Here is a 65466-nt window from a genome sequence, read left to right as displayed (position 1 = left end):
TGTTTAGTGCTTGTCTAGTCCCTAACTAAACTAGACTTCTTTAGTGAACTGAACTGTTCTTTTTGAACTGAACTGTTCTTTATTGACATGAACTGTTTGTTATGAATTGAACTGTTCTTTGCCAAACTGAATTGTTCTTTATGAACTTAACTATTCATTAGAGATCTTAACTGTTTTTTATCAACTGAACAGCTCTTCAGTGAGCTGAACTGTTCTTTGCCAAACTGAACTGTTCTTTGGTGAACTGTTCTTCATGAACGGAACTGTTCTTTATAAACTGAACTGTTCTTTGCCTAACTGAATTGTTTTTTATGAGCTGAACTGTTCTTTGCCTAACTGAATTATTCTTTATGAGCTGAACTGTTCTTTATGCGATGACCTGTTCTTTGCCAAACTGAACTGCTCTTTATTGACATGAACTGTTCTTTATGAACTAAACTGTTCTTCAGTGAGCTGAACTGTTCTTTGCCAAACTGAACTATTCTTTGGTGAACTGTTCTTCATGTACAGAACTGTTCTTTATGAACTGAACTGTTCTTTGCCTAACTGAATTGTTTTTTATGAGCTGAACTGTTCTTTGCCTAACTGAATTATTCTTTATGAGCTGAACTGTTCTTTATGAGCTGAACTGTTCTTTGCCAAAATGAACTTCTCTTTATTGACATGAACTGTTCTTTAGTAACTAAATTGTTCTTCAGTGAGCTGAACTGTTCTTTTTCAAACTGAACTGTTCATTGGTGAACTGTTCTTCATGAACTGAACTGTTTTTTACGAAGTGAACTGTTCTTTAGTGAACTGAACTGTTCTTTGCAAAACTGAACTGCTCTTTATTGACATGAACTGTTCTTTATGAACTGAACTATTGTTTGCAATACTGAACTGTTCTATATGAACTGAACTGTTCTTTGCCAAACTTTACTGTTCTTTACAGCCCGGGCTCATTCTGAAAACGTACCTCTATATATACATTTCTGGAGAGCGCCAAAAACGTCCTAGGAGGTACTTTTTTTTGCTGCTTTTGTTTTCCACCATAGGCCGCTGTGTATGCTTTTTCAGATCTCAATATTCTCTCACTAGTGCCATTCGCGCCTGCTGTTCTCACGCAAATCCACCGAAGGCCGCTGTCGACTGACTGAAGGACTGACTGACTGAGCGATCGATTGACCCACCCTCCTTCGTCACTAAACCCAATCAATAGTTTAAAAAACACAGATTGACCATCGCCCAGCCACTTCCCTAAACCCAACCGACAGTTTAAAAAAGCTATCCAGAAAAAGAAAAGCCCTTGCCTGATTTTTACCATGTTTTCAGATTTTACCATATTCTCACCCTGTTATTTACTTGTATATTTAAAATTTTGGCTTTTGTTATAGTCTTACCTTGTCATTGTGATCAACTCTTCTTTGCGACTGCTGATGTACATAGTGAGCTACCAGACAAACTGTAATAGTGGGAAAGCCGTCCATAAAGAGGTAAGCAGTCAGCTGGAAAGCGTGAAAAGGAACGGTGTCAGACTGATCTGTAGCGTTCGTTTTAAAGAGAAAATGCAGCCATACGTACTTCTGGCTATCCAGAAATGTATATAGGTCTATGTTTCAGAATGAGCCTGTGTTGGTTCTTAATAAACTGAATTGTCCTTTACCAAACTGAAATATTTTTTATGAATTGAACTGTTTTTGCCAAGTGAACTGTTCTTTAGTGAACTGTACTGTTTTAATGAATTGAACTCTTCTTTGCCAAAGTGAACTGTTTTTGTTGAGCTTCATGTTTTTCACTAAACTGAACGCTACGGTTACTAAAGTAACCCTTCGTTCCCCGAGGGGGGGAACGGAAATGCTATGTGGAAACTTCCACTATAGGGATTTCGTCAGAATCCAATCATCTGAAAGAGTATAAAAACGGGCCAATGAAATGCCAATGAGTTGGCAGCGTCAGCGTGCACAGCTGGCGTCAATGACAATCAGTCATGCTATAAAGACGCAGCCAGTGCCATGCTCGACATCCTTTTCTAGCTGAAGAGACTTTCACGCTCAACAGCTAAGGGACAATCGTTGTGGCGAAGGAACATAGCATTTCCGTTCCCCCCCCTCGGGGAACGAAGGGTTACTTTAGTAACCGTAGCGTTCCCCTTCGGAGGGGGAACTCCAATGCTATGTGGAAACTTCCACTATGGGGAAATCTATGGAAAACGCCACAACGAAAGAACCTTACTGCGTCCCTGGCGAAGGGTGTGCCACGAAGTAGAGCGAGCGCACCTACAACGCCCCGAGACACAGTCTTCCAACGTGTCCCCTGGCCCTCACTTACCTGTTCAGAACAGTTATGTTTTTCGGGGAGTCGCAATAACCCAGTAAAATAGGTTTTGATACGACAGTACGTTGGGAAAGCGTTCAGTCCCGATAGGGAGGACGCTGCGGAGCTCACCTGTTACCCAGAGGGGAGACCTGGTGACAACCTATGGACTAGCCCAGAGATGGGGAGTCCTTGCATAAGGATGGTTAGCGGGGAGGGAAGACACGAGCCTGCCCTAGAAGGGGGGACTATACCGTGGCTGAGTGAACGTATGGGATCGCCAGCGGGGATCACACATAGCAGGCACCTATACCCAGAACGCGGGCTGACCAGCGGGCATGCCGACAACGTAAGGGGCCAACACCTGACTCCTCCGCTGAGTCAGGTGCTGGGGGCCTCGGAGGAACTCTGCAGGGTTCGCCAAAGAAATGGGGAACTAAACTGACAAAGCTGAAAAAGCGCACGTATCTCCGGGTTAGGGAGAGTGGCGCAGCAAGCGTGTTTCGACACCTCAACCGAATCGTTTCCTCAATCACCAAGGGTTGCCTAATACCCTTGAGGAAACCGGCTCTACTCGCAGATTGTAACCTTGCAAATGTATTGGGTGTCACCCAACCCGTAGCTCTACAAATGTCTGTTAGAGAGGCGCCGCGTGCTAACGCCCAGGAGGATGCGATGCTCCGTAATGGAGTGCGCTCTCACCCCCGGGGGACACGGCTCACCCTGGCCCAAAGGCGAGGGAGATGGCATCCACTACCCAGTGGGCCAACCTCTGTTTAGATACGGCACTTCCCATCTGCCGACCACTGTAATGGACAAAGAGCTGGTCAGAGGATCTAAGGCTCTGAGTGTGGTCCCCATATATTCGCAAAGCGCGAACAGGACACAACAATGAAAGGGCTGGGTCTGCCTCTTCCGCGGGCAGCGCTTGCAGGCTCACTACCTGATTGTTAAACGGCGTGGTAGGAACCTTGGGCACATAGCCGGGCCGGGGTCTCAGGACAACGTGAGAGTAGGCCGGCCCGATTTCTAGGCACGAGTCACTGACCGAAAATGCCTCCAGGTACCTAACCCTCTTAACCGATGCCAACACGACCAGCAGAGCTGTCTTCAAGGACAGAAATCTCAAGGATACTGAGTCGAGTGGTTCGAAGGGATCCCCACGTAGGCTCGTAGCACTACCGCGAGATCTCAAGAGGGTATGAGAGGGGGGCGGGGAAAACATCCGCCTCGCACCTCTGAGGAACTGGATGATGAGGTTATGCCTCCCCACGGTGCCGCCATCCACGCATCATGATGAGCGGAGATGGTGGCCACGTAAACCCTCAGTGTGGAGCGCGACAGCCTTCGCCTAACCTGTCCTGAAGGAAAGAAAGCACAACACTGATCTGGCAAGATCGGGGGTCTTCTCGGCGAGAAGCGCACCACTCAGTGAATAGACTCCACTCCAGGGCGTAGGCATGCCTCGTAGAGGGTGCACTAGCCTGAGTGATGGTATTAACCACCGCCACCGGTAGGTTACCTAAGTCTTCCTCGTCGCGTCTTATGGACCCCACGTGGAAGTTCCACAGAACTAAGCGAGTGTGCCAGATGGTGCCCTGTCCCTGAGAGAGTAGGTCTTCTCTCAAAGGGACTCGCCAGGGGGGGCGTCGAGAGGAGGGAGAGTTCTGATATCCAGGTCCGGTTGGGCCAGGGGCGCAACTAGCAAGACCTGCCCCTCGTCCTCCCTGACCTTGCACAGAAACTGCGCGAGTAGGCTCACTGGGGGGAGTGCATACTTACGCATGACTCGGGGTGGAGTCGCCATTCTCCCGGGGAAGGAGCTGCCGTGAGAGCCTGTTGGCCGCACGATTGAGTCCATCCGGGGTGTGAATAGCAAACAGCGACTTCAGCCGCGTATGACTCTAGAGGAGCAGACGGCGAGCGAGCTGAGACATGCAGCGGGAGCGTATACCCCCCATCCGGATGGAATACGCTACCGCGGCCGTGCTGTCCGTCCTGACCAGCACGTGTTGCCCCCTCAGCACCGGTAAAAAGCGGCGCAGAGTGAGAAACACTGCCAACAGCTCTAGGCAGTTGATATGCCAATGCAGCTGGGTTCCCCTCCACAGGTCCGCAGCAGCATGCCCGCTACACACGGCCCCCCCACCCCATACTGGAGGCATCTGCCGTAACGACAGCCTGCCTTGACGCCTGACCTAGGGGCACACTGGCCCGTAGGAAGGAGGGGTCCTTTCCAGGGGGTGCGGGTGCGGTGACACAGCGCAGTGACAGTCACTCGGTGTGTGCCCGCGTGCCATGCGCGTCTGGGGACCCGATCGTGAAGCCAATGCTGTAGTGGTCTCATATGGAGCAATCCGAGCGGCGTGGCCGCGGCTGCGGATGCCATATGCCCCAGGAGCCTCTGAAATAATTTCAGGGGGACCACTTTTTTTCCTGTCGAACTCTCTCAGACAGTTCAGCATTACCTCGGCGCGCTCTCGTGAGAGGCGCGCCTCCATAGTGATCGAGTCCTGCTCCAACCCGAGAAAAGAGATGCTCTGCACGGGGGCGAGCTTGCTCTTTTCTCGGTTGACCTGAAACCCCAACGGGCGGAGGTGCCGGAGCACCTTGTCTCTGTGCATAATCAATTGCTCCCGAGAGTGGGCTAAAAATCAGCCAGTCGTCGAAATAATTGAGCGTGCGGATGCCGGCGAGCCGAAGGGGCGCGAGGGCACCCTCCGCGAGCTTGGTGAAAACTCGCGGAGACAGAGAGAGCCCGAAGGGGAGGACCTTGTATTGCCACGCTCGACCTTCAAACGCAAACCGCAGAAACTGCCGGTGGCGTGGAAGTGTGGAGATATGAAAATACGCGTCCTTCAGATCTATCGCTGCAAACCAATCCTGAGGACGAACGCATCGCGTGATGCGCATCTGCGTAAGCATTCCGGAGCGCAGCCTGTGAAGGCAGCGGTTCAAAATGTGCAGATATAGGATTGGCCATAGCCCACCGCTCTTTTTTGGGCACGATGAAGTGCGGGCTGTAAAACCCGCGCTCCATCTCGGCTGGAGGGCCGGCTCGATTGCATCCTTCGCCAGGAGGACAGCAATCTCCTCTCGCAAGACAGGGGCGGATGCAGGAATGACCCTGGTTGCCCGTGAACCTGGGAGGCCGTTTCGCGAACTGAATCGCATAGCCGAGTCTGGTCGTATGGATGAGCCATTGCGATGGGCTGGCCCGCGCTAACCAGGCAGGCAGAGCCCCCGCAAATGGTCCCACCCGCACGATCACTGACGTGCCAGCGGCGGGGCAGCGTGGAGTGAGTGGGCTCATCCGGGGAGCGCTGGGGTCCCACAGGAGAGCAGGAGAGGAGATGTTCTCGTCTCGCACTTAAACTCCAGGAGAGGGGCTGGGAGTGGAGAGAAAGGAGACCGTTCTCTCACACTCCATGAGCCATTGGCGAAATGCACCGATCCTGCGAGCTGGAAGGCATAGCGTCCCAGACTGGCAGTGTTCGGGCTGTCACATCCGGAGGAGGGGAAAAGTGCTGTTTCACTGAGGATTTTGATGGCGTTTTTTTTTTTTTTTTTTTTTTTTTTTTACGCCTTTAAATAACGTGCCCCGCCCTCCAGCGGGGAAAGAGCAAATTCCCTCCTCCCCAGATGGCCCGCCTCAGGGATGCTTCGTGGTCCGTTTTACCGAACTTAGCGGCGCCCTGGGCAGGGGATGCTGGTTGCCTGCGCGATGCTCGGCGCAGCCGCGTGGCCGGAGGCGCAGGCGGGGCGGCGAAGCAAGGCTGCGGGCGGGCGTCCTCGGCGAAAAAGCAGTGGATGTGGATGGCTCGGCGGGGGGGATCGGTCATACAATCCCGCCGATAGAGACCTCGCCCATCGCCTCCGACTGCTCTATCACCGGCGTGAATTCCTGGGTGAATTCACCGCCAGTGTCGCCGAACAGGCCTGCCTGGGATATGGGTGAGTTAAGAAAGCGAACCTTGTCAACGTCACGCACATCACCAGGTTTAGCCTGAGGTGGCATTCCTGGATCGCGGATGTGATCATCGTCCTTCCCAGGGCACACACAGCCGACTTTTTTTTTTTTTTTTTTTTTTGTGTAAGAGCATAGTCGGTTGCGGTGCGGAGCGCATGCTCAGTCCTGGGTCAGAACCATCCTCGCGCAGCCGGGCCAGCGCCTGCGCTTGGTAGCGCTGGTAGGTGGCCATAGCGTGCATGGTGAGGGGGAAGGCGCACGCAGCACACTGCGTGAGCCTACTGTGCCCATCCAGGAAGAAGGGGATGGGGAGGCTTAGAAGGTCTCGCCTTCATCCTCCACATCACACCCCTCTAATCGGTCCGGCCGCGGGGCTGGGGGATAAACCATCTCCAGAGCCACGGCCGAAGCAGCCTGGGGAAGCACAGCCGCAAAGTCTGCTTCTGGATTCGACGCCGCGCTCGAAGTCCCGGAGGGAGCGAGCGGGTTCGAATCCTCGTCAGACCTTGACAGCCCAACCTCCATGGATGGTGAGGATGGAAGCGCACGCAGATCGGGCAGAAAAAAGTGCCCTCAGGACAGCGTGAGTTTACTGTGCACTTCCGGGAAGAAGGGGACGGGAGGCTTTGAAGGTCTTGCCTCCTTATATCCTCCACATACACCCATCTAGTCGGTCCGGCCGCGGGGCTGGGGGATAAACCATCACCAGACCCACGGCCGAAGCAGCCCGAGAAAGCACGGCCATCACGTCTGCTTTTTAGATGCTAACGCCGCGCTCTCCACCCCGGAGGGAGGGAGCGAGCGGGCTCGCATCCTCATCAAACAATGACAGCCCATCCTCCGATGCAGCGATGGACATCTGACCCCCGGTGTCATCAGGTGAGAGAGCGACCATCCAAGGACGGAGCGCTTCTCTTCACCTGAAGCTTGGATGGAGCGCGTGGAGGAGCGAGAGGTCCGCGGCCCGGGGGCGGCGGATTTACTCTCACTGAAACCCTCAGATCTGCCCGAGTGCCAACCGCAGTGCGGGGGACAACTGGGGTGGGTGGCTCTTTTGCAAGAGCGAGCCGCGATCTTAACTGCGCAACAGTCATGACATCAGTGATGGCATGCACTGCCCGCGAGCACCGCATTAACATGCTGGACCCCCAGACATGAAACGCTGTGCTCGTGCCCATCATCCGGGGATAGGAAACCACCGCATCCAGAAACGCACGGTCGGAGTGACGTCTTGAAAAAGACGCGCTGCACGACCGTGTTGCTCTTTTAGGAAAGTTTTTTTCCTATATACAAACCGCTCTTGGAGGACCGGACCCAAAGGACGCCAGGCAAGGGAGAAATACCCAGCTCGACCATCTGCCACTGCGTATACGCGCTCTGGACCGGGAGAAGCTGCTTTTTGATCTCTCTCTGTAGACACAGGTTGGAGATACCCTCAAAGACTCTCTCAGAAGCTTCGTGAAAGGCTCTGAAAGCGAAAGGATGTCGAGCATGGCACTGGCTGCGTCTTTATAGCATGACTGATTGTCATTGACGCCAGCTGTGCACGCTGACGCTGCCAACTCATTGGCATTTCATTGGCCCGTTTTTATACTCTTTCAGATGATTGGATTCTGACGAAATCCCCATAGTGGAAGTTTCCACATAGCATTGGAGTTCCCCATCCGAAGGGGAACTTTTGTTCATCTACTGAAAAATTCAGTTTTTCATAAACTGAGCATTTATTTACCAAACCAAACTGTTAAAAAAAAAATAATTTATTTATTTTTGCTGTACTGTTCTGTTCTTGAACTGACATTTTCTTTACTGAACCATGCTGTTTGTTGATCAACTGTGATCAACTCATTTGTTTTATACTGAAATTATCTGTTTTGTTTTGTTTTGTTCAAATTACATTTTATGAACCTATGTTCTTTAGTCGTTGCTCCTCAGAGAGTAAGAGTATATGAATATCTGAAATTTGGTCGATGCATTTACACGCTGTAACCTGCAATGCATTGAATATTTATTAGTTCATAGATACCCTTTATACAACCAAGTCCATGTAATTGTAATAAAATCACAGGTGATTCAGATTTTTTTTGTATTTATCATGTGCTAATATTATGCATATCATTCTTGTTGAACTTTTACACTAATTTCAATATCTGACAGCAATTTTAATCACAAAGACCGATAACACAGACTAATATTTCCTTGTAGAAGTTTATTGGTCTCACGTGTTTGAGAAATTTGTAATCACAGTGCAAAAGATTCTTCTGTTGCGCAATATATACAAAAATATCTGGATGTAAAACTCACTGGTGAAAAAAAGACAACTTTACATTTATATACACACAGCAATGCACTGCAAAACTTCAGTATGAACTACGTGGGCTAGGTAGTATCTCCAAAGTGCCCACATGAGTCTCAATCACTCATATAGTGGAGTCTGTCATCTCAAAACAAGCCAAAACATGCAGTTTAGAGAGATAAGAGTCAATGAAAGTGTGTTTTTCCAGCCTGCAGAGCTGTACAGATCCAGTGGGCAGTTGGTGTACGGCTCCAGGCATGCTGCATAAGCCATAGCATGGGCCACATAGTTCTGCTCTTTGACTCCATGAAAGAGGTGCGCCATTGGGCCTTTGGCATAGATAGCCACATCTTCTCCTCCGTGTGTCTCAGACTCTAAGGGGACAGCAGCTTGTTGCTTGTACTCTTCATCATCTACCAAGAGATTTAAGTATGATATTAGTATTTGACAACAAAAGACACTCACTGGCTACTTTAAAGGGCTCCTATGATGTAAAATCAAGATGGTTGGACAGAACTGTGTGTATAGTGTGTCCACAGTCATATTGGAGTGCAATCAACACAAGGAGTCTCTTTTTTTTTAAATTTCCTGACATTAAAATAGGATTTAAATTCCAGAGATTTTGAGGCTTCATGTTTCACAAACTGATTTACTGGCATTTTCATGCACTTCCATACATTTCTTATTTTCCAAAGAGAAAATTTTGATTGTCAGTTCTGTGGGTGAAAGTCTTTGCTGAGTTTAGAGGAGAAAAATAGACTAAGCTGTTAGAAAACAGCAAAAATCAAATAACCCACTGAGGTTTGCAGAAGAAGAAAATAAAGATGATTAAGAAGTATAAGAAAAATGTGGAGAATTTATAAAATAAACATTGTTTATCAACATTAGATGTAACATACATGTAAACATTTAATGTACATTGCTGATGGGGAAACAACTAAAAAGATCCATAGTAATGTCAACAAAAAGCATAAAAAGTGATGTGCCAAGCAGGGGATTCCGGGAAAGTCAATTTACGATTATTTGCCCTATATATTAAGGAAACATGGATTTTTTACGGTAACATTTTTTCCGTTTTTTACCGTTGAAATCACGGCCATTTTTTCACAGTTCTCCAGAGCGCCAGGAGCTACGTTTTTTTGCAGTTTTTGTTTTCGTGAATCCACTAGAGGCTGCTGTGTATGCTTGTTCAGATCTCAAATTTCTCTTGCGAGTGCCATTCACACCTGCTGTTCTCACGTATATCCACCTGTTTTTTTTTTTTTTTACCACGTTTTCAGATTTTACCACATTCTCACCCTGTTATTTAATTGTTTATTTTATTTTGTGCCTTCTGTTATCGTCTTACGCTTTCTGGAACCGTTTTTCTCCGGAACTCAAACCCAGTTGTCGTGGTCAACTCCACTCTGCATCTCAAGTCCACTAACGTACATTGTGAGCTACTGGACAAACTGGTAATAGTGGGAAAGCCATCTATATGGAGCTAAGCGCTCAGCTGGTAAGTGCCTAAAGGAACGGCTTCATACCGCCCAGTAGCATTTTTTTTAAGACAAAATGCAACATACATACTTCTGGCTACATAATTCGCGATCTCCAGAAATTTGTATAGGGCTACATTTTCAGAATGAGCCTACATTGAAAGAAAGAAGATGTGTGACACTTCTATTATCGAAGATCAGGAAAATGAGGCTATATCTCCATATACTCAACAAAACAAGTCAGTATGCTATTAGATGCCTGATCTGAAGTGTTTTGAATTGTGCTACGACATTCAGTATGAAACAAAAAAGGCATTAAACATTTATGACAACATAAAAGCATGGAGAAATGTGTTGTTATCAGCGATTCAGACTGCTGCTGGTGGAGTAATGTGAGAGATCACAGCCAATCACTTTACAACCACAGTTTACCTAACTTACCCAAGCAAGATAATGTCCCTGATGTAAAGACAAAAGTTCTTATCACAAAAGGGCAAGATGTACCTAATAAAGTACATCTTGTATATTTCCTTTGCAATGTTAATAAAGCAATATAGGCTCATTCTGAAAACGTAGCCCTTTATACATTTCTAGAGATCGCAAATTATGTAGCCAGAACTAAGTATGAATGCATTTCATCTTTAAAATGAACTATACGGGGAATTATAACGCCGTTCCTTTTCTCGTTTACCAGCTGACAGCTTGCCTCCCTATGGATGGCTTTTCGCTGTTACAAGTTTGTCCGGTAGCTCGACACGTACATCAGCGGACTTGAGATGCAGAGCGGAGTTGACCGTGACAATGGTGTTCGAGTCCGGTAAAGAACAATTCCAGAAAGCAGGTAAAACAAAAACAGAAGCTAAAAAACTAAATAAACAAGTGAATAACATGGTGTGAATGAGGTAAAATCTGAAAACGTGGTGAAAATCAAGTAAGGTCTTTTCTGATTCTGGGTTGCTTTTTAAAACACTGCAGTTAGGTTTATAAAAGAGGTGGGCGGCTCAATCTGTGTTTTTTAAAACACTATAGGTTGGGTTTAGGGAAGGGGAAGGGTTGGGGGGAATTGGTCGGTTGGTTAGTCAGTAAGTCAGTCAGCTGACAGCAGCCTCTGGTGGATTTACAGAAGAACAGCAGGCATGAATGGCACTCGCAAGAGAAGTTTGAGATCTGAACAAGAGTACACAGGATTCGAGAAAACAAAAACTGAAAAAAATGTACCTCCTGGGATGTATTTTGCTCTCTCCAGAAATGTATATAGAGGTACGTAATCAGAATGAGCTTGGGTTGTCATAAAGGACTTTCATTTTCAGAAAAACATTATGTTCACACTTACAATAATCCAAAACTGAAACATTTCCTCTTGTTCCGTTCACATGATCGTATCCTGGCCCGTTGGCATACAAGATACTTGTGTATGGGAGATCATCTTCAGCCTGCTTAGGTGCCAGACCTGGAAAAATAAAAAAATAAATTAGCATTTTAGCAGAACTAGCCTTTTATTGAGCAATTGTTAAGAGTATTTAATTATAAACATATACATTGATGTGTTAGCGATGTAGAGCAGAGAGGGGGAGGCTGTGACAGTTTTCAAGATGTAGAGCTGGGGGTGGTGTTGGTTTGACTGTGTTCCAGATGTAAATGACTGTGTTTGCAAAAGTAGATGAGGGGTTGTGTTGATGGTGTTTGAGATAGAGTGTCGGGTGGGGGGTGATGGTGTACGAGATGGGGGTGGGGGGTGGGGGGGTTGAGTTGAGTGTGATGAAATGTAGACAGGGTGACAATGTTCAAGATGAAGGGTGGGGAGTAGAGGGTGGTGGTTGAGTTTGACGATGTTTGCAACGTAGATGGGTTGTGTGAGTGGTGTATGAAATGAAGAGTGGGAGTGGGGGGTTTCGGTTATGTCAAGTTCAGACTGCAGGATTTTCAAAGTAGTCGTGTCTCAGATGGTTTTTAAACTGCATGACTATCTAGGGTATCGCTTCGTCGCTGCTTTGTTTACACTGCAAGATGGATTGGCGACAGGGGGCTTCACACTGCATGACTTTAGAATAGGAAGAGTCGCTGCTTTACTCCCATTCATGAATTCTCTCACGAAGCATCATGGGATAGTGTAGCGTCCATCTGATGTGCACTTCAGAATCTTGCCAGAAATAGTAGGTCATCCAGGTACTTCTCACATACTACTTGGCTGGAACACTGTTTTTATTGTGCTATATAGTATGGAAGTTTGCAACTTCAGACGCAGCATAAGTCTGTGTGAACCAGAACTTCCTGACCATTTTTTTTTTTTTTATTTCAGTATGATAATGTGTTTGCAACTGTTGTGGAATATTGAGTAAGGGGCTGGATTTACTTTTACACTCTTCTCATCTTTCACAGCTAAACATATTTCGCTCAATCCACTGAACTGATGACGTCAGAGAAAGATTGTCATTACAGAGCAGAAGCGGATGGTCAGTGTTTGCTTACAGATCACCTAAACAAACAGCTTTTTCAGTCCATTAACTTCATTTATTAATTTTAGCAAAATAATATGTAACGATCCTGTCCACAAAAACAGGGCTATTTTGAAAACTGCATTTTTTTCTCAGCCGTTTTGTCCGTTTGTTCTGCAAATGCAGTATCAGATTGCTAAATCCAAAACTATTTGAAAACTTCTGTCAAGCTGAAGATTTTCAAAAACACCAGGGTCTGTGTTGTCAAAAACCCAGTGAGTTTTTGCCTTTTCTGCAACATCTTTTCCTGTGTGACATCAGATCATGTGCTGCAATTCCCATTGGTTTTAAAACACGCATCTCTGTAATTGAACAATCATCCGCAGTGCACCATGTTGACAGACAACCCGGACTAATAACCCTTTTTTGAAGCTTCTGATTGGCATGTCTTTACAGTTAGTTGCAACCATGCTGGTTGATGGCACTCATTGACTTCCATAGAATTTTTCTTCTGCTATGGGAGTCAATGAGTGCCATCAATCAGCATTCTGCCATCAATATCTGCATTTGTGTTCAACAGAAGAAAGAAACATTACGAGGGAGAGTAGATGATGAAGTAATCTTCATTTTTGGGTAAACTGTTAATTTAACAGTCATTATTTGAATGCCACAGCAGGACATAAGCTAGGGTGTACCAAAAATTGGGTTCCCCCGGGGAGTTTTTCCACCAAAGGTGAAGACATGGGAATGATCTGCGGTGACAACAGTGAGCGTGTCTGATTCACTGGTCAGCTCGGACACTCTCTGAATCGCTCGGTCGAACATGATGGTTTCTGTCAGAGCAAGTTTGGCAACCCCGTCGTGGTGTCCGTGGTCTATTCTGCCTCGTAAAACACAAACATGTTTTGCTGTTAGTAGAATATATGGTTGAAGCAGTAACACCGCTGTAAATGATAAATACTCATCTTCCACAAAGAGAAAAAAGCCTTTAGGATTCTTGCTGAGGATTTGAATGGCTTTCTCAGTCATGTCCACGATGGAGGGATCACGTGTACGATTCCTGAACACCTCAAATCTCATATCTTTGGGCTCAAACAGGCCTGAATGGGAAATATGAAGGAAAATATCATTAAAAGAAGCTGATAATAATTCCAAAATGTCCATATAAAATACCATAAAAGTATACCATATAGTAATTAATAGTAAATACTGTAGTGTTTTTGAACCATACTATAGTAAAGAAATATACTACTGTATATAGAAATATAAACAAACTTCCCAATACTGGAGTTTTCTACAGTTATAGGGTATATTATACTACAATACACCTCAGTTTACAGTAGTAAAATTTCTAAACTTTACAGAATTTATTACAGTTTATCAGTTCAATATAGTTAATACTACAGTATGCTGGAAAACATTCATTAACAAAGACTTGTATTCATTCATTTTCTTTTCGGTTTAGTCCCTTTATTAATCCGGGGTCGCCACAGCGGAATGAACCGCCAAGTCATCCAGCATATGTTTTACACAGCGGATGCCGTTCCAGCCCATCACTGGGAAACATCCATAGACACTCGTTCACACACATACACTACAGACAATTTTGCCAACCCAATTCACCTATACCACATGTTTTTGGATTTGTGGGGGAAACCGGAGCACCCAGAGGAAACCCATGCCAAAACGAGGAGAGCATGCAAACTCCACACAGAAACACCAACTGACCCAGCTGAGGCTTGAACCAGTGACCTTATTGCTGTGAGGCGAACGTGCTACCCACTACCCCACTGTGCAGCCCAATGACTTGTAAATACAGATATATATATACTAAACTTGACTTTAGTCTGGTTTATAAACACTTTAGTATTATAGTACTATTATACTATATTATATATAAGTACTATTGTATTATATAGCTATAGTATTTTTTTTCATGTGGATATGCATAAGAATACAGTATATGAGCATAATACAATAAATAAACTCTGAATGTGATTTTTGGATTACCAGGCTGGATAACTGGACTACCTAGTGGACTACTGAACAACTGTTTTCATTCATTCTGAAATGTCAATTATAAACTGGCCTTACCCATCAGGCAGTCTGTTGTTTTAACATCCACTGCATTGAACTGCTCTTTGTTCCAAACATACTGGGCGTTTCTTCCCTAATAAACCAAGCAGATAATAATGTCAGATTGCAGCAGTGGGTGGTTTACGATCACCATTTGTGCTGTGACAAATGCATTTCTTTGAAATACCTTGCGGGCATTGAGCCAAACGCTAATAAGATTTTTTTTGTCTTTGCGATCTCCTTTGTGAGATGATGAGGAGTATTCTGGGTCAGGGGTTCCCTTGGGTGTCATGTACATCCGGCCACCGCCAAGAATTACCTATAACAGAGACACACGTGTGTGAAATACATTTTTTATCTTTTATTCTGTCTTATATTTCAGTTATTCAAAGTATGCATTTGTAGGTAACACTTTAAAAATATGGTCCATTATTTAGTATTCGTATGTTAGTATTACCAACAAAAACTAAGAATGAACAATACCTGTGCAGCATTTATTAATCATAGTTTTAAAAAGCTAGAAAGTTGAAACTGGTTGTATAGATAGATACACTACCTGACAAAAGTCTTGTCGCCTGTCCTAGTTTTAGGAATAAATAATAACTTGAGTCCTAGTTGATCATTTGGTATCAGAAGTGGCTTATATAAAAGGCAAAGGGCTCTAGATTACGCTTATTTCACCAAAATAAAATATAATCATGCCTTGATTTTGAATGATTTAATTAGGACAGTAATGTCTCACTTTGCTTAGACAAAAGTTTGTCTTGTAGGGGTGTGATTATGACGTACCACCTGTTGTTGGTGTCCCTGGGGAAAATCCTCTTGCAGACACCAGACAACAGCTCATCAAACTGGGCTCGGCTCAATCTGAAGCACCGCTGAAAGCTTTCATCATCCATGTTAAGTTTATGAACTCACAGAACTGCTGCACCTCTGAAGGATCTAGTGCAGGGATTCTCAACCGGTGGGCCGCGGCAACTAGTGGGCCTCAGCGATGCTGCAGGTGGGCCGTGTGATAGCTTAAAAATGAACTTAAATATTATACTATAATTGTTTGATTTCATTTTTAAATATGTCATATTAAAATGATCAAAGTAATGGCATTTCCTGTTTTCTGTGACTGAATAAGCTAATTTGGACTCAAAACAGCCTCACTGTTAATTACAGACATGTGGCTTAAACTTCCAACCGCTGCGCGTCTAGGTCTACATTCTCAGTTGTATAAATCAAACCGTCACACAAATGTAAAGGTAACACTGATAAGAGTTTTAACAACCAGCTCATGCGTGCCTCATGTCCACGACCCATACTGTATCGCACGAGTCCGTTAATTCACAAATTATGCATGCTCTCTTTGTGTGAACACTTTAAATATCCACATACTGTAGTTGTCCGAAGTAATGTCCAGCAAGTGTTTTATAATGGACTTGTGACCATACAGGAGGATCTAGCGAGACTTGGTGGTGTTTCAGTAGTGAACAGCTGTTCACTGTTCCTGTCAGTGAACTCCAATAATATCCAGCTACAAACCAAACCACCTTCAGATCGATGTGTTTTAACAGATTTAAATGTTTTTTATGGTGTTTTACATTTCTTTGTTTATTTTAATGGATAGTAGATCAATAGATGAATAGTAGTCAGTCTAATTCAAAGCAGAAAGCATTTTTCCCGTGTCCTGTTGTCCTGTAAGGTTCATTTATTGATGAAAAGGCCCACACACTGCAGTTCTAAAGAATAAGTAAAGAATTCAGGAGCTTTGAACCTGTCTGCATTTTTAAATATTAAAATACATATTATTGTATTTTATATTATATTTAAATATATATTTATAATTTGAAAGTTTAAAGTTTGGTTTTTTTTAATGATCTAAAAAAGAGAGAATAATAGAAGGCAAAATAAATGTTTTGCTAATAAATAAAGCTTTAAAATGAGCATTTTCTCTAGACAATCAATTTGGACCTTCAAAAAAATTTCAGAGAAAAAGGTGGGCCTCAAAGTGAAAAAGGTTGAGAACCCCTGATCTAGTGGACTCAGACACAGCTCCAAACTAATCTACGCGGTTTTTCAGTCTTTATAAAGCACATAAACACAGCTATTCTCTCAATAAAATCCATGTTAGCAATTTAGCAACAAAGCTAGAGTCACCGGGCAGACAGAAGCCATGCCCCTGATGTGAATCCACATCTGCAATGAAGTGAATTTTACGCGCAAATGAAACGAGTAATCTCAAAATGTTCACGTGTCTATTTTATCCGCGTGTGCCAAGTCTAGTGTGAACACGGCATAAGAGTAGTTAGGCAGTTGCAATTGCTAGAGTACTGTGTTTTATAGCTATTGTTGGCTTCTAGATGAATGCTATGCAGTTGCTAGGGTACTTTGAGTGGGTGCTAGGGTGTTGGTTTTTTTAATTGGTTGCTATGCAACCATGCAAGAGTATTGTAAGTGGTTGATCGGTAGTTGCTTAGGTGTTTTATTTTTTTCTTTGTGGTTGCTATGCAGATCAGATGCTATCATACTCTGGGTGGTTTTTAGGAAGTTGCTTGCATATTGTGGGTAGCTGCTGGGCACTTTCTAGGGTGTTGCATGGGTACTCGAAGTATTAAATATTGGCTTGAGAAAGTCTGAAGCAGTTTGACAAAGCTAAAAGGTTGAAACTGGTTGTATAGATAGATAAATAATCTAAGTGGTTGCTAAGCAGCTGCCTAATTCAAATAAGTGGTTACTAGGGTGTTGCTCAGGTACTTTGAGAGATTGTTGAAAAGTTGCTATTGTGTTGCTAGTTTGATAGACAGTTGCTGAGTTCAACTAGGTGCTTCTTAGCGTATTTCTAGGAAATTTTCTAGTGTAATCAGGGTGGTTGTTAGGCAGTCGCTATGTGATTGCTAGAGCAGTGTGGTTTATTGCTAGTAGTTTCTAGATGATTGCTATGCAGTACTCGAAGTATTAAATATTGGCTTGAGAAAGTCTGAAGCAATTTGTAAAAAGCTAGAAAGTTGAAACTGGATGTATAGATAGATAAATAATCTAGGTGGTTGCTAAGCAGCTGCTTAATTCAAATAAGTGGTTACTAGGGTGTTGCTCAGGTACTTTGAGTGATTGCTGGGAAGTTGCTATTGTGTTGCTAGTGGTTGGTAGACAGTTGCTAAGTTTAACTAGGTGGTTGTTAGCGTATTGCTAGGCCATTTTCAAGTGTAATCGGGGTGGTTGCTAGGCATTTGCTATGTAATTGCTAGAGTACTGTGGTGTATTGCTAGTAGTTGGTTTCTAGATGATTGCTATGCAGTTGCTAGGGTACTTTGAGTTGCTGATAGGCAGTTGCTATGCTGTTTTATGGTCTCCTTTGTGGTTGCTATGTAGATCAGTTGCTATGATACTGTGGGTGGTTGCTAGGGTGTTGCTAGGAAGTTGCTAGCATACTGTGGGTGCTGCGAGGCAGTTTCTAGAGTACTGGATGTCTACTCTAGGTATTGTTATGGTATTCTAGGAGATTGCTAGGCAGTTACTAGAGTGTTGCTAGGCTATTATAATTGGTTGCTATGCATTTGCTAGGGTACACTGAGTGGTTGCTAGGTAGCTGCTAGGTTGTTGCTAGATTATTCTAATTGGTTGCTATGTATTTACAATGGTATTCTGAGTGGTTGATAGGCAGTTGCTATGCTGTTTTATGGTATTCTTTGTGGTTGCTATGTAGATCAGTTGTGGTTGCTAGCATACTGTGGGTGCTTGCAAGGCAGTTTCTAGGGTATTGCATGGGTAATCTAGGTATTGCCAAGGTATTCTAGAAGATTGCTAGGCTGTTCTAATTGGCTGCTATGCATTTGCTAGAGTACTCTGAGTTGTTGCTAGGCTTTTGCTAGGGTGTTGTTGGGGTATTCTAGGTGATTGCCATGCAGATCAGTTGCTATGGTACTCTTGGTGGTTGCTAGTGTGTTGTTTTATAGTTTGACAGTACTTAGAAACAGCAATTACATCAAAGCATAATAATTTACTTAACAGAACTGAAAATGGTTAATGAATTCAGTCAATAAGAGACTCAAGCTGGAATGATTTTTCAACTTGCCTGTCTAAATGAATGTATTCATTATAATTAATTAACTAGTTAATAATTATTTAGTCATATGAAGCTGTGCAGTGTACTGTTCCAAATTATTATTTTATTTTAGTGAAATATGGCTCACATCAATGTCAGTGTTGGTCACCAGCTGTGTGGCGATGTCTTTGCAGCCCTGCCGGCGGGCTTCGGAGGGCACATCTGCATCGCTGTACCATTTACGGCTGACTGAATGTGCATACGCAGCAGCCGGGGATGCATGCTGGACTCTGGTGGTGGTCACGATGCCAACAGACTTTCCTTAAGATGCACAGACACACATGCATTACCACATTTATCCTGCATGACAAAGCAATGATGCATTGGGATGAAAGAAGTTAAGAGAAATAATGATTAATGGTAATGTACAATATTCTACAAATATGTGTCTGTCAGTAAAGTGTAAATAGTATCATATTATGTACTATAATTCTAACCGCTTTTTACATGGTAAACAGAATATACAGTACCTTTGATTTTTTTTTTCTTTTTTTAATATTTCCCAAATTATGTTTGAAAGAGCAAGGAAATTTTTACAGTGTGTCTGATAATATTTTTTCTTCTGAAGAAAGTCTTATTTGTATTATTTTGGCTGGAATAAAAGCAGTTTTTAATTTTTTAAAATCCTTTTTAAAGTCAAAATTGTTAGCCGCTTTAAGCTATTTATTTTTTCAATAGTCTACAGAACAAACCATCATTATACAATAACTTACCTAATTATCCTAACCAACTTACCTAATTATCCTAACCCTAACCCTAACCTAATTATCCTAGTTAAGCCTTTAAATGTCACTTTAAGCTGTATAGAAGTGTCTTGAAAAATATCTAGTCAAATATTATTTACTGTCATCATGGCAAAGATAAAATAAATCTGAGTAGAACTGAGTTATTAAAACTATTATGTTTAGAACTGTGCTGAAAAAATCTCTCCGTTAAACAGAAAATGGGGAAAAATATAAGCAGGGGGCTAATAATTCAGGGGGGCTAATAATTCTGACTTCAACTGTATCCATTTACATAAAAAGTTATATACGTCACTATGTATAGTAGAGTGATGATACTAGTAGAGAGAAGCTTCTTGCTCCTGCACTACTGTGGAAGTGCGCTCATTTTTGTGATCGTTTTAGAACTTCCAATTTAATTGTCTATGGGAGAATTGACTCTACAATCAAGTGTGTTCATGACTATACATAAAAAGTAGAATAATGTAATAGGAAAATACCTGTTTGCAACATGAAGCAGCATAACAAATCCAACCCAGGCTCATTCAGAAAATGTACTGCTAAATACATTTCTGGAGAGCGCCAAATATGTCCCAGGAGGTACGTTTTTTCCACCGTTTTTTTTTTTCGCGAATCGTCCAGAGCCACTGTGTACGTTTTTTTAGATCTCAAATTTCTCTCGCGAGTGCCATTTTCTTGCATGTTCTCGCATAAATCCACCAGAGGCCACTGTCGACTGGCCGCCCGACTGACCAATCGACTGACCCACCCTCCTCCTTCCCTAAACCCAACCAATAATGGTTTCAAAAGTACCGATTGACCAGCGCCCACCCACTTCCCTAAACCCAACCGATTGTTTTCAAAACAATCCAGAAAAAGAAAAGTCCTTGGCTGGTTTTTAACATGTTTTCAGATTTTAGCACATTCTCACCCTGTTATTTACTTGTTTGTTGTATTTTTGGGCTTCTGTTATGGTCTTTACCTGCTTTCTGTTCTTCACTGGACTCAAACCCTGTTGTTGTGGTCGACTCCTCTCTGCTACATAGTTCGCAATCTCCAGAAATGTACTGTATATAGGGCTACGTTTTCAGAATGAGCCTGTCTTGAACAAATAAGTCCAAGTGAATGAAACTGGAAGTTTTGAGCCAAAAAGCTTCCAATGGCTGTGTCCACTCGTACAAGAGTACATGTAGGACCCTATCATACACCAGGTGCAATAAAGCGCAAGATGTGTTTAGCGCCATTTGTTGCTATTTTCAGACCAGCGCAACCCTAATTTTCATGTTTTGCACCACGTTGTTAAAATAGTAAATCCATTTGCGCCACTTTGTGGACTCATGGGTGTGCTGGTCTAAAAAGGAGGTGTGTTAAGGCACATTGTTGGCGCGTTGCTATTTTGAGGAACTGAAATAGACTGCGCCATTGACCAACTAAAAGCCGCTCTAAAGTCCAGCGCAGAGTGTAATAGTCATGCGCCTATGCGTGTCCAAACGCTTACACATTGCTTAATACACACAGGATGTACAGCAATGCACAAATATTTTTACGCATGAAAACAATTAAAGAATTAAAATGTTGCAAAAATTATTATTTTCTATGTCAATATAAAAAACAATACCTCCATGCCTTTTCATCTCGGGGGCTTTTTTTTCTGATTAATGTTAGCTACACAGCTAACTATCAGGCACCTGTAGAGTTTATGCATTCGGGTAAAACATATACAAATAAAATGGACCGGGTGCTTTTAAAAAATGAATGACAGTGAATGAAAGTCAAACCGGTGAGCCGTCTGAAAAAAAGTGCCCTTCTGAATCAAATCAGCAGAATGCCCTTCTGGATATTTCACTTATTTCGAAGACACTACTGACTACGCTTACATGGACATCTGTAATCTAGTTATTTCCCTTAATAGACAATACTGTATTTAAGGTGTTTACGTGAAGCGCTTTTATGTAAGAGTTTCCTGTAATTTTGGGTGACTTTAACGGCAGTTCGGCAGTTTCACCTTCACTCATGAACATTTCATTCATGCCCCCGTGACAAACTAGGGTATTAGATGCAAATAAGGAGTAAGGACTGGTGGAAGAGTGTTATGAAATTTAATAACGCCCGAATGGAAAGAAAAAACTTCTGCATTATGCAATGTGTGTGTGTGTGTGTGTGTGTGTGTGCGTGCGTGCGCGTGCGTGCGTGTGTGTGCGCGCGGTCCTTTACTGACAGCTGCGTGTGTGGATCTTGTTGGAAAATATGGCGAAAAGTCCTACATGACTGTAATAGTTTGATTTCAGTGTTTACTTCAATAACGCCACTAATACATGCATACTCCACGTCTTAATTCCATTTCTGTTCAGTTCAGTTATGACTTTAGTCGGATTAAGGTCATCAAAAATCACTGTTTTAAGCTTATGTAGGCCTACAGTTCAAAATTCATGTTTTACTGAATAAACAGTTAGTAAACAAAAGTACATCTTATTGAACATAATTTATTTTCATCACCAATAATCATAGTAGAACAGTTTCTCAAGCAGTTTGTGATGCATTTTGGAAACAGGAGATGAGCCCCTGGTCGAATGCACCACCTGGCTTGAGAAACCCGTTCTCAAACACTCACTTTTAGTTATTTGGGTAGCACACATAATCTGAATGCCTTTGGCAGAATTCAAATGAGCTATTTTAATCTAGAATAATCATTCATTCATTTTCTTTTCAGCTTAGTCCCTTTATTAATCCGGGGTCGCCACAGCGGAATGAACCGCCAACTTATCCAGCACATGTTTTATGCAGCGGATGCCCTTCCAGCCGCAACCCATCTCTGGGAAACATCCATACACACTCACGCACTATGAACAATTTAGCTTACCCAATTCACCTGTACCGCATGTCTTTGGACTGTGGGGAAACCGGAGCACCCGGAGGAAACCCATGCGGACACAGGGAGAACATGCAAACTTCACACAGAAACGCCAACAGACCCAGCCGAGGCTCAAACCAGCGACCTTCTTGCTGTGAAGCGACAGCACTACCTACTGTGCCACTGTGTCACCTTATCTAGATTAATCTAGATTAATTCCAAGATTACAGTGAGATTAATCTAAGTTTAAAAATTTATCTATGCCTACCTAAAAAAGAAACCCAAAGAAAAAGCAAGAAAACAGAACTCCGCTTGACCTGTGCCTTATTCTCTCAGCAGGAGCAATGGAAAAATCACTGCTTGCATGTCTGTAGGTGTGAAAATGGAAAATACCTTGTGCTTTGGCACGGTGCAGCACTGAGAAAACCTCATTGCCAAATGTTGTATTGCACTCGTAGGCCACTGCTTTGGCACTCAACCCCACCGTCTTGGCATTAGCCTTCACTCCACAGTGATACGCTGTAGCTGTGCTAGCGCTGTCTGCGACCTGCTTGTCCACACAATACGTCTGTTTGGAAACATATCAGATTACTCAGTTAGCAGATTTTTGACTTTTATTGTTAAACAGGTTTTTTACTCTATAAATCAGTCCATATAGTCATTATAGTCATGCCATATATAGATATGGACTTCACACTCCCTCCTGTGCTTTTTTAGGGCAGAGGTCACAATACTATCTAAACCAGGGATGTCCACACTCGGTCCTGGAGGGTGTTCTGCAAAGTTTAGTTCCAACCCCAATCAGACACAGCTGGCCTAGCTAATCAAACTCTTACTAGGCTTTCTTGAAACATTCTTGCAGGTGTGTTGAAGCAAGTTGGAGCTAAAATCTGCAGGACACCGGCCCTCCAGGACCGAGTTTGGACACCCCTGATCCAAACCATTGGTCTCAAATTCGTGGAGGGCCACAGCTTAGACTCTTTTGAATACCTTGATTAGTTGCATCAGCTGTGTTTTATTAGGGTTGGAGCAAAACTGCGGCCCTCCAGGAATCCAGTTTGAGATTCATACCTATTACAGGTCTTTCAATCTGTGCTAATAACCTAATGATCTGAATAAGGTGGGCTTGGTAAAGGAGACATGGAAAATGTGCAGAGCTGGTGGTCCTCCAGGAACGTGTGTGAAAAAACACTGATCTAAACAATGCATAATCTGCGAAAAAAGATATTTATTTATAATACAGTATTATTTTTCTATAATTAAATGAACTGGTGTTTTTTCCAATAGTATCTGACTACAAACTTGCAAATGCAATCTCAGACATGCAGTCTCAGACACATGCACTCATTACAGGGTGTCCACGGGGTCTTAAAAAGTATTAAAAGTTGATAAATCAATTATGAGAAAATTATGGCCTTTAAAATGTATTAAAAAGTCTTATCAGGTCTTAAATTTTGTTTGTTTAAAGTGTTTAACTCCCAAAAAGCATAAACATATTTATTTTTCTAAATTTTTTTATCCACGCAATCCACGTCCAGCCAAGCTCTATCTGGGTGATGTCACGTAATTTCTGACAAATGTGGCAAGGTGATGTTACGCTCTCTCCACATGTAGCGAAACCATAGAGCAAAACAGTCGGCAAAATGGGAAAATGTAAGTTTGCGTACTACTGGTTGGAGAAAGACAAGTTTAAACTGTGGCTGAAGCCTGTCGCTGAAAACAACCACGTAATTTATTTGTTCAAGCTTTGTTTCTTCCGAGCTTATCTGAGTTTTGTTGCACGGTTGTGCTCCATTGATTTATTTAACTACAACTGTTTATTAACAACTGTTTATTAAGATAAAGGTTTGATCAGTGGCGGATTTAGGCATGGGCAATATAGGCGATCGCCCAGAGCGGCATCTTGCTGGGGGTGGCATGGGGAGACATCCCCTAGTAAAAGATTTGAGACAGGGCTCGAAATTGCGACTGTTTTTTGATTGCATATGCGCCTGAAATTTTATCTATGCGACCTCAAAATATATTTAGGAGCTTTTGCACAAGTGCATAACTTGTTGTGTGTGACCGGTTTACACTGCCAAATGTTCACAGCATGTGCCGATTTAGGAGACATTCACACAGAATGCATCTTTGCACTTGAAACGCAGCGCTCAGGAATAGTTTAAAACTGTTGTCATGTCAACTTGCTGCAGTAAACTAAGCCCGCAATGCTTGCCCCACCTTCGTACTCTTCTTTTTGGCCCACTGCTCTAGAACTGAACCCGAATGGATTGGTTAAAATCAGCTGTCAATCACTCAGCCTATGCCTTCCTTCAGAAGACAGGGAGAGCTACACAGACAGATTTTGTTTTAGAAACCACCCAAAGCTACAAATAATGGCACATCTGATTACTGATAATGTGGTGAATGTTAATCCACCATCTACACTTTTTGAAGAGTGGATAAAAGACTTCCAGTGGCTTCAAGTCCGCTATGAAAATAACTAAAGCATTCACTGTAAAGTCTGTGGGATGAAATTTTCAGGTAACAGTTTGCTGCATCTACACATTTTAAGCACGAGAGGTTCTGTTTAATCCTTCATTTAATCGCCAGATTCTGTCAGCTGAGCAAGTGGCAGCTTTATGTACAATTTAACACCACATACACTATCGCAAAAGAACTTGCACTGACTAAGATTAAATTCATATTGCAGCTCATAAAAAGACCGGTATTGCTATTAAGATGACGTATGCAAATAATAAGGTATATGTCAAAAGCATCTGTGCAATATCAGACACCACCCGTGAGACCACAGCACAGTTATCGTTAACAGATTCATTCATGTCAAGCACTGTGTGCCGGGCCGGTGTATCCATTCGTGTATCTTTTGGTCACCCAATTATGTTCTAAAAATGTTTTTTCTTGTGATAATGGGATTTCGTTGAGACATATTTTCCTCACACTTGAAAATATATTTAGTTATCTTGTTAGTTTTGATTAGTGTTAATTTCAAATGCAATAAATCTGTTTATAAATCTTGTAGTAACGGTGCTCATAATTGGTGGGTGCGACTAAATTTTGGCTGGTGCGCCTACATTTTTAAAGTTAGGAGCACTAGTGCTATCAAGCAAAAAAGTTAATTTCGAGCCCTGTGAGATACGATTTACTTTATGTATTAATTTAGAGTGGCAATCCCAGAATAAAGACATTAGGGGCCATTCACATTTGGCATCTTTGGCACGCGGAGGTTTGTTATTCCCTATGCATAAACCATTCCCGCACACCTCACGTGCATGCACGCCGATAAAATAAACGCTGCTCATAACCTGTGAAACCGGATTTACAGCCTTTTATGTAGAGGTGTCGGCACACAGCGAGTTTTGCAAGTTGACAAAACTAAAGTTGATGTAATATGATGATGATGTTACTTTCACCAAGCATGGTTATAAAAGCAGAGAGGGATAACAGGTCAGGGAGGTAAAACTTCATAACCTTAATTCTCTGCCATGAGTCAGGTCTAAGACAACATATAAAAATATAAAACATTTATTTTTTTGTATTCTATAGAATTGTCATAATATTCATGCAAAAGTTTTCTTACGTGATCTTAGCATATCACTCCAGTTGTACATTGTTTTCCAGAAACATTTAGGATTGATTTCTGTTATTTATTTAGAATTATAATTGTATAATAATATTATTTAAAATTTATTGTGGTGGTGTGTATTATTTTCTAATAATTCAACAGCTACTTGTGCATAATAGCTGCAGCCACTGTTCAGATGTTGTACAGTATTTCAGACATTCGTCACTTGTCCTCAAACTGCTCCTGTGTGTTTGTCTAGTTTCTCACACATCTCCTCCAAAGCCTTCTGTTGTGTTTTGATGGGATTGACTGTTGTAGCTGTGAAATAACTGAAATCATTCAGCGTAGTTATACAGAATTACAACTATTGCAAAATGACTATTTCAGTTAAACACTGACTACTTTTACATGGACAACAGTAATCAAATTATTTGCATTAATCAAATTAAGAGAATAATAAGACTAAGGTGTTTACATGAGTTGCTTTTTGAGTGTTACTTTAATGATCCCGTTTTACATGTTATAGCACATAATTCGATTAACATCATCGCATCACTATCCGCATTTCCTCCGGAGTTTCATGCAATTTCGGGTGTATCATTTTTAATTTGCCGACTTTAACTGCTGTTTGGCACTTTCACTTTTATTCACGAACATTTCATGCTCGCCCTCCGTGACAAACGAGATTTAGAATGCAACTATGAACTGCTGGAAGAGTTTTGTTTTAAAGGGCACCTATGGTGAAAAATCTACTTTTAAAGCTGCTTGGACAGACATGTGTGTAGATGTAGTGTATAGACCGTCATATTGGGGTGATATAAACACACCCAGTCCTTTTTTTTTTTTGCAATTTAACAACATAAAAACGGTGGACCAATTGGAGCGGTTTTCAGATCGACTACAACTTGACGTAGGAGTGCGGTCCCCCCGCTCACCGAATTGATTGACTGCTGTGCGTATTAACATGTCCCGGTAGTTAAGTGTATAATCATATCAACAAGACCCAACGTGCGCAAAGCAACTGGGAATAAAAGGTCTGTTCAGTTTGCTAGGATCATTAATCATAATCAAATGTGATCAAGAGTGAGTTTTACAAGTTTAAAATGTTTTAAAACAGTGCACGTGTGTAATGAATTACAGCGATTTAGCTTAGCTTTACTTCATCAGCACAGCTGCGTGTCAGAACAATTATAAAGGAAGATGCTTCAATCCCGGTTTGTGGACGTTAAATCAGGTTTAGTTTGTTCATTAACATAACAGATATCCATACAGCAGTGGAGATTAACCTGTATCCTGTCACATATGCGTGCAAACAGAGTGCGAAGCTAAACATGCTCTCTCTCTCTCTCTCTCTCTCTCTCTCTCTCTCTCTCTCTCTCTCTCTCTCTCTCTGTGTGTGTATGTGGGTGTCTGCGCTATTGCTGTGTGTCTGAACTTTGTAACAACTTTGTGTGTGACACAAAAACTGCATCAAATACTGATTGGTAAAGTTCTTACTGTACTATTTCTCACAAATGCGATGTGAGATCTGCTTCCTGAGGCAGCTGTGTGCGGCGACTCAGGCATGTTGCTGACAGGCACGTGGGAACGGTGGGCGGGGAGGACTAGCCTTAAAGGCCCAGTACAAAAAAACAGCAACCAAGTTTTACCGGCTATAATACAGACACTTCAGACAGCTATAACAAATACTCTGATGGTTGTTTTGAGCTCAAACTTTACAGACACATTCTGGGGACACAAAAGACTTATATTAAATCTGAAAAAAAGGGCTAACCTAGGTGCCCTTTAATGGAAGATTATACCGCATGCTGAATGGAAAAAAAAAATCTCAGCATTTCACAATGCAGGTGTCTGTGGTCTGCACTGACTAGGTAGGTGCAAAGACTGTCAAACAGCTGTGTGTGTGGACTATTCTGTCGCAAAACGTGGCGAAAAGTCCTACATGATGAATATTAATTCGATTAAGGTGTTTACATGTCTGTACTGCACTTCAATAATGCGACTAAAATCGGCATACTCCACACGTCTTAATTTGATTTCTCTTTAGTTCGATTATGACCTTAATCTAATGAAATTAATCAAAAATCACTGTTTACTAATCAGAGTATTGTCTTAATCGCATTAAAATCAAATTATTGTTGTCCATGTAAAGTTCATCAACTAAAGTCATTCCAAAACTTTTGGTAAAAAATTTTGGGTCCTATCATACACCCGACGCAATAAAGCGCAAGACGTGTTTGGCATGATTTGTTGCTATTTTCAGACCAGCTTCTCAAGTTTTGATCCACAATGTTTAAATAGTAAATCCATTTGCACCACTTTGTGGACTCATGGGTGTGCTGGTCTATAAAGGAGTGTGTTAAGGCGCATTGTTGGTGCATTGCTATTTTAAGGAACTGAAATAGACTAAAAGCAACTAAAATCTGCTCTAAAGTCCAGCACAGAGTGTATTAGTTATGCGCTTAGATCCCAACGCTTACACATTGCTTAATACACACAGGATGAACAGCAATACACACATATCTTTACAGATGAAAACAACTAAAGAATTAAAATGTTACAAAAAGTATTATTTTCTACATCTATATATAAAAAAAAACAATACCTCCATGCCTTCTTCTACCCAGGGTTTTTTTTTTAGTTTATTCATGACAGTTTGCATTTGTATAATGTTATTATTATTATTAGCAGTATTATTTATTATATGCATATTTATATTTGTTTTAATAAAAACAAGTTTAAATTTGTCCACATCTGTTGGGTTTTGGAGATGTCTACATTACCATATAGGGTATAAGAACAGGACGTGTGTTTGGATATAACACAGTTTTGACCACACTTCGTTATTATTGTTAATTTATTAGTTTGCTGGAAATTAGAATTCAATTTAGAAATGGTTTTGAAACAAATCTTTGCACTTAACAAAGGAAATTAAATATGTAGGCTTATGGTTGTCTTCAGTGGAGTGAGTTTCCACCGTTTCCTTACTCCACCAAAGTAAAGGAGTAAAGTAAAGTGTAAAAGTAAAGAGGCTGAATGGAGGAGGCTCGTTCTTTATTCTCGCGCTGCTGATGCTCTGTTTAACTGTTTTCTCACTAGTGAAGCATTCAGTTTTTACGCTTACAAATTTCGCCATGTAAGAAAACAGACAACAAAAGCATTATGTACGAAATAATTAACAACTGCCCATTGGATTATCAGGATTATCATAATGCTGTATAGACCAGAATGCAGGTTTTTGTCCTCAAACTGCTCCTGTGTGTAGGACTAGTTTCTTACACATCTCCTCTAAAGCCTTCTGTTGTATTTTGATGTGATTTTTGACTGTTGTAGATAACAGATAAAAGTAGACTGTTGTAGATAAATAACTGACATCATTCAGCAGAGTAATATGGAGTTGTAATGCGCTCAAAACCTGCAGAAACTACTTTAGCTGTGAGTTTATCTGAAAATAACCAAACAGCTTAGAATACTCAGAATATAATATAGAATAAAACAGAATAAAATAGAATATATATATAATATAATATAATATAATATAATATAATATAATATAATATAATACAGGTGTCACGTGGTGCAGTGGGTAACATGATTGCCTCTCAGCAAGAAGGTCGCTGGTTCGAACCTCAGCTGGGTCAGTTGGCATTTCTGTGTGGAGTTTGCATGTTCTAACTGTGTTCGCGTGGGTTTCCTCTGGGTGCTCTAGTTTCCCCTTACAGTCCAAACACATGCACTATAGGTAAATTGGGTAAGCTAAATTGTCCGTAGTGCATGAGTGTGTATGGATGTTTCCCAGTAATGGGTTGCAGCTAAAAGGGCATCCGCTGCGTAAAACATATGCGTAAAACATATGCTGGATTTTTTAATTCCGCTGTGGTGACCCCGGATTAATAAAGGGACTAAGCCGATGGAAAGTGAATAAATAATATAATATAAGAATGCAGAATACAACCCAACAGGCTTATCGAAAACACACAGCTGAATATACTTTATACCACTTATTACACTGCTAATTAAACTGCTAATTGCCACAAAACTAAACAATTACACACAAAACTGAACTGAGGCTGTAATACTTACTCTTAAAGCTTGCAGAAATGAAAATGGCTGAATGGAGCATGCACTAACGTACAAATTGCTATATGTCACAAGATAGCAACAAACAAAAACAGCAACGTCTTTAAATATGTATAAAAATGTACTCTCTAGCATGAGTCTGTGGTATTAGTGTAATCTGGAAATGGAATATACCTTGAAATGTTGTCAATGACAGATTAAGATCAAGTATTACTGTGTAATTATGTAATATAATATAATAAAGTTATGAAACAGGAAACTCATGCTCTAGACCAGGAATACCCAAACTTTTTCTTATGAAGAGCCAAAAACCAAACTTGATTTAGGCTAGTGGGCCAAAGGTAAATATAGTTGCCATGGGTAATTTCCTAATTTATTTATTAATGTTTAAAAATAACTAGAAAAACATTGCTTTATATTTACTAATACAGTATTTTTTTTTACATTTTATAACAAACTTATTACAGTAAAAACAAAACAATCTCATTTATAACAGAATTACACTAGTCTTTGCCTTGATTTGCACGCTAGTGTCTTTTGCTTGGTCCCCTATCTATTGAGTGACAGCATTTTCATTTAAAATTTTCTGATTTATTTACAACATTTAATTGAAACATTTAATTTCAGTTTGCTCAAATATGTCAAATTTTAAATGATGATCTCTGTGTTAAAGGCATTCACCCCAACCTACTCCGTCCTTCTCACTCTCCTCTCAGATGGGATGGTGGGCCAAATCAAAGGTTACAATGGGCCAACTTTGGCCTGCAGCCTTCCTTTGGCCATCTCTTCTCTAGACTGATCATTAAAGCACTCCACAAGTTCGTGGATTGAAATTAATAATAAATAAAGTCCACCTTATATGCTAAAATATTTATATAAATAAATATATACATTTATATAAATAAATATATACATAAATAAATTTAAAATGGAAAACTCTTTTTATTGGAAATGATTAATTGCAAATAATTGTTCGACAGCACTAATCTATATATATATATATATATATATATATATATATATATATATATATATATATATATATATATATATATATATATATATATATATATAGATAGATATATAGATATATATATCTATATATATATATATAGATATATATATATATACAGTTAAAGTTAAACAGTTAAAGAACAGAGTTATTAACCCCCTGGTATATTTTTCCCTAATTTCTGTGTAACGGAGAGATTCTTTTAGCACATTTCTAAACATATTAGTTCTAATAACTGATTTCTTTTATCTTTGCCATGATGAAAGCATATAATATTTGACTAGATATTTTTGCAAGATACTAGTTTTCAGCTTAATGTGACATTTGAAGGCTTAGCTAGGTTAATTAGGGTAATTAGGCAAGTCATTGTATAACAGTGGTTTGTTCTGTAGACAATCCAAAACAAATATTGCTTAAAGGCCCGTGCACACTGACACGTTTTTTGCTTGCATTTTCCGTCGACGTTTAGCGCCTTGTGACTAAATAAAGGGCGCCAATGCGATCGTGCACACCAATGCGCAAAAACAGCAGGCGTAAAAGCGTCACGTAGAGCTGCTTATTGCTCTGTGAACACTAATCATTTCTTCATCGCTAGAGCTGGAGCTGCTACTTGAACGATCCATGCTTGTTTGAGACACCAGTAACTTTAACAAGTGTGTGAACTTCCTCTCTTCCTCTTTTTCTGTGTTATAAGCGGGGTGTCAGAAGCTTAAAGTTGTGTACGCCATCTAACGTCAATGAGTGTGTCACGGATTGGCCAGGCTCTTCCACCAGCATCACGCAACGATCACCGTCACCTGAGTATTAACCACACACAGCTGCACCCAATCACTCATAGTCACTATATAAGCACACACCTTCACTTCACTCATTGTCCGGTCTCGTTTCTACGAAGCGGACTTTGAGTGAACACCTCCTGGTAATCACTAGCCTTCGATCTCAGTATATTGTACTTATCTACTCTCTGTTTCTCCTAGTCTGTCCAGTGTTCCCGGTATCCTGTCTGCCTTGTGTTTATCGTCAGTCTGTCTTCCCCGCAAGCCCTCTGGTGTGTGCATTCGGTCTCCCTCAGTATCTGTCATCCAACCTGCCACAAAGGATCATCAGATCAACCAAACTCCATTCACTTATCCTCCGTTCTCCTTGTGTGCTCATCTGTTGTAAATAAACATCGTTAATAACTCACTCACCTTCTTTGTCCGTCTGCTTCCCATAACAGAAGACCGGACCCCTACAATCAACAGCATGAGCACTCACGATCCCATTCAGGAGTTGGTGGACTCGCTGAAGAGAGTGTTATTGCCATCTACTCCACTTCCCGAAGCACCACCAGCACCGAGCACTTCTTCACCGTCCACCCACTCATCCAGTCCCATGGCTCGACCAGCGCCCTACTCTGGCGGGGCGGAGGAGTGCAATGGATTTCTCTTGCAATGTTCTCTAATATTCACCATGCAACCTGAGTTATATCCCACAGATCGGTCCAAAATCGCGTTCATCATCTCCCTTCTCTCTGGGTCGGCTCTTCGGTGGGCAGAAACCATCTGGCAACAGTCTGGGCCGGTAACCAGCTCCATTCAAGCATTCATCACGTACTTTAAGGAGGTTTTTGGTCGCGCAGATGCAGAAGTAGCAGCTGGAGAACAGTTATACCATCTCAAACAGGGAGCCATGTCCACTCAGGATTATGCGCTCCGATTCTGTACTCTGGCTGCTGCTAGCGGATGGAATGAGCGATCTCTCCTCACCACTTACCGGCTCGGATTGGAGCCCAGCCTCCGACTACAGTTAGCAGCCCTCGACGATACCATGGGGTTGGAGAAATTCATCCAACAATCTCTCCGCTGTTCAGATCGTCTGAGGGTCTACCAGCATGATCTTCCACCTGTACCCCAAGCACTCCTCCGTTCGCCAGAGCCAGCAGTCCCTCCAGAACCTGAACCAATGATCGTGGAATCTGGTAGACTCACCATCACTGAGCGACAGAGGAGGCTGACCCGGGGTCTATGTATGTACTGTGGTGCCGACGGACATGTCAGGCTGGACTGTCCCATTCGTCCAGCACGTCCCTTGGTGAGTGTGTTCAGTTCTCCCATTGAAAAAATGCATCCTCTCACCACCAATGTCCAGTTAACTACCCCTTCTGTATCTGTTTCAGTCACGGCCCTCATCGACTCCGGGTCAGCTGGAAATTTCATCTCATACGCCCTCTGTTGCCACCTCCAACTTAACACCGAAGCCTCGACGCACGTCTACCAGATCCAACCCATAACCAACGCTATCCATTCCCAGGCACGTATCCATCGCAAATGTGAACCTATCAATCTCCAAGTGGGATTGCTCCACAAGGAGGAGATCCAATTTCTGGTACTGGAGGGTGCATCTATGGACATCATCCTAGGGCGCCCGTGGCTGGTGAAGCACGATCCCATCCTCTCTTGGGGCACAGGAGAAATAAAGAGATGGGGTGAAGACTGCAAAACCAGATGTTTTCCCGACCTACCTGTTCAACTTCAGAGACCCCTTACCATCTATGTCACGTCTGTCGAAAGTCCAGTCGATAAACGATCCATTCAAATCCCGAAGATCTACTCCGCATATGAAGCTGTTTTTTGCCCCAAGAGAGCTTCCCAGCTACCTCCACATCGGCCATGGGACTGCGCAATAGACCTGCTTCCAGACACTCCTATGCCCAAAGGTAGGATCTACCCGTTGTCCCTTCCGGAAACTAAGGCCATGGAGGAGTATATTCAGGAGGCACTGAGTCAGGGGTATATCCGCCAGTCCACGTCACCCGCTGCCTCAAGCTTTTTCTTTGTGGCCAAGAAGGATGGAGGGCTGCGTCCTTGCATCGACTATCGGGTTCTGAATCAAGGAACAATTAAGTTCCGATATCCCCTTCCTCTCGTCCCTGCGGCCCTGGAACAACTCCGATCCGCCAAGGTATTCACAAAGTTGGACCTCCGCAGCGCCTACAATTTGGTTAGAATACGCGAGGGGGACGAGTGGAAGACGGCGTTTGTGACCCCTACAGGGCACTACGAATACCTGGTCATGCCCTATGGTCTGGTCAACGCCCCCTCCGTATTCCAGAACTTCATTCACGAAGTCCTCCGGGAGTTCCTCCATATCTCCGTCATAGTCTACATTGATGACATCCTGATTTACTCCCGGAGTGAGGCCGAACACCGCCACCACGTTGCGGAGGTCCTACAAACCCTCAGAGACCATCAATTGTACCTCAAGGCTGAAAAATGCTCCTTCCACTTACCGTCTGTTCAGTTCTTGGGGTACATCATTGATCAGAGAGGGGTTCGCATGGACGAGGGGAAGGTCACTGCCGTTGTCTCCTGGCCAGAACCAACAACTGTTAAAGAACTCCAACGATTTCTAGGGTTTGCCAATTTCTATCGACGTTTTATCCACAACTACAGTCTCATCACCGCTCCGCTGACCAACCTACTCAGAAACCAACCCAAGAAACTCTCCTGGCCTCCCGAAGCCGCCGCAGCCTTCCAAACCCTCAAACAATCCTTCACTCAAGCTCCACTCCTGACTCACCCAGATCCTGAACTACCGTTCGTGGTCGAAGTAGATGCATCGACCACTGGAGTGGGAGCCATCCTATCACAACATCATGGTACACCAGCATTACTCCATCCATGCGCCTATTTCTCAAGGAAGCTCAGCCCGGCGGAAAGAAACTATGACATCGGAAATCGAGAGCTATTGGCTATCAAGCTTGCCCTGGAAGAATGGCGACACTGGCTGGAGGGAGCCAAACATCCTTTCCAGGTGATTACAGACCACAAAAATCTCCAGTACCTCAAAGAAGCCAAAAGACTCTGTCCTCGTCAGGCCCGATGGTCCCTGTTCTTCTCCCGATTCCAATTCTCAATATCTTACCGACCTGGGTCAAAGAACATCCGAGCGGACGCACTTTCCTGAATTCATGATCAGCCGGAAATCATGGAGACCCCAGCCAGAATCCTCCCAGAACAGATCACAGTCTGTCCCATCACCTGGTCCGCTCCTACAGTCGTCGCCACTCCCGAATCCAGGACTCCGCTGGGCTGTCCCCCCAATCGTCGCTTCATTCCTGAAAACCAACGGGTAGATCTGATTCATTCCACCCATACATCTTTGGGCACAGGGCATCCCGGGGCCAACAACACCCTCTCGTTGCTATCCCAACGCTTTTGGTGGCCGAACATGGCGAGGGATGTGAGGAGATACGTTCAAGGCTGTAGAGAGTGCGCTATGTCGAAGAGTCCTCGTCATCTACCTGCAGGTAAACTCCATCCCTTGCCCATCCCGAACCGCCCCTGGTCACACCTAGGAGTTGACTTCATGACAGATCTCCCATCATCTGAAGGTAATACCTGCATTTTAGTCATTGTCGATCGATTTTCCAAATTCTGCCGTCTTATTCCCTTGAAGGGTCTGCCCACAGCCCTAGAAACCGCCGAAAACCTATTCAACCATGTCTTCCGATGCTTTGGGTTACCTGAAGATATAGTCTTGGACCGAGGACCCCAGTTCATCTCCAGACTATGGAAAACCTTCTTCAGACTCCTAGGTGTGACCGTCAGCCTCTCGTCTGGCTATCATCCACAAACCAACGGCCAGACAGAGAGGAAGATCCAAGAAGTGTGACGGTTCCTCAGAACATTCTGTCACGGTCATCAAAACTCCTGGAGCCAGTTTCTGGGCTGGGCGGAATACGCCCAGAATTCCCTGCGGCAACCTACCACCGGACTTACGCCATTCCAGTGCATTCTGGGCTTCCATCCTCCACTCTTTCCCTGGGATGGCGAACCTTCTGATGTCCCCGCAGTAGATTACTGGTTCCGGGAGAGCGAGAGGGTCTGGGACGATGCTCATCACCACCTCCAGAGGGCAGTTTGAGAGCCAAGGAGGTCTCCGACAAGAGGAGGATTCCAGGTCCTATCTATGCGCCGGGACAAAAAGTTTGGCTCTCCACCAGAGACATCCGCTTGCGACTGCCCTCCCGAAAACTTAGTCCCAGATTTGTTGGTCCCTTCACCATCCTGGAGCAGGTCAACCCCGTCACGTTTAAGTTACAGTTACCACCACAACATAGAATCCACCCCACATTCCACGTGTCACTCCTCAAACCCTTTCAGGACCCTCTGATTCCCTCCACAGAGCCTGGCCATGAAGAGGAACCTCCTCCCCCACTGATTTCGGAAGTCGGATCCATCTATAAGGTCAAGGACATTCTACGTTCCCGACGTCGTGGTGGTCATCTGGAATATCTTGTCGACTGGGAGGGATACGGTCCGGAGGAGAGATCTTGGGTCCCCAGATCAGATATATTAGATCCCGCACTTATGGAGGAGTTCCACTCCAATCACCCCGAGTTTCCAGCACCTCGTGGACGTGGTAGACCACCACGGCGTCGGAGGTATAGGCCCTCAGGAGCGGGCCCTGGGGAGGGGGGTAATGTCACGGATTGGCCAGGCTCTTCCACCAGCATCACGCAACGATCACCGTCACCTGAGTATTAACCACACACAGCTGCACCCAATCACTCATAGTCACTATATAAGCACACACCTTCACTTTACTCATTGTCCGGTCTCGTTCCTACGACGCGGACTTTGAGTGAACACCTCCTGGTAATCACTAGCCTTCGATCTCAGTATATTGTACTTATCTACTCTCTGTTTCTCCTAGTCTGTCCAGTGTTCCCGGTATCCTGTCTGCCTTGTGTTTATCGTCAGTCTGTCTTCCCCGCAAGCCCTCTGGTGTGTGCATTCGGTCTCCCTCAGTATCTGTCATCCAACCTGCCACAAAGGATCATCAGATCAACCAAACTCCATTCACTTATCCTCCGTTCTCCTTGTGTGCTCATCTGTTGTAAATAAACATCGTTAATAACTCACTCACCTTCTTTGTCCGTCTGCTTCCCATAACAGAGTGATTTTGCATACTCTTCTGCTTGACGCCAGTGAAAATCGCTTTGAATGCGGAAAAACGTCTCGTATAACGCCAACGATAAACGCAAACGAAAAGCGTCCCGGTGTGTACAACCTTAAGGGGGCCTTAAATTGACCAAAAACAATTAAAAACTGCTTTTATTCTAGCCAAAATATAACAAATAAGACTTTCTCCAGAGGAAAAAAATATTATAGGAAATACTGTGGAAATTTCCTTGCTTTTTTAAACATCATTTGGGAAATATTTGAAAAAGGAAACAAAAATTCACAGGAGGGCGAATAATCTTGACTTCAACTTCATATATACATACAGAACTCAACCAAACTTGGCGTTAGCCCTCCACATCAAGGCTAATAATGTTAAGTTGAGTTCATCTGATTAGTTTAGTGATAAAACAGGGTGAAACAAGGATCTTCCGACCTTTGACAGGGCGAGATATGGAAACGTGTCCATAGCCAGAATCGTCTCCTCCCCGGACTGTCCTTCCATCTGACCCCTCAGGATACGAGCAGCTGAAACTGTGGACACTCCCATTCCTGACAGATGAACAGATAAACTTTACTGTCACACACAGATCAGCCTGACCTGGACCCCAAAAAACACATATGACCTCCACGCAAAAAATTATGGAGCAGTAATTATTATATCTGTATAAAGACGCTCAAAATATACAACCTAACTGCTTATTCTCACACTCATTACATGCATGACAACTTACAAGACAGAAGATAAATAGACATGAAATATTACACTTTTATTACTATAATGCAGTAAAGTTTAGATACAAATTCCAGTGGAAACCTAAAGGAATAGTTCACTCAGAAAGTAAAAACCTGTCTCACTTTTTACTTGTTTCAAACGGTATAACTATTGTTTCGTACTTTTAAACACGTGACTTCCATTGTATTTTGTTTTCTTCAAAATATCTTCTTTTGTGTACAACTAAAAAAAGAAACTCATAAAGGTTTAGAGACACTTGAGGAAGAGTAAATAGTGAGTATGTGTTGATTTTTGGGTGAATTACCCCTTATTTGCACTTGTTTTGTTTGTGTGCCAGTACTACTTTTATCTTAAAGGGCACCTATGATGAAAATCATCTTTCTGAAGCTGTTTTGACAGAACTGTGTGTAGTATAGTCTGTCTGCAGTTAGTTTGGGGTGATATAGCGACAATAATTAAAAAAAAATATATATATTTTATGACATTATATAGGAAATATATATATTTCCTGACATTAAAATAGGATCCAAATTTTGAGGAAATAAATGAATTTAATCCATTTTGGAATAAGACTGTAACATTAAAAAATGTGGAAAAAGTGAAGCGCTATGAATACTTTCCGTATGCATATTGTGGCAGACCTGCCAGTGTGTCTTCAGCGTCGCCATGAAAACGTCTCCCTCACCATAATCACGACTCATCACGTGCTGATCTGGGACAGCTGGAGCCCTTTGGAAGAGGGGTATTTAACACACGCCGTCGACATAGACGGGAGAGCATGACTAGGATGACAGCAGGAACGACGCTTACGTCTCCCTTTTCCACTGGGCACCCTGACCAGCACTTCACTGCACGAGCTCACCGGACCCCATTAGACACGGAACTCACCGCCCTGATGTGATGTCACGATGAGGGGTAGGGTTAGGGGTGGGGTTAGGTGAGTGCATTCAAAAGTATTGGTGCAGCTCAGATTCCACTGCACCAGTTCTGCATCCAGACCCTTTTCAAATGATGACAGAATTTTCCTTTTGGAGTGAACTGTCCCTGCTGCTAAAAATGTATAATAGTCATGGACAGATTCTTTTTTTTCTCATAAAAAAAAAAGATTAAACACTCTGTAAAAAATGCAGAGTTCCACACAATTCATTCATGCTGTCACAAAACAAATTGATTAAGTTAACTTAACAGCTTTAAGTGGATTGAACATAAAATAATTCAGTTGTCCACCAAACATCTTAAGAATTGTGTTGTTTCGGCACATTCATTCATTTATTTTCCTACCACAGCGGAATGAACCGCCAACTATTCTGGCACATGTTTTATGCAGCAGATGCCCTTTCAGCTGCAACCCAGTACTGGGAAACACCTTGTTTTACATAATTAGTCTAAACGAGTGGTGACTTTTATAACCCTAGAATTTGGATGCACACAAAAAAGTCATCTGTGCTTACATCTGGTACTACAGTAAAAAAGCAGCGCAGTCTCATATAAGCATGTAAAGTCATCTTCATCACTCACCATCACCAACGAAGAGGATGATGTTTTTGGCTCGGTTGACTCTGAGAGGCAGCGTGAGGGCCGTCTGCAGCGTCCGTCTGGCCTGATCATTCCAGTATGCAGAATCTTTCTCCCATTCAGCTGCACAGCAAACAAACACCAGCCCATAAGCATCTCAGGAACAGCCACTGAAACTCTTCTGAACTCTCCACCGCGAAGAAAAACCTGCCCAGACTTGAGCTAATCTACACTCAACTCCAACATTTAAAGGGATAGTTCACCCAAAAATGAACATTTACTCACTATTTACTCCCTCAAGTAGTTCCAAACTTTTAGAAGTTTTTTCTTCTGTCTAACACAAATGAACATATTTCGATGGATGTTTAACCAAAGTAGGAAAAAAATATTATAACTGTTCAAAGTAAATGAAGGTGAGTAAATGATGACCGAAAATTATTATAACTTTTTTTGTGTGAACTGTCCCTTTAACCTATAACACCTACTCGCAAGTCCCTGGAGGTTACCTGTGTTCCCACCGAGAGCTAATTCTGGACAATAGGAGCGCTGTGTGCTTACCCGCAGGATCCAGACTGCAGCTGGTGTTCAGGATGAGGGCCAACAGGAGGAGAAGCGCTCCGGGGGCCCGACCGTAAACCAAACACATCCCGAGCCTCTGAGAGAGAGAGAAACACACACCTCGACGGCTGGAAGGAGTGTCTCCAAAACCTCCAGCCCCTGCCTTTTAAAGCCAGTGTGTGTGTGTGTGTGTGTGTGTGTGTGTGCGTGTGTGTGCGTGTGTGTTTCAGTCCCATGCCCCCAGAATGCTCATAGGCTCACCAGGACCACACAGGGTCAGGAAACCCCTCGAGTTTTTCTCAAAATCTGCCATATTTGTTTTCAGACTTCTTGCTTTTCTTCCCAGCTGTGCTCCTGTTAATCGAATATCTACTTTGATGTTGAGAAAATTGCGCTAATGTCTGCTTTTACTCATTCAATGGATAATAGATTTACAATGGATAATAGATGACATCCTTTTCATGCAATTGATAAATGGTGCTCAAACATGTATTGAGGGTTTGTTATTTTTAGGACTTTTAAAAATGAATCCAGCGTGTGTGAAAGTGAAATATCTGGATTCTAACTGTAACAGGTTGTGTCTGGTTATTGTATATGTACAATAGTATATATATATATATATATATATATATATATATATATATATATATATATATATATATATATATATGCACTCACCGGCCACTTTATTAGGAACACCTTCCTAGTACCGAGTTAGACCCCTTTTTCCTTCAGAACTGCCTTAATGCATCATGGCATGAATTAAACAAGGTACTGGAACTATTCCTCCAAGATTTTGGTCCATATTGACATGATAGCATCACACAGTTGCTGCAGATTTGATGGCTGCACATCCATAATGCAAATCTCCCGTTCCACCACATCCCAAAGATGCTCTGGTGAGCCTGTGCAAATTGTAGCCTCAGTTTCCTGTACTTAACTGACAGGAGTGGCACCCGGTGTGGTCTTCTGCTGCTGTAGCCCATCAGCCTCAAGGTTGGAGGTGTTGTGCGTTCAGAGATGGTCTTCTGCAGACCTCAGTTGTAACGAGTGGTTATTTGAGTTATTGTTGCCTTTCTATCAGCTGAATCCAGTCTGGCCATTCTCCTCTGACCTCTGGCATCAACAAGGCTATTGCGACCACAGAACTGCCACTCACTGGATATTTTCTCTTTTTCGGACCATTCTCTGTAAACCCTAGAGATGGTTGTTCGTGAAAATCCCAGTAGATCAGCAGTTTCTGGCACCAACAACCATGTCAAGTTCAAAGTCACTTAAATCACTTTTCGTCTCCATTCTGATGCTCGGTTTGAACTGCAGCAGATCGTCTTGACCATGTCTACATGCTTAAATGCATTGAGTTGCTGCCATGTGATTGGCTGATTAGAAATGTGTGCTAACGAGCAACTGGACAGGTGTACCTAATAAAGTGGCCAGTGCGTGTATATTGTGGTAGGGGTGGATCTGGTATTTGTTTCGGATGTCTCCCAGGTGCCTACCTAGGGAGGGGTTCCAGGTATGTCCCACCGGGAGGAGGCCTTGAAGAAGACCCAGGACTCGCTGGAGAGACTATGTCTCTCGGCTGGCCTGGGAACGCCTCAGCATCCCCCGGGAGGAGCTGGAGGAAGTGTCTGGGGAGAGGGAAGGATGGGGTTCTCTACTAAGATGAAAAGCGATAGAAAATGAATGAATGAATGAGGCTCAGTCACTCCTCTGACCAGATAACAGTTTTTGAAATCATGCATGATGTCATAGAGAAGTTGGAACTACAGTAGCAACTGGCTTGTGGAAGCAAGAGCATAAACAAATAATGTCTACATACTTTAGCAACACAGGCTTATTCTGAAAATGTAGCCCTATATACATTTCTGGACATCGGAAATTATGTAGCCAGAAGTACATATGGCTGCATTTCATCTTGAAAAGGAACGCAACAATCAGTATGACGCCGTTCCTTTTTACACTTACCAGCTGACTGCTTACTTCCGTGTGGACGACTTTTCTGCTGTTACCAGTTTGTCTAGTAGCTTGACACATATGTCGGCAGATTTGAGATACAGAGCTGAGCTGACTGCGACAATGGGGTTTGAGTCCAGTGAAGAAAAATAAAATAAGGCAAAAAAAAATATATAAACACTGCTTTTCAAAACCCTGTCGGTTTGGGTTTAGGAAAGGAGGTTGGCGCTGGTCAATCAGTGCTTTTGAAAGCACTATTGGTTGGGTTAAGGCAGGGGTCAGGAACCTTTTTTCAGCAAAGAGCCATTTTGGATTTTTTTGGCAAATGCATTTTTTATAGAGCCATTACGGATATATATGTAGCATCACATGTTAAGCAAGTCCATGTATTAATAAAGGACAATTTATAGAATTTCTTTCATTTCACCACTCATGAACATTGTTTGAATTTTATGGCGCAAGGATACCATAGAAATGTAAGCGGCTTGCCCTTTATTATAGTCGCGATTCAAGTTAATCCATAGCACCACACACACGCATTGGTTGAAACGTCCTTTTATTCTTATTCATTTTTCAAATTTTTTCAATTCAATTCACCTTTATTTGTATAGCGCTTATACAATGTAGACTGTGTCAAAACAGCTTCACATAAAAGGTCATAGTAAATAGGAACAGTGTAGTTCATTTTGCTGTAATAATATACAATAAAAGGTAATCTTAGTTTTATTTTTAATAGGAAACTGATTTTTAGTGACAGTTTACATTTTTTATTGAAGGGAGACAGCTGGAGAGCCACATATTTTTGATCAAAGAGCCACATGTGGCTCCTGAGCCATAGGCCTGGGTTAAGGGGAGGAGTAGGGTGGGTCAGTTGATCGGTCAGTCGACAGTGGCCTCTGGTGGATATGTGCACGAACAGCAGGCACGATCTGCACTCGCAAAAAAACTTTTGTTACTACTGTTGTTGGAAATAACAAATGGAAGTCAATAGTTCCAACATTCTTCAAAATACGTTCTTTAGTTTTCAACAAGAAAGAAACAAGTAAAGGCTGAGTAAATTAAGTACTCCTCTTAAAAGTATCCTCAAGTGCACTTCTTTTTTCCCAAGGGTAAAAGCAGATATCCATGCCTGAAGCAGTGTTTTACAGTATTTACATATGCAACATGAACAATGAAGTGGAAGCTGAGACTCACACAGAGTTTCTCAAACAAGTCAAGACGAGGAGGAAGAGCATGTTATTAAAGTCCCTGGAGGCAAACAGTGTTTAGTTGTTCACAGTTGCTAAGGAACATCCAATATTGCTGTTTATGCTGAATTTAGTAATGTGTATATCAGCCCTTTTAAAAAGGTTTCCCACTGCAAATTAATATTAACAAAATATGATGAGATCATTTACAAATCCTGTTTTTATAGTCACACTTCATTGTAAGGTACATTTTTTTGCTATTAACAAACCATTAACTAAGACTTTTAGCCCAATAAACTCTGAATTTGCTGCCTATTAACAGTTATTAAGGTAGAATTTGGGTTTTAATGATGTAAAATGAGATAATACTTTATAAGTATTAATAAACAGCAAAAATCTTAATAACAGACAGGTAATAAGCCTATAGTTAAAATAGTTAGTGAGAATTGGTACTTAGACTGAAGTGTTACCATTTGTATTAAAATAAATCATATTACTTGAAAATGAACACTTCAATTCACAATAAACAAAACAAAACTTATTCAATACAAACAGTAAGTATGCAGTGGAAGGCAAAATTACTAGTCATCCTGTGATTTTTGTTATTTATTTATTTATTTATTTTATTATTTTTCAAATATCTTTTAAGTTAATTCATTAATTTTCCTTCGGCGCAGTTCCTCATTTATCAGGGGTTGCCACGGCGGACTGAACCGCCAACTATTCCAAAATATGTTTTACACAGCGGATGCCCTTCCAGCTGCAACCCAGTACTGGAAAACACCCATACACACTCATTCTCACACACACACACACGCACTCATACACTACGACCAATTTAGTTAATGCATTGCACTTATAGCGCATGGGTTTGGACTGGGTAAAACTGAAGCACCTGGAGGAAACCCACGCCAACATGGGGAGAACATGCAAACTCAACACAGAAATGCCAACTGGCCCTGACTCGAACAAGTGACCTTCTTGCTGTGAGGCCACAGTGCTAACAATTGAGGCACCGTGCTGCCCATCCCATAAGTTAGCAAAGTAATTTCTTTTTGCAATATTTGCTATTATATTTTCAATCCGGGGAGAGGTAATACAAATAATACTGAAATAATACAAACATTATTTTTAAACATGAAAAAACTGCTAAGGTCATTATTATGCATTGTTACACTAGTATCGTAAAATGACTAGTAAATTATTATGTACTGTTATCATCAATCCAGGCTCATTTTGAAAATGTGCCCCTATAGATATTTCTGAAGAGTACCAAATACGTCTCAGGAGCTAAATTTTTTTTGCTGTTTTTGTTTTCGCAAATCCACCAGAGGCCGCTGTGTACGCTTTTTCAGATCTCTAATTTCTCTCGTGAGTGCCATTCGAGCATGCTGTTCTCACGTAAATCCACCAGAGGCCGCTGTCGACTGACTGACTGACTGACCAAACGACTGACCCACCCTCCTCCATCCCTAAACCTAACCAATAGTTTTCAAAAGCACCGATTGATCCGCTCACCCACTTCCCTAAACCCAACCGACAGTTTTTTAAAAAGCAATTCAGAAAAAGAAAAGCCCTCACCTAATTTTTACCACTATTTCAGATATTACCACATTCTCACCCTGTTATTTACTTGTTTATTGTTTGGCTTCTGTTTTTGTTTTAGCTGCTTTCTGGAACCGTTCTTCACCGGAGTCAAACCTCATTGTCGCAGTCCGCTCTGCTCTGTGTTTAAAGTCTGCCGACGTACATGGTGAACCACTGGACAAACTGGTAACAGCAGAAAAAGCCATCTATTTGGAGGTAATCAGTCAGCTGGTAAGGTTTTTTTTCTTCACTTCCGCCATTAGTGAAGTTTTTTTTCCCTCTCCGCTGTCGCCACTGGCTTGCATGGTTCGGGATCTGTAGAGCTGCGCATCGTTGGATTTGCCCTTCAATATTTGGACTCTCATTAGTGATTATTAAACCACACTGAACTGAGCTAAACTGAACTTAACTTAAACACTACAAACTGAACTACACTGTTCCTATTTACTGTGACCTTTTATGTGAAGCTGCTTTGACACAATCTACATTGTATAAGCGCTATACAAATAAAGGTGAATTGAATTGAATTAAAAGTTACTAAAAAAATTTCAAAAATGTGTTGCAAAAACAAACGTATCTCTATTAAACAGCATATCAAATCAGTGCTAATAATTTTTGTTCAACTGTATATTGTGGATTAAAATGTCATCAATGATCTCACAACTGTTTTTTAATTGACTGCCAAACTATGATGTGACTGTAATGAAGGTTTTCTTTTACCAGACTGAACTCAGTAATCCACAAAAACAGATACCATGAGCTAAAACAATGAGCTTTCTAATCCTACAAGACAATCTGCAAGAAGGTCAGATGTTCAGCTGAACCCTCCGGTCACTGAAAGTCCACACAGAATATCCACTGTACATGCTGTGTGCTGTGGATCTATTCCCCCCCCTTTCATGTTTGGTCTCATTTTAAACATCTCAATGTGATCAGCAAATTAGTCTTAGTTTCTCAGTAGTCATTTGTTTTATGGGAACCATTTTCTGCAGATCTTGCTTGAGCCTGACACCAGTTGCTGTTTTTCTATGACAGACAAATGGTCTTCACATGACCTCATGCCCCAGTGGAGCTCTGCGAAGCTATTATTACTTTGAAGTTTGTTCTGCTTTGGATAAATCGGGGTCTTTGGTATCCAGTAGGCTAGGACACCCCATTGCATTGTGTCTATGAGCTTTGTATACTACGACATTCTTCTATATGCGCAGCTATACATCTATCTCATAAATTTATCAACCGTTTCAATGTTTTTTAGCCACCGATAATCTCCTGGTGAAAGGTCGATGTGACTGTTTTCAATTTCATGAGGTTTCTTTTACAGCATCAACAATGTAGTTCAATTACAGTATTGTCTGATGAATTGACTCAACTGTAAAATGAGATGAAAAACTCTTTAACCCGTGTGCACTGTTCATATTTAACACCCTTTTGTTATGTTCGGGATGAAAACATCCACTAAATTAAACTGCTGTAAAAATGCATCAGATTAAATTTTTTTTGTGCATAAATCTGTTAATCAACCTTAGATCAAAACTACTACATGTTTTTAAGAATCACAGGATTTAAATTTTTTAAATGACGTATTTTCATTATAAAAAGTAATTGTGGACTGGATTTTTTAACCTTTTATCACAGTCTTGGACATGTGAATGATTACTATAGGGTGTCCACAGGGTTTTAAAAAGTATTAAGTTGCTAAATCAATTATTAAAAGACTAAGGCCCTTAAAAGGTATTAAAAAGTAATAATAACCTTTTTACGATGTCTTAATTTTTGTTAGGACGTTGTCCAAAGTGTTTGACTCCAAAAAAGCATATTTTCCTCCTAATATTAACAACGGTGCGCTCGATCCACGCGGGGCACATACGGCCAAGCTCCTCCATCCGAGTGATGTCACGTAATTTGCGACAAATGCAGGAAGGTGATGTGATGCTCTCTACATGTAGCGAAACCATGGAGCGAAACAGACAGCAAAATGGGAAAATGTAAGTTTGCGTACTCCTGGTTGAAGGAAGACGAGTTTAAACTGTGGCTGAAGCCTGTCGCTGAAAAACTTCACCGGAAGCACTTGGCCTGGCTTATAAAATTAAAAGTCCACGTACAAATATGACATTGATGTCATTCATTTATCAATTCTGAATTGGTTCATTATTGTTTATGTAATGGCTAAGGGTTATGGGTTGGTACAGTATAGCAGAGTACTTTATGTATTTATTACGTGGCCAGCACAGTGCCTTAGTTGTTAGCACTGTCACCTCACAGCAAGAAGGTCTATATTTCGATAGCTGCAAAGAATCCAAAAATAGCCACATTATAGATCAATATGTGGCTATTTTTGGATTCTTTGAAGCTATAGAAATGAAAAATGTAAAACAGGGACCAAGTACGTTGGGACCATTGTTTTTGTTCCATCAAAATGGTCTAAAGGGGAACTGGGTGAACTAAATTGGCCGTAGTATATTAGTGTATGGGTGTTTCCCAGTACTGGGTTGTGGTTGAAAGGGCATCCGCTGTTTAAAACGTATGCTGGAATAGTTGGCGGTTCATTCTGCTTTGGTGACCTCTGATTAATAAAGGGACTAATGAGGGGGGACTAATGAAAGGGAAAATGAATGAATGACATACAGTTGAAGTTAGAATTATTAGCCCCCCCTTTAAATTTTTTTCCTGTTTCCTGTTTTCTCTGTTAAACATTAAAAAAATTCACAGGATTAGGCTAATTATTTGTCTTCAACTGTATATTATAAAAATTAAACCCAGATTATATTCAGAAATTGTAGCCTATCAAAAGAAAACATTCACTGAAAAATAGTGTCTTATTTCTATTTATTGTATAATAGACAATATTTCTGTTTGCAGTCTTAAAGTTTGCTCATACACTCTCAGAAATAAAGGTACACAATCTGTCACTGGGGTAGGGTGTTCCTAAAAGTTACATATTAAAACCAAAATTTACAAATGTGTACCTTATAGCAGTGTTTCCCAACCCTGTTCCTGAAGGCACACCAACAGTACACATTTTCAATGTCTCCCTAATCAAACACACCTGAATCACCTAATTAGAACACAGGAAGAGATTTCAAAACCCAAATGTTAATTAGTCAGGTAAGGGAGACATCCAAAATATGTACTGTTGGTGTGCCTCCAGGAAAAGGGTTGGGAAACACTGCCTTATAGTAACCTAAAGTTACAAAAGTGAACCTTAAAAGTACAAAACGGAACCCTAAAGGTACTAATGTCCACCTGTGCTGGACAAAAGTGTACCTGATAAAAAGGTACTACCCTAGTGGTATTTTGTAACTTTATTTCTGAGTGTTTATTCACAACATCACCCATAGATATTATTTTTAAAGCCTGCAACCATTTGTTAACCAGCGCTATCATTTATGTTACAGCAGTCATCATTGTTTCATGGAAACAGAAAGCGCATTAAAGTCGATGAGTTTTACTAGTAATTGATGGTTTGCTGACTAACTCTGCTCCGCTGGATTGTTTTGTGGGAAATAAACCTAAGCAGGATTTTTTTTCAGTGAGGTAGTGGAGAATTAATGTTGTAAAAACAGTTTGAGAGAGAGAGAGAGAGAGAGAGAGAGAGAGAGAGAGAGAGAGAGAGAGAGAGAAGGAGAGAGCAGAGAGTCTGAAAGCATTTCTAGACTTTATTTATCTTAATAAGGCTTAAAGAGCATCTCGATTGTACTGAGAAAAAGCCAAACTACTGTATCTGTCATTCAAAGTAAATTTTTATGTTTGAGTAAGTTGAAAATTCTGGTTTTCATCTGTTTTATTCAATTTGTTATAAAGCAAAAACCAACCGCCTAGAAAAAATTGAAAGCATTAGTTTTTCTTAGTAGTATTCAATCATTCATTCATCTTCTTTTCGGATTAGTTAATCTTAAATTAATAGTTATTAATTAATCGGCTTTATTAATCTGGGGTCGCCACAGTAAAATGAACCCCCAACGTATTGCCAACTTATTATGTTTTACACAGTAGATTCATTTCCAGCCACAACCCACCACTGGGAAACATCCCTACACACTCATACACTACGGTCAATTTTAACATACCTAATTCACCTGTACCACATCTTTGGATTTGTAGGGGAAACCAGAGCACCCGGAGGAAACCCACGCACAAGGAGAACATGCAAACTCCACACAGAAATGCCAACTGACCCAGCCGAGGCTCGAACCAGCAACCATCCTGCTGTGAGGCGAAAGAAGCCCTCTCATAGTAGTATTTTTATTTTAAAGTCCGCATGAACTGGAAGCTGTGACTGTTTTTTTTTTTTATCGTATTGTGATGCAGTTCCTAGAGAAACAGAATATTAAATAAAAAAACAGTGGCCATGGCTTGTTTTTTCTACTGAGAGCTGATTGGCTGTAGGCATTTTCATTCAGAAAGATCGGGAAAGGAGTTTGTGAGCTTAATTGGTGCCAGATCCGGCACCTTATTTTACAGATCCCCCTCCTCAAAAGCAGTCCCCTCCGCCCTTCACTTTCTTCCGCGACTTCCCAACCCTCTTCACTTTCGTCCACGACACTATACCCCTCCCCCCGCTCTTCACAATCATCCACGACACCCTCATCCAACCAACCTCCACGCCCCCCAGGTTTCACTTTCGTCTGCGACACTTCTCCCTCCTCTGGTAACATGTCGGAACCGTTACCACGATCTGTTCCAGGACCTCGCAATTTACAAATTAAGCACTGGTTATTACAACCTAACAGACTCCTCCTGCTCACCATTTCTGTTTGTTGTCATAGTGCTGACAGCTGGAGGGGCGTGGTTAAGTGTGTTAGCCACGCCCAATACCACTGACCAAATCTCGGAATTTAACTGAAAACAAACAGGAAGTGCATTTGCAGATTTCACTTAAAGATTAGAAGAGCAAACTATTGTTTTTGTTCTTAATGACATCCACAGACGAATTGTTCACCACAAAACTAGCAATGTGAGCTAATAAAATCAATATGGGTAGTTTTGATTTCATGTGTAGGAGAGAGTGGGGCACAAAGTAAGACTTTTTGGTTTTGGCCAAAAGTAATTGGGTTAGACCAACCTGATCTCACGAGGAAATGTAAGTATATCATATTTTGTCAGTTTAGTGGCTAATTCGTACAAATTCGTCCGAGACCAGTAGTACAAAAATGTACGATTTTAAAAAGGAGGCGTGGCACCTAACCCCAACCGTCATTGGGCGATGAGCAAATCATACTAAACTGTACGAATTAGATTGTACGAATTCATACGAATGAGTTGCTGCAGATTTGTCGGCTGCACATCCATGATGCGAATCCCCCATTCCACCACATCCCAAAGGCATACCTGCCAACGCTTCCATTTTCCCTGGGAGTCTCCCGTATTTAAGACTCATCTCCTGTATTGTTCTGTCTCCCAGAAAAACTCCCGGAATTTTGCTGTTGTGGCCTATCTGCCTCAAGGTTGGACGTGTTGTGCGTTCAGAGATGCTCTTCTGTAGACCTCAGTTGTAACGAGTAATCATTTGAGTTACTGTTGCCTTTCTATCAGCTGGAACCAGTCTGGCCATTCTCCTCTGACCTCTGGCATCAACAAGGCATTTGTGCCCTCAGAACTGCCACTTTTTGATTTTGATTCAATTTCATTTTAAAGTTTGAACCAAAGCCAAATTATTCTTCAAATTTGAGCTGTAACAAATTAAAAGAAGTTGATTCAAGGTATCGTTTTTCAGTGTGTATCGCATGGACAAGATATTAAACAGTCATGCTCAGTTGTGGCAAATCAAGCAGCTAATAAAAGCATAAAACACGAAGCGAGGCCTCACATGAGCAAAATACCAGCATAGAAACTCGATCCTGGGCTAGTGGAGACACGTCAGGCCATTGTTATGGTAGGCAGCACTTTTAAGAGCTGAACTTGAGATTAAGCTAATAATGAGCTGCGGTGAGACTGAAAGCTCTATTTGGGACTATTTTTCCACTCTCCTCCTAAGAGTTTCCCATAGCCTTTACACTATTATCCACAACCACACAGACTGCAGCTATTCTGGATACCAAAACCCAGAACAAAAAACAGGATTTCGAAAGTAAAATGTCACTTTTTTTTTGCAACTTGTGTGTGCTGTAATGAATAAGTATTGGTTCATGAGTCTAAAACATCATCCTCATGTTGAGCTATTGATTAAAAAACACTGAAAAAATGCAACTCTACATTAAAAATACTATAGTAATTCATGATTTGAACCACATTGCAAATATTATTATAGTATTTACAACTCTTTGTTAATACTGCAGCATGGTGTAGTATAGTGAACTGATATTACAGTAAACTGTGGTGTATTGTAGTATATATAATATACCCTACATTTGTAGAAAACTACAGTATTGGTAAAACTATAGTTTTTGTTTTCCATAGCAACTGTAGAATCACCACAACAGATTACTTCAAGTACTTTACTATAGTATTGTTCTAAAATACTACAGTATTAACTATGAATTACTATATTTTGAACCACATTGCAAATATTGTTATAGTATTTACAACTCTTTGTTAATACTATAGCATGGTGTAGTATAGTGAACTGATATTTGTGCTGCCCATTACATTACAAACCACAGGAGAGGGCAAATTCTTCAGCAGGATAGCGTTCCTTCTCATACTTCAGCCTCCACATCAAAGTTCCTGAAAGCAAGGAAGGTCAAGGTGCTCCAGGATTGGCCAGCCCAGTCACCAGACTTGAACAGTATTGAACATTTTTGTACAAGTCGGAATTCAAACTTGGGTCATTTACAGCGCAGTTACTGTGTGAACACGCATGGTCCACCAGGCAACATGAATTTTTTTTTATTTTGCCGAACCTGACAGTCAAATGCAGCTCGCTTTAATCACCTGGTGTTTCAAAACACTTTAGACATGTGTCCTAAGTGTTTCAAATCACCTTCATCATGTAACCTTGGTGTTTTGGATAATGCTTCGGTAACACTTCTCAACACTCGGTAACACGATAACACTTCTCAACACTGTGTCAAAACATCAGTTTAACATCAGCCTTTCCTACCCACATGTATCTGTTTGTTCCTATCATATGTGACCAACATTAATGTATAAAAATACATCTATAAATAATATAATAAAATACACAATGTGCACAATCTTTATCCCATCTTTATCCCAGTTGTGAAAAATTATTTTCATCAACAAATGTTCACAGATTCACAGATTTTTAATGTCAAGGAAGAAAATGCACAAAAAAAAAAAAAAAAAGACTGGAGAAGTGGCCAAAATATTTTCTTTTTTTAAATCAAGAAGCATTTACTAAAAAATATTTGCATGCTTTCAGAAATAATGTGCCAAAAATTTGACTTTTTTTTGCTTGCTTAGGAAAAAAATTAATTTTGACTAATTATTTCTGAGAACAAGACAATATTTATCACTTGTCTAGAAAATACTACTTGATTTAATAATTTTTTAGATATTCAGACTAGAAACAAGACAAAACTCAAGTAAGCGTTTGCAGTGGAATCAATGTACAGTAAGCTGTTTAGCTTCGTAAGCACAAAGAAGAATTGGTTTTTAGATTTCATCTTTAATAGCTCCTCAGTTTCATCCATAACCCTAAAAGACGTCTGATCCGCTCATCTGAAAAAATAACAATACGAGGCAAGAGCACAAATCCATATGCACAATCAGAATGAACTGGAGCCATTGGTGACATCATGGCATTTATGTGAATTGAAATCTCAGAATAGCAATGGACGGAGGTTTCCAATAAACAAGAAACTCCTGACATCTGCTAGAGCACTTCGGGAGGGAAAACGAGCAGAACGCAGTTAAAGCGACGCCATCAAACTCTGCAGACCAGCGCGAAGACTTTCCAGAGCCTCAATGACTAGATATGCCACTGTGATGATTTCTGCCATAAATCTACCGTTATTGAGACAACAGAGACATATTTTGCAATGGGAAATGGAATATGTGTCACTTAAGGATGAATTATACTTATATATGAATTATATATATATATATATATATATATATATATATATATATATATATATATATATATATATATATATATATATATATATACTGTAACCCACAGTGAATGCCTTTCCTGTGCATTTTTAGCTTCGGCGTGTGTTTGTGTTGTTCAAACAATTACAACTCGGAAACACTAGCAGTAAATGGGGTTTCTTCCATCAAATTCTTATTATTTTAATTTGAAATTATGTGAACATAAAAATATGATGCAGATGATCAGCATAAAACAGTGAACAGTGCAGATACATAACATATATAAAAGTGACAATACAATGACTGTATGAGTGGATTTTCTATGTTTCTGTGTTTGTCTGTGTCGAGTTTCTACATCTGTGTTTTGTTTACAGCTCCAGATGTTTACTAGTAGCAGAAACTCACTCATTCAGAGGCGAGAACTGTTGATGTGCAACAACTTTAGTCATTAAGTAAACACAAAACAACAGTCTGCATCTGGAGCTTCTCAGCAGGACTTGACACTTGTTAAGGGTGCGCATAGACTCTAAAAATGATGATTATTTACTGGCATGAACCTTGAAAATAGAGACCTGAGCAGGACAGATTTTTCTGTCTGAAGTGGAGGAGCTGATGACGTAGGGGGGAAGCTACTGATTATAAAAGTGAGAAACACAACGCTATCTGTGCTTCATCTATAGAAAAGCAGAAATATCAGTCTTAGAATATAATGTAGTCTGGTCCAGGTAATTGTATTCTCCACTGACTGGTGCTGATGAAGACTTCTACTGATCCTGTCAATGACAAAAGTAACTAGAGCGCACCAAACCAGAGTAAGAAGAAAAAAATCACATTTTGCATACTTTGGACACGTACTACATTTCATTGGAAAAATTAATCATGCTTGGGATGGTACGCGGCAAAAAAAGAACAGGCCATCAACAAATGCATTGATTGGACACAATCAAAACTGACACAGGCCTCAAAATGGAAAACTAAAAGAAGCAGTACAGGGATCACAAAGTTTATAGGATCCCTGTAACAATGTTGATGGCCACCTGGACATCAAGAAGGAGAAGGCGTTGAACCAACAAACTGTAAAATAATCTTAAGGAGAAAAATAAGACAAACAGCTGAAACCAAAAGCAAAATATCAAATGTCCAGGCCTGGTCCTCTCTCATCTTCCACTAGTCTCTCCTCCTCTTAATCCAGAGCTCCTCCGTGGGACTCGAGACCGGTGCGAGAAACAGGTGCTTCACTTTGTTCCCATGGCCCTCTGCCCCACCCCACTCGATACCTCATCACTCCTCGCTGGTCTGGGGCACCTCGAATATAGTATATGCCAAGCTATTGTTTCTTCCCATACTAATAAACTTCCGGTGACCGGTTATTGTGACTTTTTTCCATTTTATTTGGTTCCATTAACAGCATCGATGTTGTAATAGAACTAAAATACATTATCGGTTAAATAGACTTTGGCATTCATTTAGTTGTTCAAGCGTAAAATGATATAAAATACAGTTTACTCACACCCGCCCGTCAGAATATGCAGGTTAGCGCACAAGCTCCATTAAATATACTGCGGTAAAATAAATGTTCATATTTTAAAGACATGGCAGAGAAAATGTAATTTAATACAGTGTTTCTTGCACAATTTGAGACCCCTTTATATTGGATATCACTCAGCCAGTGGAGATCACTGACTTTTAAAGAAAACAAACCTTAAACGCTCCGATATGGCAAAGCCATACATTTCACCGGAATGCTTAACCCAGGTTGCTGGCAAATTAAAAGTCCTTTTGCATACTTCAGCATATACTCTATAAGTGCATACTCCTGGAGGGGTTGTTTGACATCATGGTATTCAATTCAATTAAATTCACCTTTATTTGTATAGTGCTTTTGCAATGTAGATTGTGTCAAAACAGCTTCACATAGAAGATCATAGTAAATTGAATCTGTGTCAGTTCAGTTTTCAGTGTTTAAGTTCAGTTCAGTTTAGCTCAGTTCAGTGTGGTTTAATAATCACTACTGTGAGTCCAAACACTGAAGAGCAAATCCATTGATGCGCAGCTCCACAGATCCCAAACCATGCAAGCCAGTGGCGACAGCGGCGAGGAAAAAACTTCACCAGTTGGCGAAAGTGAAGAATTAAAAAACCTAGAGAGAAGCCAGGCTCAGTCTGTCCCTGGAAGCATCACAGGAACAATCTCATCTTCTCCACTCCTTCATGACCACCACAGTAGCTGCTCAGGAAACGGCCTGGTCCAGGATACGAAAACCTTGGGATCATCTCACTCGCTGGTCTTGGATCGAATCAGTGGCACTGTATAGTCTGAGGGCCTCAGGATGAGTATCCCCAGGTGTAAATAGACAATTAAGAGAATAATTAGCGTAGCTGCTGTTCATAGTGTATATACACGAGATGCAGAAACCTGTGTGGAGCACATTTATGTATCATACCGCTAAGTGATGCAATGAGTGTATGCTTTACTAAAAAGAAAAGCATATTATTCGCAAGGTATTATATTATAAGCAAGGTATTCGCAAGAACTGGGAAAAAGACAGGGTGAGAGAAATGAGATGGAAAAATTGTGGAGAGACAGAAGAGGCAGAGGGAGGGGAGAAAGGGCTAAGAAAAAAAACATGGGGTTTGTTTCTCCACACACACTGCCTCTTGGTCCTCCACCAACAAAGAAGTCCTCAATAGCGGTGGCCTTTAAATATGCTGAGAGGCCTGTGGTGGAATCTATCCTGTCGTCCACCTCTAGGACCTGCTCCTCTCTCATCTTCCACTGGTGTCTCTCTTCCTTTTCTGATCCAGAGCTCCTCTGTGGGACTCGAGACCTCTCACTTTGTTTCCACGACTCTGCCTTGCCCAACTCGCTACAGTTGCCAAACATCATAGTCAACTGAATGGCTAATATCATCATTTCCATACCATCAATTCCAGTCTTACTTTCTGCACATAGATCTGATTTGCATTTTATTCTATGATAACGATTTGCATCCTTCAGTGGCTTCGCAACGACAGCGTACTTTAGTCCTAAAGGCCTAGAGGAGATAGACACTGTTTTCTCTGGTGTGGGTTTAGAGAGACTGGATCCCTGAGCACTGAGAAAAGATCTCATGTTCCAATTCATATTATGAGAAAATGAAATTATGTTTTGACCTCGAAAGGATGTGATTCTAATGTAGAGACCTGCAAAATGTAGAAACTATACATAAAGACTTTTATTTCAGTATGTTGATGCGCTTCTAACTCAAACTGAATATTGAGTAGGGGGTGGGGCTTTCTTTTTATGCATCATTCCCTCATAGCATATTAACAGTAAGAGGGGTGTGGCTAAGAACATTGAGCTCTATCATACATTCGACACAATGAGGCCCAAGATATGTACGGCACAATTTGTTGCTATTTTCAGACCAGCGCAACAGTAATTTTTACGTTTTGCGCTACGTTGTTTAATGGTAAATCCATTTGTGCCACTTTGTGGACTCATGGGTGTGCTGGTCTGAAAAGAAGGGCATTATTAAGGCGCATTGTTGGCGCATTGCTATTTTGAGGAACTGAAATAGTCCACCCCATTGACCAACTAAAAGCTGCTCTAAAGTCCAGCTCAGAGCACAATATCTATGCGCATATCTATGCAGGTCCAAAACACTTGCACATTGCTTAATACACACAGGATGTACATCAATACACAAATATCTTTACAGATGAAAACAATTAAAGGATTAAAATGCAAAAAAAATTATTATTTTCTACATTAATACAAAAACCCCTGCCTCCATGCCTTCTTCACCTCGGGGGGCTTTTTCAGTTTATTCACGACAATTTGCATTTGTATAATGTGATTATTGTTAGCAGTATTATTTATTATATGCATATTTATATTTGTTTTAATAAAGACAAGTTTAGATTTGTTCACCTGTTGGATTTTGGAGACGTCTGCATCACCATATGGGGCATAAGAATAGGATGTGTTTGGATATAACTGTTATTTAACTGTGTTTGGATCGTTATTATTGTTCATTTATTCGTTTGCTGGAAATTAGAACTGACTTTAGAAATAGTTTTGAAGCAAATCTTTGTGCTTAACATTAAATATGTAGGCTAATGGATGTCTTCAGTGGAGTGCGTACAACACTGTTACCTTATCCAAGAAAGTAAAGAAGTAAAGACTGAAAGTAAAGTGAAGAGAAAGTAAAGAGGCGAATGGAGAAGGCTTGTTCTTTATCCTCACGCTGCAGATGGTCTGTTTAACTGATTTCTCGCTAGTGAAGCATTCAGTATTTCCTCTTACGAAGTCATGTAAATAGCAAATGCACCATGACGTGACACAACTGACTCTTAAAGGGAATGAGAGATGAGCCTCTGATTGGTTTATTCTCAAAACACACCTATAACTCATTAAGGTTGCTTTCACACTAGCACTTTTGGTCTGCACCCCAGTTTGTTTGACGTCATTGACGACAATGTGAACACAAACCAACCAAGAATGTGGCAAGGGGGACAATCAAACTTGGAATGGTCCAGGCAATTGAACCAAGTGTGAAAGCACCCTAAGAGAATAAGCACAACCCTGTTATACTTTGTGCTTTAGACTTTGCGCTTAGACCATTAAAATAGAGCCCATTATGTCTGAAGCGTCAAACTGACATCATCAGACAAGAAGCCAATCCAAATCCAAAAGCAGATGCTCAGATTTTATCAAAGATTACAAAACAAACTTGTTTTTTTTCAGTGGATTAAATTTCAGATTAATTGTTCACCTAAAAAATAACAACGCACACTAGCAAAACACTCCAAATTTAGATATCACATTGACTCTAAACGCATTAAAGATTCAAGTTCAGTCTTAGTGACTGTACAAACACAGAAAGTAAGAGCATCAGCATAAAGCATATCTGTTTCCCAGTACATACACATTTGCCTTTTGTGACCCATCATCTACTAAACACCAAACAATAGCTGGCAGGCTTTCTGACTTCTAAAAAGTGCCAGAGCAATAAATAACTGACGTAAAACAGTTTTCTTAGCCCCTAAAGAATTCCACTTCATTCCAAAGAAGAAAAACCCTCACTGCATTTAAAATCTCCAATGACCACATTTATTAATTAAATAATATCTTCTCTGTTTCAGATTGACGCAACATCTGTGCTTAGTTTGGAAAAGTACACCAGCTGACATGATCTTGTTCATATCACTAATCAGAAGGGTCTCAATTCATACTTTTGGAATTTAAAGGGCACCTATTACAGTGGCTCAGTGGTTAGCGCTGTGGCCTCACAGTAAGAACGTCACTGGTTCGAGTCCTGGCTGGGCCAGTTGGCATTTCTGTATGGAGTTTGCATGTTCTCCCGTGTTGGTGATGGTTTCCTTCAGCTGCTCTGGTTTCCCCCAGTCCAAACACTTGCTCTATAGGAGAATTTAATAATCTAAACTAACTGTAGTGTATGTGTGTGAATGCAAGAGTGCATGGGTGTTTCCCAGTATAGGGTTTGTGGATGGAAGAGCATCCGCTGCGTAAAACATATGCTGGAATAGTTGACGGTTCATTCCACTGTGGCATCCCCTGATGAATAAAGGGACAGTTATATATACAGATGATATATAGTTGTAGTCAGAATTATTAGCCCCCCTTAGAATTTTTTTTCTTTTTTAAATATTTCCCAAATGATGTTTAACAGAGCAAGGAAATTTTCACAGTATGTCTGATTATATTTTTTTCTTCTGGGGAAAGTCTTATTTGTTTTATTTCAGCTAAAATAAAAGCAGTTTTAAATTTTTTAAAAAACATTTTAAAGTCAAAATTATTAGCCCCTTAAAGCTAATTTAATTTTTTCGATAGTCTACAGAACAAACCATAGTTGTACAGTAACTTGCCTAATTACCCTAACCTGCCTAGTTAACCTAAATAACCTAGTTAAGTCTTTAAATGTCACTTTAAGCTGTATAGTAGTGTCTTGAAAAATATCTAGTCAAATATTATTTACTGTCATCATGGCAAAGATAAAATAAATCAGTTATTACAAATGAGTTACTAAAACTATGTTTAGAAATGTGCTGAAAAAATCTCTCCGTTAAACAGAAACTGAGAAAAAAAAAATAAACAAGGGGGCTATTAATTCAGACTTTAACTGTATAGGGGTCCTGGGTCATAAAATGAGCAATGAGAAAAAAAAGGTCACATAAGTCTCTCCAGAGTTTGGCAGGGATACATTACAATACACGAGTCTTGTATTCTTTCAGAGAAAGGTATTGCCATCCCCAGATAAACTTACCCAGATAGAACACATACATTTTACTTTTCACGTTTTAGTAAAAACATTTTAGTTTGTCACAGTGACGGATCTAGAAATTTTTAAAGGCAGGGGCCAAGGTGAGGCCACAGTTTAAAGAGGGGGGCCAAGTTATTCAATTGGTGCTTGCGCAATATGTTTAGAACATATAACTATTTTTGTCCTTTTAAAAATACAGTGTATATTACTATCTATAGGCCTATCATGTCATTTCATGGATTTAATATTACAACTGCAAATAGCAGAGATATCAGATAATCACAATTTTACCTGCAGCGTTTCTGTGAGAAAGAAAATAATTGTGTTAACAAATATGGGAGACTGGGGAGAGTGTGGTAAAATGGGGTTAGTTAACAATGCACATTTTAGCATTCAGAAACTGCATATTCATCTATATCATATACTCCAAAATCCCTTTTAAGCTTACAGGAGAAGTTGCATGTGTCTTTGACTAAGATTGTAGGTTTTATCATAATGTTTTTTTTTTTGTTTTTTTTAAGAAGCTGATTCTTACAGCAAACAAATATGTTACCCTATAGCATTCATTAGATGAAAAAAAAATACTTACATAATCTAAAGAAGCTGTTTCATTAGTTTAGTTTTATGCTAAGCCCTTAAGCTAACTTCAGTCCCACATGCTAAAAAGTAACTATGTTATAGTTGGTGCATTTTGGTACATTTCTCTCTTTTTTTTTTTTTTTTTTTTTTGTAGTGTGCTAGGCAGTGAAGACAAAGGACAGACAGTGTTGTCTCTGCAGAAATCTGTCAGACTTTTTATCCAAGGGCAGCCATATACCTTTGCCATAAATTGGCAAAATTAAGCCTTAAAGGGACTTTGTTTGCCCTCACAATTGTTTTGTAACCTTTTTAGTGATAAAAAAGCACAATAGTTCTAAACAGAAAGTGTCTGTTGAGGGTAAATGACAGCACAGAAGCAGTTGTTGCTTTCACTATTGATTTTGCCATAAAACGCAACTTTACTGTTGAAATAACAGCTTAAAATAGTCATTTAAAATAACACATTTATGAAAGCTATGAGTGGAATAATAAACCTTGTAACTTTGATTACCGAATGACATTTAGTTTACTCGCATATGAATATCAATTTTGGTCCGTTTTAAAACATTTGTCTGAAAGCAAACCATGCCAAGCAACATGGTAGCCTAACAATTTTAATACTTGTTTTGGAACAAGCTAGTCGATCTACAGGGATGAAAGCACTCGTCATACAAGAAAAATAGCTGAAGTAACAGGTATCTCCAGTGTTCAATATGAACTAAAGCGTATCTTTATATCCAAGATATAAATAAGCAATGGCTTAGAGGAGAGGTGCGCAACAGGGGCCAAACCGATTTAAACGGGGGCTGGTGCTCCTTTGGCCCCACCCCTAGATCCGCCCTCTGATTTGTAAACATATCTTGAAATCTTTCACTTTTTCCCCCTACTTCATATTAATAGCAATATTTTGTTAGCACTTAAACTTTTTCAGCTTAACATTAGCAAAAATATATATATATATAATCATAATTTATATATTTGTTTGATGCAATCTCAACTGAAACATGAAGAGAAGCGGGGCATAGATTAGCTCCTCCCCCTTTATAAAAAACAGCCAATAGCGTTTAGTTTTTCTCACAGCTCTGCCAGTGAGGGTGGTTGAGCACAAGCACATTAAATGAAAAGCCAATGAAAAGAAGGGGGCGGGACATGTCATACACTAGAAAGCATTTGATTGGTCAGAAGATTGCATGAGAAACTGAAGTATGAGGTGACGGCAAATCATTCTTTGATCCATTTAGGCGAAAGTGACAAACTGCAAACTTTGGATGTTTATGTCTTCTAAATGTAAATTTTGTCACTGTTTTGGAGCACACTAGCTGATAGATATCCTTAAGTCTAACATACTGAAATCTGAAATCTTTCTTTTAATTTCACAGGACATTTAGCGCTGCCGGTCAGTTGTCTGTTCTCCTACCAGCTGGCCAAACTACCACCCAGCAGGCCTGAGTGTTTTGTTCTGCTCAGTCAAACTGTGACCACATCGAGACTCGAGTATGGTTACTGAAGCATGGGGTCAGACACGTGTTTATTTCCACAAGTGGCCATGCTAGAGGCAGGAAGGCAAACCTCAGACTTCACTGCATCCACAAACACCCTTGGTAGGGAGCATGCTGTCCTACAGGTGTGCACTAAATATATTTAATGTGCGACTGCAGAGAGTTGAACCACATTTGTGACTCGGTTCTGGATATAGAGATGAAGTTAAGATTATTTGCCTTCCTGGGATTTTTTTTAATTTTTCAAATATTTCCCAAATGATGTTTAACAGATTCAGGAATTTTTCACAATATTTCCTATCATATTTTTTCTTCTGGAGAAAGTCTTATTTGTTTTATTTCGGCTATAATAAAAGCAGATTTTAATTGTTTTAAAGCATTTTAGGTAAATTTTTTTAGCATCCTTAAGCTATATTTGTTTTGGATTGTCTACAGAACAAAATATACAGTTTTACAAGGACTTGCCTAAATACCCTAACTTGCCTAATTAACCTAGTTAAGCCTTTAAATGTCACTTTAAGCTGAATACTAGTATCTTGAAAAATATCTAGTCAAATATTATGTGCTGTCATCATGGCTTAGATAAAAGAAATCAGTTATTAAATATGAGTTATTAAAGGGCACATAGTTTACCCCTTTTCTCAGATTTAGTCTTTTGTGTCTCCAGAATGTGTCTGTAAAGTTTCAGCTCAAAACACAACAGATTATGTATTATACCTTTCAAAAGTTTGTGTTTTTTAGCTCGTAGCATCTTGTAGCTGTTTTTGTGGACTGTGCCTCAGTGTCTGGCTGTGTCAGATAAACAGCACAGTGACAAACATGAAGGAAGCAGGTCTCACGTAACATTTGTGAGAAATTCTACAGTAAGAACTTTGCCAATGATTATTTGATGCATTTGTTTTAGACTTAATTCAAGCCTTTCCTCAATGATGGGTTTCACACAATGTTGTTACAATGTACACACATACACAGAGTGCCCGTTTAACTTTGCACTGTTGAGTGAAATTTCAAAACAGAATTTTATTGACTAATATAATGGTGTTTTGAAAGCAAATATGACAATTAATAAAGATGTAATTATATTTTAAAATAAAAAAATAAATCTTGAATGAGCATATTAAAACATTAGGATGTGTATATTTAAGTATACTCAGCATATCTTATGTCAGATATGAAGTAATGTAATAAATACTGAATAAACATCCATGTTATGGAGACCACAGTCTGCTGCTTTCTGCTGACATATATTGATATATTGCTTTCTCTTTTAGGATTTTAGGTAAACATTACATAAGCAAAATCTGATCATTTCAACACAAAACAACCTTATGTACAGTAATAGATACTGTAAATCATGCTCTCTCTATATAAAACAAAACAATCCAAGATTAAATAAAATATAATATAATAAAATAATATAATATAATAAAATTAAATGAAAATTAATTAAATAAAATAACATTTTAAAATATGTCCAAATAAAAAATGTTTAAATATAATCAACAATAAATAAATCAATAATATAAATAAATATGCATAAAAATAAACATACGTACATATTATAATATACATAAAAAAGAATATACATACATACATATATATATATATATATATATATATATATATATATATATATATATATATATATATATATAAACAATATCGAAATAAACAAATCAGAGTAAAATACAAGTAAATTAAATAAAATACATTTAAATAAAATTATTAAAATGTAAATAATTTAAATAAAACAAAAAGTAAAACAAACATAATAAAGTACATAAATAATAAAATACAATAAATAAAAATAATATAAATATCATTATATAAAATATTGTTTAACAAACAAAACAAAAACTGATAAAACAATACAATAATAATAATATATAAATAAATATAATAAAAAAATTAAGAATAATTAATTAATTATTATATAAATAATTTTAAACAAAACTAAAAAAGTAAAGGTAGCAGATTCGCAGAGCACCTAGCAGAGATGAACATCAGCTATTCAGCTCCAGCATTTATGTCATTGCGGACTCTGTAATGCGATATACATGAGAGTTCATTAAAGACAGGAAGTTTATCAGAACATTTCAGTCGCAGCTCTGAGTAAAGAAGACAAGCGTGAGCCGAGCTTTCCACAGATGCCAATAATAAGGCTCGGGGAAAAAAAGCAGCTGCAGCTAGCGGATAATGAAAGCTTCTTTGGAAAGCTCTAATTATCTTTAACACTGGCACTTTTGGGAAAACAGAAACAATAGCGCTAGTCTTACACATCCATGCCATGAGGGCACAGTCATGATTCCGTGTTGAGATGTGCTAAGGTTTATTTTCCATAGTTTTGTATTAGATGGAAGGATTAAGATGAATTCAATGTGAACTGAAACAACAAGCGGGATTCAAAGATTCAGTATTAGGCCAGAGTTATATAGACGAATGATATGGAGGGTACTGTAGATGTGTAAAAGAAATCAGCAAACCACAAAATACAGTCAGTAAAATCCAAAATTGTGGCCTGTTTCCACTGAGTGGTACGGTACGGTTCGGTTTGGTGCCCTTTTATGGCCGTTTCCACTGTCGAAAGGCGTACTGAACCGAACCGTACCGTACCACTTTTTCGGCACCCTTTCAAAAGGGTACCAAAATACGAGAAATGGTGCCAAAAGGCGGAGCTAGCGTTCAGCAGCTGAACGCTATTGGTTTACAGAGATACGCCATTTGCTTATGCAACAAGCCAAAATGAAAACAAAAAACCTGCCATGTTTAAAATACACAGCCGACAGATTACAACGGAAGTACATATACATATAATAACAAGCCATGGTCGACATGGGCTCAAACAAACCTTGTCGTCGTCTTGAGGAACAGCCACAAAGCCAAAAAGAATAGCAGATTTTCCCTGTGCCTCTTACCACAGCCAGTCTGAAGCACGAGCGGCTTCGCTTTCTTGCTTGCGCTCGCCGCGCGTCTATATCTGAAATAACAAACTTCTTGAGCTCATGATAAGAACGTGCGCATGATTATTGCTGTGCTTTTGAAACCTGATCCTATCAGAAGCTGACAAACACAAGAGTAAAGCGCGAAAAAGCAAAGAAGAAGCAGGAAAAAAAGGAGCACATTGTTTTTTTAGCAAACGTGAAAAAACTTTCATGTTTAACTATTATCATCACCTTTTGGACTATTATGAACTCAGAATGATGGAATTACTGTCTAACAGAGGCTACATGTGCTGCTGAAGATTAAAGACACAGATGGGAGGTCTGCTCTGACTGTGGGCTATATTTTGTGTTGTTTTTGAACCAAAATAAGGACTAAATGTCTGCAGTGTGTAGTTCTTCTGTAGTTGGTATATCGGAGACTGTAAGAGTCTGTATGTGTTCATATATGTTGCATTTATTTATTTATTATTTTATATAATTACAGACGTTACTATAGGCTATTTTGCACTGTCATTGATCTGCAGTTATAATCAAAACTCATGTTCATAGAAAAGTTAGTAATAAACATTTATACAGAAGTATTTATGTGTATGAAGCATCTGTTTTGTGAGAAGTGCTTCTCATATGATATGTAAGTGACCCGTACAGCTTTACTGTAGACATTTTCTCTAGCGAAAATGACGTCGACTGAAACTTTTTTTGTCATACACCATGCCCACCAAAAGGGTACCCTTGGTAGTGGAAACGCAAGCCTGATAAAGGTGACCCGTACCGACCTGAACTCTACTATACTCTACTAGTCAGTGGTCATCATAACCTTTTATTATTCATAAGTTTTGGGAGAAGCCTGTGTCATTTCTGATAAAAACAAATAAAAATAAAAACTTTCTGGTTGAATAAAAGTAACTTTAAGTCAAAATTTGCCAGGGCTATGAATAATTTCAGGCTTGACTGTATATAGTCAAAATTATTAGCCCTATTATAACTTCTGTAAATTGTGTATTATTCATTCATTCATTTTCTTTTCAGTTTAGTCCCTTTATCAATCAGGGGTCGCCACAGCGGAATAAACCGCCAACTATTCCAGCATGTGTTTTACGCAGCGGATCCCCTTCCAGCCACAACCCACCACTGGGAAACACCCATAAACACTCATTCACACACAAATGCTACAGCCAATTTAGTCAATTTCCCTATAGCGCATGTGTTTGGACTGTGGGGGAAACCGGAGCACCTGGAAGAAACCCACGCCAACACGGGGAGAACATGCAAACTCCACAGAAATGCCTACTGATCCAGCCAGGACTCGAATCAGTGATCTTCTTGCTGTGAGGCCACAATGCTAACCACTGAGCCACCGTGACGCAAAAATGTGTATTATTTAAATTATATTTCCAAAGTGTTTTGCATATTTGTCAACATAATACACAGTAAAATATTGTTGCTTCAACTCAAAACTGTAAGTGTTCATGTTGCCTTAAAATTTTAGGTTTACTTTACTTAAATAGTGAAGTAGGCGACACGGTGGCGCAGTGGGTAGCACGTTCGCCTCTCAGCAAAAAGGTTGCTGATTCAAGGCTCGGCTGGGTCAGTTGGCGTTTCTGTGTGGAGTTTGCATGTTCTCCCAGTGTTGGTGTGGGTTTTCTCCGGGTGTTCCGGTTTCCTCCACAAGTCCAAATACATGTGGTATGGGTGAATAGGCTACATTGTTCTTAGTGTATGTGTGTGAATGAGTGTGTATGGGTGTTTCCCAGTGATGGGTTGCAGCTGGAAGGGCATCCGCTGCATAAAACATGTGCTGGAAAAGTTGGTGGTTCATTCCACTGTGGCAACCC

The 65466-nt window shown here is 40.7% G+C and overlaps 1 protein-coding gene across 1 annotated transcript; it reads right to left on the bottom strand.

The window, feature by feature from the left end:
* Window positions 1-8448: 8448 nt before the first annotated feature.
* On the bottom strand, window positions 8449-39746 carry alpi.1 (alkaline phosphatase, intestinal, tandem duplicate 1). Its single transcript, XM_056447235.1, has 11 exons — window positions 39622-39746; window positions 39067-39186; window positions 37249-37364; window positions 22601-22775; window positions 18723-18895; window positions 14732-14863; window positions 14563-14638; window positions 13434-13568; window positions 13164-13355; window positions 11367-11483; window positions 8449-8968 (listed from the first exon to the last, which is right to left on the bottom strand). The coding sequence occupies exons 1-11, from the start codon at window positions 39707-39709 to the stop codon at window positions 8697-8699; spliced, it is 1596 nt and encodes a 531-aa protein (XP_056303210.1). The 5' UTR covers window positions 39710-39746; the 3' UTR covers window positions 8449-8696.
* Window positions 39747-65466: the final 25720 nt, after the last annotated feature.

The sequence above is a fragment of the Danio aesculapii genome, chromosome 22 (assembly GCF_903798145.1).
Source record: "Danio aesculapii chromosome 22, fDanAes4.1, whole genome shotgun sequence".
NCBI lineage: Eukaryota > Metazoa > Chordata > Actinopteri > Cypriniformes > Danionidae > Danio > Danio aesculapii.
Note: the sequence above shows the minus strand (reverse complement) of the source record. Positions and strands in the feature narration are given on the sequence as shown.

Bases quoted from the DNA above. Each gene is read 5' to 3' on its own strand.
- alpi.1 (XM_056447235.1), bottom strand. From the start codon at position 39,709: ATGTGTTTGGTTTACGGTCGGGCCCCCGGAGCGCTTCTCCTCCTGTTG. The intron at 37,365-39,066 runs GTGAGTGATGAA...TTCATCTGTCAG, and splicing joins CATCCTCTTCGTTGGTGATG to GAATGGGAGTGTCCACAGTT. The intron at 8,969-11,366 runs GTAAGTGTGAAC...ATCTCTTGGTAG, and splicing joins TGTTTCAGTTTTGGATTATT to ATGATGAAGAGTACAAGCAA.